The sequence below is a fragment of the Ruditapes philippinarum genome, unplaced genomic scaffold, assembly GCF_026571515.1.
Source record: "Ruditapes philippinarum isolate M1 unplaced genomic scaffold, ASM2657151v2 ctg3695_1_1_1_1, whole genome shotgun sequence".
NCBI lineage: Eukaryota > Metazoa > Mollusca > Bivalvia > Venerida > Veneridae > Ruditapes > Ruditapes philippinarum.
Genome location: NW_026854265.1, coordinates 28,062 through 100,150, shown reverse-complemented (window position 1 = coordinate 100,150; position 72,089 = coordinate 28,062). Strand labels below are relative to the sequence as shown.

The following is a 72,089-nucleotide window of genomic DNA, read 5'->3' as shown; positions in this document are numbered from 1 at the left end:
AGATCAGCCGGTTCTTCCGGTGCGACCACTCCAGACAAAGATCAGCCGGTTCTTCCGGTGCGACCACTCCAGACAAAGATCAGTCGGTACTTCCGGTGCGACCACTCCAGACAAAGATCAGTCGGTACTTCCGGTGCGACCACTCTAGACAAAGATCAGTCGGTTCTTCCGATGCGACCACTCCAGACAAAGATCAGCCGGTTCTTCCGGTGCGATCACTCCAGACAAAGATCCGCAGGTTTTTCCGGTGCGACCACTCCAGACAAGATCAGTCGGTTCTTCTGGCGCGACCACTCCAGACAAAGATCAGTCGGTTCTTCCGGTGCGACCAGTCCAATGACAAGTCGGCACATCCATGTTTTGTATGATCATAGTCTGCACTTTTCAATCAGTAAATATTATTGTTTATAAAATATGTCCCTAAAAATGAAGAATGGTTTTGTCCAGATAGTAAGACGGACAAGTCCTTTTAAAGTATTTAGCGAATTAAGGGAACATGTAGCCGAATAAAAATACAATTCACCATAAAATAACATACGAATTTACCTAGCCTTTTATAAATAACCTATATAAAACCAGTAATGGTCCGATCAAATATGTGATTATTTTTGCATAATGTATTTTACAACCCGCACTCGTGATACGGCTGATGGAATTTCATTATGATTTCACTATCAGCGTTTAACAGTCAATAAAAACACGGAAAGCTCTCTTTTTTTTTTATAACAATAGTATATTAACTTTTCTGGCATCTTTTTTATGTATTTTTTTAATCTTTATTTCAATGGCTAATAAATTGCCAATTTTATAAATATAGGCGCAATTATTTCTTGATTTACTTACTAAATAACAATTGTTTTGTAACACATGCAATGCTATATTTTTCAAAATAAGCATTACTGTCCAATCTGACCTAAAGACCATCTCGCTATATTAGCCATCGCGACACATGCACACGCACCGAGCACGCTCGCTCGCACGCATGCACGCACGAACACACACACATAACGAAAACAACGAAAACACGAAATAAATAGTGTGAAAAACTCGAACACGACAGTGAAAACTCGAAATAATTTTGATTTTAAACAATCGTACTTTCGAACTTACACCGTCGTAGTTTCGTTGTCACCCATTGTTATGATCTCTGTGCGCATGCCAGACAGGAAGATGAAAGTACGATGGTGAAAATTCAAAATAAGGAAACACCAAAACTACCATGGGGAAATGTCGAAAGTAGGATGGTGAATATTCGAAATAACGAAACAACAAAACTACGATGGGGAAGTGTCGAAAGTAGGATGGTGAAATCGTAGTTTCATTATTTCGACTTTTTTACAATCATTTAACTGTCGGTTTTCATACTCGTATGTTCGACTTTTACCATGATCGTGGTTTCTTTGTTTCGACTTTACACCATAGTACATGTAATTTCTTGTTTGCACTGTTTCGATGTATGTGTATGTGGAACTCAATTTTTGTAGGGTTGATATTAAAATCCCTTAAATTTCAAAGCAGGGCAAGTACATTATACAAATTCAGGAGGTTAAAGGTTACGAAACTAGACTTTTTCTCATATACCAAGACATACCTCTATGTACAGGTTGGTCTGTATATTATATTGTTGTTCTTCTTTTTACATTACATCATTAAATATGCATACATAATAAAATCAGTCAGTAAAACTTTTTACTATGTTAATATGCGTCTCCGTTTAAGATACAAAAGAAAATGCTATATATTTTAGATAACAATCTTCTTTATAAAAGAAACACCTGAAAAAGCAGATGTTAAAACGCTTACCCAATCTAAAAAAAAGAACCAAAAAACCCCCAAAAAACACAAAAAGACAACAACAATAGCAGCATCAGCAGCAAAAAGAGCAACCCCCTACAGAAAAAAATATAACAAAAACAACAACAACGAGAGAGAGAGAGAGCAACCGCCTAGCGGGGGTCAAGCCGGACGTTTTCTTAATTATAAAGTCACAGCAGATCAAGAATATTAGTAAAGAATACACCTACAAAACATACGTTTTATGTAACAAAAGAAATTCAAATTTCATATTTGACCTTGACGGTCAAGATCAATTAAAGAAAAGGTCACATTTGAATTAATCATTATATCAGTTTTGTCATATGTGTTCTTTTGTCTTTTGTCCAAAAATGATTCAAATCCATAAATTAAAACGAAGTTATGACCATTCAAACACATTTCAATAATTTAACATTGGTAGTCAAGGTCAAATAAAGGTCAAAGTCATATCAAAATAATTGAACATGTCTGTTCAACCGTTATATATTGTCAAAGTATGAATCAATCTGCAAGGAAGTGTCTGTTATGAAATGTTCAGCAATTTAAATAATTTTAACTTGAAATTCAAACATTTGACCTAATTTGACCTTGCAGGTGACTGTCAGTCATTATGAGTCAAGGTCAAGTTAAATCTGGCCTACTTGAAGGTTTTGCCCAAGGAATTGTTGGGTATGACAAAAATCAATTTAAAAATAAAAAATAACGGTCAATGTTTTCGGACGGCATCGACAACCGGAATGGGCGCCATGACTAGCTATACCTCGATTGTTCTTTTGAAACTGTTTATTATATCAATTTTGGTAAGTAAATATTAAGATGAAAATTTAAAGTGAATTGGTCTATAACGAAAGGTCTGTAATAAAATGAATAATCACTCTCATAGTATTAACATATAACTACATACCACGAAAGAGTTATACATTGAAGTTGTTAGCAAGTGTGATATTCACGATCCGACATCACATATATTTATTAAGAACGGCTAATAAAATGTTCGCGAACATAATATTATTATTCCTCATATAATTAATTTAAAAATTGTTCACTCTACATGACTTAGAACTTTATTAACTTTTACAAGCAACATTCTAGAACTTTATTAACTTTTTACAAGCAATATTTCATAAGGATATCCTTTGTATTTTTGTCAATATTTCAAATAATTATGGAAAATGTACCTATTCTAGACCTGCCCACTTTAAAGTAAATCAGGCAACAGTATAGAACATATTCTGAGTAAGAATGTGCAGACTGGCCTAGCTCTATACTAGTGGCAACATCTAATGACTAACGGGTCCGGCAGAGAAACGGTTAAAATGTGTTGGTGATGTTGTTGGTAGTTTTCACTCCTGATCACGACAGTAAGTCACATGGAATTTACCAGAGCTCAGTTAAGCCACAGCATCTTTTCTTGGTAGGCTTTCAAGTAGTTCACCAGTATCATTTGCCTTAACTTCCCGCAAGGAACTGATAACTACTATATATGCCAGAGCAGAGGTACCGTGCAAATGATTTCATGATCAATCGAAACGAAGGGCTTGCACCGTCCGGGAATCGAGTCAAGATCGCCTGATTCAAAATCCAACGCTCTACCTATTGAACTAACCGGGCGGCTTGGATAAAAATGTAAGTTATCAGAGTTTAAAAATGATGTTGCAATAAAATATGGCTAGTATTTCAGCAAGACATTGTCTAGTGTAAATTTCTACGAGGACTGTATGACAATGGTACCGCTGATGCTATTCTACGCTGTGTCGTACCACGTCGTAACTAGATCAGAGTAGATTCATACCAGTAAAACAATAATTCTCCCTGATAGTGGTATGTAACCATCTTTTGTTCCTCGTCTTTCTTTTAGCAGCACTATTGTGTAATTACAGGCACACTGACACTGTTACTGTCATATGGTGACTTAAAATTAAATAATTACTTGGCCTTTGAAAGTAAAAAACACCCCATAGACAGAGATATTGTTACCTGTTATCACAAATCAATTGTAAATCCTCCCCATCCCGAACCCAAACCTGGACATTGCGAAATGAGCCAAGTTTAACCCTTCCGTCTTTCCTGCTATGCCGGGTCAAAGTAGCTTCTTTTGGTCAACAAATTAGCGGAGCCTACAACATGTGGACAATAAGCGATGATTTCCTCACCTGATTCTGCAAAATTGAAAAGTCAAAGCGTAGTGCATGAAGATGGGAAGAAGACCGGTAAATAACTGATAGAGTCGACAGGAAATAACATAGAATATTAGGGTAAAAATATTGCGTGGTATAGAATTCGAACTTCAGAACACCGGCTTCCTATTATGACAGGGAAAACACGAATCATTAATACACAAAAAAGGATATCAAAAGTTTAACAATTTCAAAATTGTAACCCTAAAGTTCCTGTTTCTCTTCTTTGACTGAAGCAGGTCGCAAACGCAAAATTTGCATCCTGAAACGCATTTTTTTTATATATACCATTGCTTTTTTCGTATGTTATTTCCGCCCTCTTAGTTTGAAGACAATACACCAGGAAATTGTTGGCTTTTGTTTTTTTAATGGATTCAGCCACACAACAGATGTGCAATGTTAAAATAAATGATGATTTTGCGGTTTCTACAAGATACTGATTTTTTTTGGTTCAGCATTCTAGACTGCTGATTTCAGATTAGTGTTAAAAAGAAATTCATAAGGGATGTTCTATTTCCTGTTTATTTTTTTCAATTATTTGCACAAAGCACACACTTTAAGGTATTCTTGGCCAGTACATTCACTTCATTTATGCGAAATTCTGGAGAGGAAAGGTTTCATAGATATAATAAAATATGACGTAATTTAAGTAGTAAATAAATATGATGAATATCATGGTTTAAGGGTCACAAATGTTAACAAACGGTCAACACCAATAAAGGAAGGCGCTGGGCTAATGATCAAAGTATCTGCCACTGTATAAAGGGATTAAAAGTAGGAGTTCCACTTGGGTCATGCCGAGTAAGAGGACTTCAGAGCTCTTAAAATTAGCATTTTTACTGAAATTACAACAAAAACAACTAAAATAAATAAATATGTTTCAATAACATCAGTAAGACAAATTTATTTCTTCACTTCGGTAACAAGTTATATTTCAACAGTGAATATACATAAACATATGGAAAATATATCTTACATAGTAAATATAAAACCATATTCATTATAATTATATTTGAAATTCTGCGAATACAAATTCATGAACCATTAACTTGCTGTATTTGTGTAAAGGAATTACCCTGACAAAATTTCATTCATTATTAAAGTGACAATATGCTCATTTTTTTCATCGTTAAGTTGTGCTGAATTGACTATTATATATATATTTCAAAATATTGACTGTTATTAAGGTGATTGACCAACAGTTGATATTGGAAAATATTGAGGATAAAATATAAATCTGACTAAGATAAATTAATATAAAAAAACTGACCCACACTTTTTTATAAATTGAACTTTACATGTAAATTCCGATGGATTTTTGCGGAAATTTCCTTGGGCCACAGGATTTATTCATTGTAAATGTGAAGTAAATAATAAAATTGAAAAGAATTATGACATAATGTATACATTTGTTTTGACTTTTACCTGTGCAGTCACTATATACCTTTGAATGGGCATAATGTCACTTTATCAGAATAGAGCCTGGTCAGACTGTGTGGATCTGGCACAGCCTGGTCAGTTTAGATCCCAGCAGGTTAAAGGTTCAATAACCGTTAAATATTTTGAGCAAATACAATTTTAACTTTCCATAAAAACTTCATTGATTTTCAAAACCATACAACATAAAAGTAGGTGACTATACATGTAAAATAAATTATAAATGAAGGACAATCTCCGATAAAACATCACAATAAAACCTTATCACATTTAAGATAAAACATGGGTGTATAAATTGACTATTTTTCAAGCTGTAAAACTAAAAATAGACGAAAATGAAATAATAATATTAAACAAATAAGAAATAATGAAAAAAAACTTACGACTGTACGAATAGTAGTGAAAAAAAGTTATAAACATCATTTGTCTGGATTGCATTTGGTTTAAATTACAATTGAAAACATATTTTAAAAAATCTTATTATCTAGGGCATTCCAAATTCGGAACACATGGCCTGTTACCAACAATTATTACACTAAGTGTTCAATTACAGAATTACATTCATGAAAAAATATGAATTAAATTCGGCAAACTTTTCCATTTCTTTGTATCTTTTTCATTTGGAAAACATTAATTCAGGTATTTTAATAATATGGTCTTATCAGGCTAAAACTTTGGTCTTATGGAGACACAAGACACGAAGTCTGACGTAATGTGGTGACTTTTCATGATCTTATGAGTTAAACATATAAATTGATGGAAATCAAAACAATGTAGTTCCAAAAGTCATTACAGGCACTTGCTTGGATGTCAACCATGACATATGATTGGTTGATTCTAAGCAAAGGTTTGAAACCTGTCATATGATTGGTTGATTTTAAGCAAAGGTTTGAAACCTGTCATATGATTGGTTGATTTTTAGCACAGATTTGAAACAAACCAATCATACAGCTGTTTACAACCTGAAAATCAGATATTGAAAATTCTTGCAACAGTTTTTGAATTTGAATATTAAGAAACAGAATATATATATTTAGTATCATTTACAACCTCCATAATTATTTAACAAACACAATTTGATAAATCATAAAACACAATTAAAATGGTGTGCAGTATAGTACTTTAATCTTTAACCAAACATTCATGGTGAAGGGTGCAACAACATGTGACAATAAAATGAAATAACCTAATAAATTTAATTTTATTCAGATTGACATAAAAAATTATCTAAACATTGTCAAGTGTCTATTGATTTTTATATGCTTATCAGTGCATTTTTAAATGATTTACATATGCTAGTATATATATTTTCAAGCACTTAATGATTTGGATAAACTTATCAAAACATCAAAACATTTACAAGCGTCCAATGATTTGTATAAGCTTATACATGTATATATTTTTTCATTCAGTAGTATGAAAATAAATATTTGATGAGTCATGGTAGCTATGAGTGAAATATGATAATTTTCATACCATGAGATGAAGTTTAATCCTTTATTAATACAAGAAAACTTGAATATTCTGTTTTTGCTTATATGCTTTTCCTTGTTGTTTTTTCACCTTATAATTCAAAAGACTTCCTCTTCAAATTTGTGTTGTTGCTAAATTTAGAAGAAAGTAGTTTGACAGGACACCAGTGAAAATTTCGAAAATATGTTTCACTGCAGTGAAAAATAAATTTTTGCGGTGAAAATGCGGAAAATGAAAATAAGCATTTTATTTCATCAATATTTCATTAAACTCGAGGGCCAAAATATGGCCCTAAGTTGCTCGCCTGACTAATCAAACTCATAAGAACTATTACTCAGGCACGCATCCTGACCAAGTTTGATGACAAATGACTTAAAATTGTGACCATTAAAGTGTTAACAAGGTTTTTACCTATTTAGGCGGTGTGACCTAGTTTATTACCCCAGGTGACCAATATTCAAACTTGACCTAGAAATTACCAAAACAAACTTTCAGACCTAGTTTTTATCCGAAATGACCAATGTTCAAACTCATCCGAGCAACTACCTAGACAAGCATCCTGACAAAGTTTGAAGATGATTGAGACAAAAATGTGACCACTAGAGTTTTCACAAAGTTTTTCCATATTTGGGCGGTTGGACCTAGTTTTTACCCATATTTGAACTTGACCTAGAAATCATCAAAACAAACTTCAGACCAATTTCAAGGATATTTGGATAACAAGAGGGCCATGATGGCCCCGATGTCTCTCACCTGTATATAGGGCCCCGGAGCGGGGCCAGTTTAAACCCCAGGGCTTTTATTTGAACAAACTTGGAAGACACTCATTAGAAGATGTTTCACAATGTTAAGTTTTTAAAACACACATATAATGAAAAACAATGATCTCCCCTTCCCTCACCCCGGCCCCCCCCACCCGGCAGGGCCAATTTTCACATGAGGGCTTTTATTTGAACAAACTTGGTACACATCCATAAGAAGATATTTCATGCTAAACATCTAAGCTCTAGCTCATTGGGTTTTTTAAAAGAAGATTTTTAAGTTTTTACTATAAAGATATAGTTAAAAACAATGACACCCCTGGGCGGGGCCAGTTTTGACCCCAGGGCTTTTATTTGAACAAACTTTGTAGACACTCACTAGATGATCTTTCATGCTTAATATCTAAACTCTAGCTATTTGGGTTTTTTCAAAGAAGATTTTTTAAGTTTTTACTATATGCATATGGGGAATATCAATGACCTGCCGGGGCGGGCCAATTTGACCCCAGGGCTTTTATTTGAACAAACTTTGTAGACACTCACTAGATGATCTTTCATGCTTAATATCTAAACTCTAGCTATTTGGGTTTTTTCAAAGAAGATTTTTTAAGTTTTTGCTATACACATAATAATAAGGAAAATCAATGACCCCCGGGGCGGGGCCAATTTTGACCCCAGGGCTTTTACTTAAACAAACTTGGTAGACATTCATTAGAACATGTTTCATGCTAAATATCTTAGCTCTAGCTCTTTGAGTTCTTTAAAAGAAGATTTTTTAAGTTTTTACTATATGCATATAGGGAAAATCAATGACCCCCTGGGACTGGGCCAATTTTGATCCAAGGGCTTTTATTTGAACAAACTTGGTAGACACTCACTAGAAGATGTTTCAAGCCAAATATCTAAGCTCTAGCTCTTAGGATTTTTTAAAAGAAGATATTCAAAGTTTTTTCTTTTGGTTGCCATGGCAACCAGAGTTCTGCATGGAATGGAATTCCTTGAACAACTTTGTTAACACACAAGGAACATCCCTGTTAAGTTTCATTATGATCTGCCTTATGGTTTCAGAGGAGATGTCGTTTTAAAAGTGTGAACGGACAACGGACCACGGACGACAGACGACGGACAAAGAGTGATCCTAATAGCTCACCCTGAGCATATGCTCAGGTGAGCTAAAAACAGTAGCCATTAGTGTTAACAAGATTGTTCTATTTTTAGCTCCTGTGACCTACTTTTTCATCCGAGATGACCAATGTTCGAACTCATCCAAACAATTACCTAGACAAGCATCCTGACAAAGTTTGATAATGATTGAGGCAAAAATGTGACCACTACAGTGTTAATTACGAACAAATGTGGACGGACAACAGAAATTCAACGATCCAAAAAATTTTTTTAGAAGTATAAAATAAATTTAATTCATAATTCTGTTTCATTTAAATTAGTTTATCATAAATATGTTTTCAAATATTTCAATTATTTTCATTTGCTTGTTTACCTTCTTCTTACTAAAATCAAACAGAATTTGCTTGTTTACCTTCTTCTTACTAAAATCAAACAGAATTTGCTTGTTTACCTTCTTCTTACTAAAATCAAACAGAATTAATGTTTAAATGATAATAATATACATATGTAATTTGTTTAACAATAGTAACTTTCAGAAATTAACTCATTATTCATTTAATCTTTTTATGAACACATAAAATGTTGAAAACCACAAAAGTTAATACCCTTAAAAAGTCCACTTGTTTACAAAGAAATGTGTTGGTAATAATGATTGTGCTAAATACCTATATAATATATAAGTATTCATAACAGCATAATGAAACATTCACAAATACATTCATATCCTAATATAGTGACTGAAAATATGAAAACCAAAAATGTTTTTTCGGAATATCATAAAAGAAAAGTCCATGGGTGCAAATTAAAAATACCAGAAAACCTGAAAATCCTGAATTTAGTATTATTTCAATCAGTTTTATACAAAAAAGAGAGCTTTCAGGAGTAGAAAAAAACCTGAACTTCAGGCAAATATCTGAAAACTTGTACCCATGGAAAACTTCAAAAGACATGAAATATAAACACACTTTACCTTGTTATTAAATATATTAATGTGTAACAGATTTTGACCTGATCTGAATTTGGAATTGTGCTAGTTGATAATGTATATCAGTAAAGCAAAAGCCCAAAATATTATTAAAGACCCATTATGCCTCAGAATGGCTTTTATTTTTATTTCTCAAAAGCTTTTTTGGGGCATTTTTATAGTAACCAAAAAGATATTCATTGGCAAATTACATTATCCATTTTTTTCATCTGCTTCTTTTTTGCAGTTTGTACAGTTATCGCAATTTATTATTTTGTGCAGAAGTCAAAATACTACTTTAAGTTTCCATTTTGCTACTTTTCTGACACATTTATTTTACATTTATTGCTACATTCTTCAGGTTATAAAAGCAATAAATTTACTCTAAAATCATTATTTAAATGTTAAAACAATTCATGTTTGCCTATTCTGAAAAATTATTCGTTTCTGAGACAAAATGTGTCTTAAATTTAAATGGACTGTTCCAAATTCAAAGCATGGTTGTAAAATCTATTACACAGATTCAGTAGGTTAAATGAAATAATATTGAACATTTCGTGCTGATAGAGGCACTCTGAGACATAAATAATGACTGTATGTGAAGAAAAAAACAAATAAAATTTACACTCCCATAAATAACAAACTGGTATATAAACAAGAGCTGTCACAGGAGACAGCAAAGCTCGACTAATAAAATACTGGATGCAGTAAGGAGGACAAAACTATGAAAGAAAAATCAATTATGTATAATTATGTATAAAGTTATAGTAAAAAAATAACATTTGTTAACATAAATTCCAAGATCAAGGGGAATAATTCTAGAAATAGTCATGCTAGAGTTATGGACCTTGCCACACAACATTTGTGTAATGATAAGAAATATATATTTGAAGTTTGAAGTAAATACCTTAAAAAATAAAGAAGTTATTATATTTCTTAAAGAAAATCCAAAGTTCAAAGAGAGATAAATCTGTAAATATTGCTTCAAGAGTTATGAACATTGTCACATAAAATGTAATTGATGATAAGGAATAAGTATTTGAAGTTTGAGGTAGATACCTTTTAAAATAAAAAAGTTAAAATAAAAAATAACATTTTTCTAGTAAATAAATCTAAGTTTATGGGGAGATAATTCTTGCAATATTGGTGCTAGAGTTATGAACCTTGTCACATAAGATGTGGATGATGAAAACGTAAATATATTTGAAGTATGAAGTTGATCCCTTTAGAAATAAATAAGTTACAGTAAAAATAATATTTTGTATGGAAAATTCTAAGTTCAAAGGGAGATAAATCTGTAAATATTGGTGCTAGAGTTATGAACCTTGTCATATAAGATGGGGATGATGATAACGTAAATATATTTGAAGTATGAAGTTGATCCCTTAAGAAATAAAGAAGAAACCGTAAGAAATAATATTTTTTGAGGAAAATTCTAAGTTCAAGGGGAGATAAATCTGAAAATATTGGTGCTGGAGTTATGAACCTTGTCACATAAGATGGGAATGATGATAAGGTACATATATTTGAAGTATGAGGTTGATCCCTTAAGAAATAAAGAAGTATCAGTAAAAAATAGTATTTTTTAAGGAAAATTCTAAGTTCAAGGGGAGATAAATCTGAAAATATTGGTGCTAGAGTTATGAACCTTGTCACATAAGATGTGGTTGATGATAAGGAACATATATTTGAAGTTTGAAGTTCATACCTTAAGAAATGACAAAGTTATAGTGAAAAATATTTTACTGCACCAAAACTTTAATCTAAAATCTGGACGCGGACGCGGACGCCGACGCCGGGGCGAGTAGGACAGCTCTCCATATACTTCGTATAGTCGAGCTAAAAATTAATTCATGTATAAGCTTTATTCATAACATAAATATTTGTTACTGCATGGTATCTAATTTTTTTTAACATTTTAACGCGTGTTCAGTAATGAAATTGCCTCTGGTAATTTTATTATGTTTTGCACTGATGAAGACATATAGCCGCAATGTAAGCAATAAATAATTACTGAATGTCCATGTAATTGTAGCTTGTTTCTTGATATTATACTAGTATATGTATATTGATTAAATCATTAACATCTTCTACATGTATAAGTGAAAATATATCCTATAAATATATAACAACAAAAATGTTTTATGACAGCCTCTTTAACAAAACAGCTAAAAAACAATCTTTATCACAGCAGCTTCTATCTATATATGGTTGTTGAGACAATTTGTATACCTTTTGATATGTAACAGTTATTTGGACGGATACAATGTAATAAAAGGTAATGTGGCCTATTAATATCTCCTCTATACTCTGACCTTATGATATATTTCCTATAATCAACATAATTTCTGGTACATTAACATCTATTCAACATCTATTTTGACTTTTTGCATATTCATTTCCTGTTTTTAAACTCTTTTTAAAAAAAACAAAGTACAGAATCAAATCCTTCACATAACATACCCTTCTTGTATAGTTATTAACCCATAGCACTTTAACTCTAAACCTGCAGAGTTTGAAAAATGGATTTGCCCTGCTTTAAATTTGGGAAAATCCATTTAAATTTGGGAAATTCCATGTAAATTTGGGGAAAAAAATCATTTAAATTTGAGGAAATCCATGTAAATTGGGAAAAATCCAATATATTTAACATTGGAAAAATCCATGTAAATTTGAAAAATAAATATATTTAAATTTGGAAAAAAAACATTTAAATTTGGAAAAATGCATTTGAATTTGGAAAAAATCCACTTTAATGTTTTGGGATTTCAGTTCCAAAGTATAAAACTGCGCTCCAAACAGGTCTGACTGCATGGATGTTCAAACTTGCTCTATACTGTTGACAAAGGCTGGTCACTTTCTGTCCCAGCAGATTAAGTAGCCCCTTAACTCACCTATAAGTCAGACCACTTATAAGACCGGGGTCCTAATATCTAAAATGAACTAGTCCAATTTTCAGTCCGAAATAAACTATTCATTATTTTTAGGTAAATTTTCAAAATATGTTCTCACTAAATAAGCAACAGTGCAGACCATGACTGTACTGGTTGAATGATTAGATTAAGTCGACACCAGCACGGTAAAGGTTAAAAAGATTATCACAAACTTTGAAACCATTCTAACTACCTTTGGCACAGATGACAGAACATTTAACAATTCAAATTTACATAACTAAATCACAGCAATTAAAAGTGCTTCATAGTAAATTGTGTATATTGTACAGTTGTTCTGGTGCAAAACTAAATATAACAAATAATTTTTAAATACAATAATTCAAACATAGTAAGGCATAGTTTTGAAAGGTTAAAAGGACTCCACTGAGGTCCAAAGGTTTGAAAACAGAGAATTTGAAAAAATGTTCATGTACATGTGTACGGACTGGGGCACTTGAAACAGAACAGTATGAAAAACATGATGAATAGTATACTCAGTATTAAACTGAAGATCAATATCTAGTGTGATGTGATGTCTAATTTAAGTTTAAAAACATTTAAACCTTTTTTATTTATATGTCACTTTGCACAATATAAAATAATTATTTTGCAAAATTTCTGCAAATTGATCTGATTTTTTTTTATTGGTTTAGACCTATTTCAAATGTAATTAAAATCACAAAAACAACATTTTCAGTTCCATCATTTTAAATTAAAAACCTCTGTGGAGTCCTTTTAATAATACAACAACTGTCAAAAACATTGTCTTTGAAAGAACACATTATTTCCACTTTCAAAAATATAGAAATTGTTCATTGCTCTTATGAAAAAATCAAATTATTTATATCAGTAAACCAGTCTGATTTTTTTGAAAATTGGTAGTCTTGTTCTCTGACTGGTTCACTGATTTGATGTCATTTTTAAATTCTGGTAAACTGGAATAGCTGATTTATTTTTTCTTCTATAAATACATTGAGCCAGCAATGTTATCACATACACTATTTATTATTATTATTTATAATTATCACTATATTTACTTCTTTTTAGCTAGTGGTATTAGGTGTTTTCTTTACATCATGTCTGCATATTGGACATGTAGCATTTCTCTGTAAAGAAGACAAAAACTATTAATGCAAAGATATGTAGAATATTTTCAGTCTTTTTATTAATTTATTTATTGCATACAGGCTGAATATAGAAGAAAGTTGTCCTTCAAGACACCAGTGAAAATCTGGATAATATGTATTATCACAATAAAAACTTTTTATTTATTTGTTGTCTAAATTTGAAAAAAGTAGTCTGGCAAGATGCTAGTAAAATACTGATAATATGTACATGTGATGTATCAAGAAACAGAGTCTTCCTATTTATCTGTTTCAAGAATATTGTTATAATTATTTATTTTCTTATCTTTATAAAGTTGAGTTTTAAATAACTTCACTTAGGTACTTATATTGAACTCAAAGTTTAATCCCTTGCAGTTAACAGACTCAACTTCTTAAAGCTGCATGCCTCCAGATGAGCCAAATATTTCAAGAAAACCAAACTTGAGAAAAATGTAAAACTAAAAGGTTTAAATTATCTTGCAGTACTAATTCACCATATGTCTACTGCATTACTAACACAGTTAGGGCTATTGGACCTCTAGTAAATTGGTTGTAAGATCTGTTTGTAATGTGTTAATTATTTTCTTTGTCCACTTCACAATACTTAACATATCAATTCTTTTTCATTATTTTCATGAAAATTGGGAGGAATCTGGAGGCATGCTGCTTTAAAAGTGATATTTCTGCAGGCAAATGATCTCACGTTTTTTCAAATGGCAATTCTAAATTAGCTTGAACATGCATGAACATTATTTTGAAAGAGATAATTTCAACAAAAGCTACATAAAAATTCAATATTAAGAAAATAATGTAAAATTATACTTACTTTTAGCCACTCTAGTAAACAATCTTTATGATATTCATGTTGGCAAGGCAACATTTGAACATTTTCGGCCATTTTGTACTCTGACATACATATACTGCATGTTTCCTCCGTGCCTTTACCTACGCCTTTACGACGATACGTTCGTGTTGGTAATTTGTTAATTTCCTCCTCCTTCATCCCCCGACTACGCACTTCCCCAAGCCTTTCTGCTAATCCCCATAATGCTTCATAATCACCTAAGTCAACATCATCTGGAATCAATAATCCTGGATCACGGCCCATCAATAGCAACATTAGCAGAAACGGGTCTCGCTGAAAGAAAAATAATTGGTCTTCTTGTATGAAACAGCACTAGCAGCAAAAATAAATTTAGAATTTTTCTTAATAATAATTATTCAATTCAATTTTTTTCTTTCTCAAAATAAGTCTTCTTTCAGTGGATATTAACAACTATAAAGAACTAAAAGCCACAAACTTGTTAAATATCTCTTGAAAAATCTGTAAGTTAACTGTTACCACCCTAAATATCTTAAATAGCCTTGTCCATCTTTCAAATTATTGGACAAATGCAGTCATCAATGTCAGGAAAAATTACAAAAATTACTGAAGAGCAACTGAAAAGCAAACAGTGCAGACTATGATCACATGGCCCAGATGTGCCGACTGATCTTGGTCGGCACTGGTCGTATGGATTTCTAGAATAAGTTGCTTCCAGCAGGCTTAGCTGTCGTATATACTTGCATACTCGCAACAGGGAGCATATCATGATAATCATCACATTATCATAATGGTTAAAGGCACATTATGCCTCAGAACAAATAAATTTTTACTTCTTTAAATAAGGCAAACATGAACTTTCTAATGTTAAGAAATAATGGTTATAGAGAAATGTTAGATGCTTGTGTACCTGAAAAAGTAGGGATAAATGTGAAATGTTATAAATCAAAGCAGCAAAATGAAAACAAAGCAGTATTTTGACTTCCATACAAAATAAAATTCACTACACCTGTACTTATTGCCAAAAGATGAAAATATTATTCGGAAAATTGCCAAATGAGTAACATTTTTGGTTATGTTAAAAGTGCACCAAAATCTAAAAGCTTTAAGAAGAAAAAACAAGAGGGCCATGATGGCCCTGAAGTCGCTCACCTGTATATAGGTTTAAACCCCAGGGCTTTTATTTGAATAAACTTGGTAGACACCGATTAGAAGATGTTTCATGCTAAACATCTAAGGTCTAGCTCGCTGAGTTTTTAAAAAAAAGATTTTTTAAGTTTGAACTATACACACATAGTTAAAAGCAATGACACCCCCGAGGCGGGCCAGTTTTGACCCAAGGGCTTTTATTTGAACAACTTTGAAGACACTCGCTAGAAGATGTGTCTTGGTTAATATCTAAACTCTAGCTATTTGGGTTTTTTTTCAAAGAAGATTTTTCTAAGTTTTTCCTATACACATAAAATAAAATCAATGACCCCCCGGGCGGGGCCAATTTTGACCCAAGGGCTTTTATTTGAACAAACTTGGTAGACCTCCATTAGAAGATGTTTCATGCTCAAAATCTTAGCTTTAGCTATTTGGGTTATTTAAAAGAAGATTTTAAAAGTTTTTACCATATGAATATAGGGAAAATCAATGACTCAAAGGGGCAGGGCCAATTTTGACCCCAGGGCTTTTGTTTGAACAAACTTGGTAGACACCCATTAGAAGATGTTTAATGCTAAATATCTTAGCTCTAGCTCTATGGGTTCTTTAAAAGAAGATTTTATAAGTTTTTACTATATGCATATAGGGAAATCAATGACCCCTTGGGGCAGGGCCAATTTTGACCCCAGGGCTTTTATTTGAACAAACTTGATAGACACTCATTTGAAGCTGTTTCATGCTAAATATCTTAGCTCTAGCTCTTTGGGATCTTTAAAAGAAGATTTTTAAGTTTTTACAATATGTATATAGGGAAAATCAATGACCCCCGGGGCGGGGCCAATTTTGACCCCTAGGGCTTTTATTTGAACAAACTTGATAGACACTCTCTAGAAGATTTTTAATGCCAAATATCTAAGCTCTACCTTTTTGGGTTTTTTAAAAGAAGATATTTTAAGTTTTTTCCATCGGTTGCCATGGCAACCAGATTTCTGCATGGAATTAAATTCTTTGAACAATTTTTAAAGGTGACCACCAAAGGAACATTCATGTGAAGTTTGGATGAAATTGGCTCAGCTGTTTATGAGGAGATGTCATTTTAAGTAAAAGTTTACGGATGACAGATGGACGGACGCCGGACGAAAAGCGATCACAAAAGCTCACAGTCACCCTGTCACTTTGTGACAGGTGAGCTAAAAACAACAACAAATGCATTTTTAGGGCATAATGGGCCTTTAACATGGATTTGTTACTGAACCTTGAAGAACAGGGTAGAATAGTTTTGCTGATATCCAACAATTAACTTACAGTCATGTTGATAAAGTTGGCCTCCCTCTGTCTCTCATTGGCTCCTAGATCCAGCACCATAAAGTCTGGATCATACTCATTGTCTGGAAGGCTCAATGTTGCTGAAAAATATATATACCAACATAATACAAGGGTCTTCACTGTTAGCAAAAAAGATAAATGTTTATAAAGTCTCATATAAATGGATACTTAACATAAAATAAGTTGTTGTTTGTTTGATTAGGTTTTACATTACACCGACACGGTATAGGTCATTTGGCGAAGTCCCAACTTTACTGGTGGAGGAAGACCTCAGGTGTCTTTTCTGTGCATTATTTCAGGTGCGAACAGGCACCTGAGTAGAACCACCGATGTTCCGTAAGCTAGGTGGATAGCTTTCTCACATGAAAGAATCCAAAGTCCCTGTCGGGATTCGAACCTACAGCAATGTGGGGCAAGTGGTTTGAAGTCATGACCTTAACCACTCGGCCATGGACACCCCAAATAAGCTATTAATCTTTTACCAAAATAAGCTGTTAATTTTTCACTAAAATAATCTGTTAATCTTCACTAAAATAAGCTGTTAATCTTTCACTAAAATCTCAGCATAATTTTCTATAGACAGATGTAACTTTAGACACCAACTAACAAAGTCCACATTATGACATACCAAAAGATCTTTCGAATTTACAAATAGGATGTACTTAAAAAAAAAATAACTAAGAAATTATATCAATAAATTATAATAAATATTAAGTATATTACGTTCTCTTTCCCCTAATATGGGCCTCATTGCCCCTATTGGCCTCGCAATTGGCTGAGGATTGTCGGCTTGTTCTGGAGGACTGGTGTTGTGAAGCACAATTCTTCTACGATTTGCATGCCCTTGGGCTGGTCTGAACGCAGGATTGAGCCGGACACCTGGAAGTTGGTCAAGAGCAGGAGGATCGGATGGGGCGCTACCTTCACTTTCCTCTGTAGAAGCTTGTACTTGTCTTCTAGCCCTGTTCACCGCTCTCTCTGGTGACCTTATAAGAAATGGTGTTATATTAAAATCAAGATTCCCCATAAAAGAGTTTTATTTGAATAATATGATGTAACTATGTATTTATATTTGGCAGCAAACTTTCAAAAGGAAATATGTTCAACTCAAACAGTACAGGAAGAAGGATCTGGACTCCTCTATCTGACAACAGTGTCATTGCATTGTTATAATGTTAAAATCCTGATTGTCAGATCCAGCCCTTAGGAAATTTGAAGGGTCAAAGAGTCATTTCAAGGGTCAAACGGACACCCTGAAAACTGTTATTTGTTGAATTATGTATTCAAGGATTCTAAATGATATTTATATGTATTCCTTTTCAGGTTTTTATAATTTATAAACAATTTACTTTTAATACATCCATTTTGTAGGAAGCTGTAAGCTTACAGTTATACTCTTGAATCCCTTCATGGAGCAAACAAGTACTAAGTAATGTGTGTTAAGTTTCTTACTCAAAGAAACAAACAGCTTGCTTGACAAGGTTTGAACCCACTTGGCAAGAGATCCTTAGATTACTAGTCTGACGTGTTAACTAATCAGCAATGCTGTCACAGGGGTTATTGCAAGCTGATATCATCAAATTTCAAATTAAAATTTTGAGATAGAGGACACAGGTCTGTGACAATTCTTTTCATTCATGAAAATGTACATATTTCCAGTCTATGGTTAATAATTTTACACTGTATCATTTTCATGATTTACCTCGCTAGACCTCCTCGTCTCGCTCTGTCAGGTGACCTCCCTGCCCCAGCCCTCCGTCCAAATACCACCCCTCTTCCCCCTCCCCTGCCGGCTGTGACCCCTGTCGCACCAGCTAGCACACTAGGAGTGGCCCCACTAGCTGCAGAAGCAGTTACAGCATCAGGAGAGTCTGGTTCCATGGCGGGGGTTTCATCTTCGTCTTCCTCCGCTTCAACCTGTTTAAAAAGAATTCGCTTTAATAGGTCTCTTATAAATCTTACAAACCTGATTAAAATGTCTTCTTGTGTAGAGATATGTTTAAGTATTGTAGTTTTATTATATAAATGTGGTAACTGGTTATTCAACGACCTAATTAAGTGTTTTCCTTAAATGCTGTAAAGATGCAAATTAATACAGAATGCTGATCACTAAAAGTGAATTTTAATTGATAATCAACCGGTGCAGAGTTTCATCAAGCAATAGAGTTCTTTCCTTACCCATACTCATAACCAAAAAACTAAAGACACATTTAAAGAATGCTAATTGTTTTTCACTTGTTCGGTAACAATAATTTAACAAGAACTGGTTGAACCGGGTGATGCTCCCCGAGAAGGTTCTGGACACAGGAAAGTATAAAAAAAATGAACAAAGGCCAAAAACTCCAAAATTAGGCAAGGCGGAATTATGTTTTTTTGCACTGCACTTCTATTCAATGAGATCTATTTATCTATAAAGTTTCCTGATGATATCAGAGTTATGTCCCGGGTAAAATTCAAGTGTAAAAATGAACAAAGGGCAAGAACTCCAAAATTAGACCAGGCTTTGTTTAGGTTCTTAAGCATTGCAGTTCTATCCAATTATATCTAGCTACCTACAAAGTTTCATGTTGATATCTCTAATAGTCTTAAAGTTATGCCCCGGACAAAAGTCAAAAAGTAAAAATAAACAAAGGGCAATAACTTCAAAATAAGGCAAGGCAGAGTTATGATTCTTAAGCACTGCACTTCCACCCAATGAGACCGATCTATCTACAAAGTTTCATGTTGATACCTCTTAAAGTTTTAGAGTTATGTCCTGGACAAAGTTCAAAGTGTAAAAATAAACAAAGGGGGATAATTCAAAAATTAGAGTAATTTCCCAGACAAAGTTCAAAGTGTCAAAATGAACAAAGGACAATAACTCCAAAAGTAGGTAAGACAGAGTTACAGTTCTTGTGCACTGCAAACCTACTTAATGAGATCTATCTACCTACAAAGTTTCATGTTGATACCTCTTAAAGTTTTAGAGTTATGTCCTGGACAAAGTTCAAAGTGTAAAAATAAACAAAGGGGGATAATTCAAAAATCAGGCAAGGCAGAGTTACGGTTCTTGTTCACTGCACACCTACTCAATGAGATCTATCTACCTACAAAGTTTCATCAAGATAAGGTAAAGTAGGAAGAAAATTACACGTCAACACCAGGGATGTTTATATTATTTAATTATCTACCGGTTTCGACCTACCGTGAGGTCTTCATCAGGATAAAAAATTAACAGAATTTTGGGTCTGAAGTATTGAAAATGAATAGGATGGTAAGACAAAGTTTCATGTTGATACCTCTTGAAGTTGTTGTTTCAAAGTTATGTCACGGACAAGGAAAGGGGACGGACGGACGGAAAGCATAATAAACTGAGGCATTTGTCTTCTAACCTTGCTCCACTTATAGATCTCATAGCCAAAATTTATCTCCGATTAAAATTTTTTAAATGTATATAATACACAAGTTTTTGACATAAAATCTGAACTAACAAGAGCCATGTCAACATGGCCATACCCCGCCGAATGTGTTTGCTCATTGGAAGAATGTATATGTAGTACAGCAGAATAGTTCCATTTTCAGAGGTCTTTTGATAATGAAAACTGATGGCTATAGTGATTACAGATTTGAAACCAATGTGAATACTGATGGCTGAAAATAACAAAGGGCAATAACTGAAAAATTATGCAGGGTAGGTTATCATTCTTGTGTGCTGCATCCCTCCTCAGTAAAATCTATTCACCTATGAAGTTTCAAGTTGATACCTCAAATACTTTTTGAGAAAAAAATTGAATTGAAAAATTAAGTATGAAAAATAACAAAGGGCAATAACTCAAAAATTATAAAAGGTAGAGTTATCATTCTTGTGCACTGCACACCTCCTGAGTTAGATCTATCGACTATGAAGTTTCATGTTGATATCTCAAAGGCCTTTTGAGTTATGCTCTGGACAAAAATTAATTTTGAAAAATAAAAAAAGGGCAATAACTAAACAATTATGCAGGGTAGAGTTATCATTTTTGTGCACTGCACTCTTCCTCAATGAGATCCATCCACCTATGAAGTTTCAAGTTGATACCTCAAATACTTTTTGAGATAAACTTTGGACAAAATAGTATGAAAAAGAACAAAGGGCAATAACTCAAAAATTGTACAGGGAAGAGTTATCATTCTTGTGCACAGCATTCCTCCTCAATAAAATCTATCCACCTATGACATTTCATGTTGATATGTCAAACACTTTTTGAGTTATGCTCCACTCAGGTGAAAAATTAAGTATAAAAAATAACAAAGGGCAATAACTCAAAAATTATAAAAGGTAGAGTTATCATTCTTGTGCACTGCACACCTCCTGAGTGAGATCTATGCACCTCATGAAGTTTCATGTTGATATCTCATAGGCTTTTGGAGTTATGCTCTGGACAAAAATCAATTTTGAAAAATAACAAAGGGCAATAACTCAAAAATTATGCAGGGTAGAGTTATCATTCTTGTGCACTGCACTCCTCCTCAATGAGGTCTATCAACCTATGAAGTTTCAAGTTGATTACTCAAATACTTTTAGAGATATGCTCTGGACAAAAATGTCGGACGGAAGGACGGACGGGCGGAGACTATTTAAAATAGACCAAATTTTACGTGTAGTATAAGAGGAGATGATTTTAGAAACAATGTAGAAAACCTCATATGAGAGGCTAAACAGATGACAATGTATGTTGGATATCAGGTTAAGGTAGTCTTACTGTGATGCTTTCCTACCAAAAAAATTCTTACATCAGCCAATATCATACCAAATAAGTTATTTCCGAAACATTTTTTCTCCTTCAAATCTTGGACATTAGAACGTTATTCACAATCACTCATTCTATATCTCTATGTTCTAAATTCCAACATTAAATGGTTAAAAATTATTGAATACCGAAGATTGTAAAAAATAACTTTCCGGAAATGACCAATTAATTGACCAATATTAGGAATTTTTTGGCAGGAAAGCATTGCACTATGACAACCTTAATCCAAATTCTTGTTAGTAATATAGTAATGATAACATTCTGTTACCATATTACACACAGTGATGTCTTAACTTAAATCAAAGAAATGTTAACAAAAAAATTATGTTAACAAACATTCATACCTCAAGAGCCTCTGGCCTTAGATTAAACATGGTCTGAAACAGTTGTCTGATGGGCGTGGCACTCATGGGGCGTCCTGGTGGAGGATGAAAACTCCTCTGAAATATTTAAGATTAATATTTGATAATAATGTAAGATTTATAAGTAGGGGATACTTAAATGAATCATCTTTGCAAAAATAAAGAATGTCATACAATAGTGAAAATATTTATTTTTTAATTAAAATATAATAATTTTTCTAAGCTTTCATGGTGAAAGACTCAACAAGAGTATGGTTTATGAACAGGCTACTCAGTAACTTTCCTCACCGCTGTGGATTCGAATTCAAACAGGAACCTTGCATTCTTTCATGTGAGGAAACTATTCAGCTAGCATACTGAATGTTGATGGTTCTACTCAGGAGCCTGTTCGTGCCTGAAATAATGCATGGAAGCCATTGCAAGGGCACCTGAGATCTTCCTCTACCAGTAAAGCTGGAACCTTGTCATATGACCTATACTGTGTTGGTGTGACATAAAACCCAATTAAACAAGCAATTATCATAGTATTGCAAGCAATCCATAAGTCCCCTACCGGTAAGAGCCCAAGCAACATTCTGAAGGGCCATTGGCCATTCACTTATGTTCCTATTTTAAGTAAATTTGTTAAAAAAGTTATTCAAAAGTTATCACAGGAAACAGTTTTTATGTTCAGACAGACAGACTGAAGAAGACTCTAAAGTTATTTTTTAAAAATCCCTGTTATCAAAATATAACATTTTTAAAATCCTATCATGATTGAAGAAGTTGGAGTAAAAATTACCAATTTCTCAAAAAAAAAGAGTCTAAGTTCAAAAGGGGCATAATTCTGGAAATAGTCTTTCTAGAGTATTGAACACTCACAAATGTTGAGTGATAATAAGAAACATTTATATGAAGTTTGAAGTAGATACATTCAAAAAAAGAAGTTATTAAAAAAAACAATTTTTTTTTCATGAAAATTTTAAGTTCAAGGGAGGTAATTCTGATAAATTTTGTGCTAGAGTTGTAAACCTTGTCACATATGATGTGGTTGATGACAAGCAACTTATATTTAAAGTTTGAAGAAAATACCTTAAGAAATAAAGAACTTATAGTGAAATAACTTAAAAACTAGAATCAGAAATCTTGAAATTCAGTTTATTTGTTGCCATAGCAACCAGAATTTTCAACATAGGAAGATAAGAAAAGGATGTGCATAATTTCCATACTGCCATCTACCCATATGTCAAGTTTCATAAAAATATTTTCAGTACTTTTTGTGTTATCACTGGATCCAGGTTATGTGTAAAATTTGTCATATTTTCAGTCTATTTGTTGCCATAGCAACCAGAATTTTCAACATAGGAAGAAAAGAAAACGATGTGCATAATCTCCATACTGCCATCTATCCATAAATCAAGTTTCATAAAAATATTTTTAGTACTTTTTGTGTTATCGCGGGATCCAGGTTATGTGTAAAATTTGCCATATTTTCAGTCTATTTGTTGCCATAGCAACCAGAATTTTCAACATAGGAAGAAAAGAAAAAGACGTGCATAATCTCCATACTGCCATCTATCCATATATCAAGTTTCATTAAAATATTTTCAGTACTTTTTGAGTTATTGCGGGATCCAGTTTTGTGGACAGACGGACTGACGGACAGACGGACGGAGGGTAAACCTAAAGTACCCTCCGGTAAACCGGTAGGGGACTAACAAGCTATGACTTTGTGACTTACAAGACGTTTACTTTGTTCCTCCTCGTGTAAGCGTCTAGCTAGATCAGCGTCGGATTCCTCTTGTTCTCGTAACATTTGCTCCTGTAACTGTCTCGCTATCTCTTCATCTTTATCCGTACCATTCTCCTGTAATTCAATATCACCATAGCATAAATCAGGAGCCTTTTTTTCTCTCTCCTTTAGCAGGAGCCATTCATACATTTAAGTGTCTTGTCCAGAAAAAAATCTTCAATTTTATGCTGTTTTCCCCTAAAATTAATTTTTAATCAAGTTGTTTTCATTTATCAAATCTGGGGAATTTTATCCCACAGCTGGATATGTAGGGACAAGCCTTAAAAGCGGGGGAATAATGACCCCCGGGGAGATATGGCATGCATGCTCTTTGGTAAAAATACTGTTATGTTTCCCTGAATTTAAATAAAGAGCCCCATCCTTTTGCTGTGAAAAATATAACAAGTATATAAATTATGAAATGTTTTAATTAAGAATTACTGACTCTACTTGACCAACAAATATTTGCTTATTTCTGGAAGTTTCATAATAAACCATTCCCTGCTCTCATCTTCTACTGACAGTTAAACTTTCATAATATCAGATTATTTGGTGTTTTAGCACATTTTGTAATGGGAAAGGGTTTTATCTACTGTAATTTCATTATTTCAGATAAAAACCATATTGCGGCATATATATATATATATATATTGATTAGGCCCATTGTTATTAAGCTTAGATACAGATCTTACTTTAAAACAGCACAACCAATGCAGAACATCATTCTTTGGGAGACAAAAGTTGTTGCTGAGAGGTGTTGCTATAGATTTTGTAATATTTATTTTGAAGTCGTGTTATTGTAAAGAGGTTTCTTGTCATACATATTATATACTTGTCATGCAACCTTTTGGCAGAGGTTGGACTACACTTTGACTTAGTCTATATAAAGCTAATCTGTTGCAAGTTGTATAATTTTTATGAAATTGTTACATACAAGTCTGTATGAAATGACATTTAACATGAGCTTTCACATGTATATGTATTATTTTAAATGTCAGCATACTTCCTACATTTATTAAGCAAAACTTTGGTTTGATTTTATACAATTATTATTAAGAATTTCACACCAATTACATGCTTCTTACAATTACATGCTTCTTGTTAATTTATTTTTCTGGTAACAAGTTTGATGTAAACAATAGTTTTGCTATGATTAGCCTGTGGAAGTAGTTTTTGTCTATAACTTTATTTAGATTTGGATAATTCAAACCCATCAATTATCAAACTAATTAAAAGTCCACGGCAATTTGAATATTAAAATCAATGTTGGACTATATATATGTATTATATTTAAAGTAATAGAAGTATTAACCTGATATAAAATTATTCTTACCTGACTTTTGGCTTCCTCTTTTGCCACTGGTTTGCTCTTAGAGGTAGTTTTTGGTTTCACAACTGCCTGCTTGGACATCTTAAAGAATGTTCCTTCTTCCTAAATCCCTAAACTATTGGCTAATATGTGGCTTTCCTTGCTTTAGTTTGTATTAGTTACAAATGCGAAATGTCTTTTCCATTCCTTTCCAATTTATATAATGTATATCTAGATATATAAAAAGGATAAAGAGTATGTTAATGGATTTTAACATGGCTTTTATTCATGAATGTAGTTCATGTAAGTAAACAATATGAAAAGGCATGGTATACCTAATACTTAGTAGTCAAAATATTTTGTCATACCATTTAATGGCAGCCAAAGCTACTATAGTCTGAGATATTTTTGTTCCAGGTCAGAATCCTAGAGGGGAGATTATTGCCCATACACTAAATTGCACAATATCTCAACACAGAGTTCAACAATTTTAATAGTAGGACTAACCTCCCACAAGCTTGGAGAAAAATGGGAAATTTGAATTTGGAACCAGGGAAAAAAACCATGTAATGAAAACCCTGCCACATCAGAGCCAATTCCCTTGCAAACATGGTGTTCAGGGCTTCACTTCTTTGAACATTTTTCATTTGAAGTATTTGTGTATTGATGTGGAGAAACGACACTTTAGAACTGTATTCAGATTAAGGTCTGACTAAATTGTCTTGTAAACTATTAACTTAACAGTTTGTGATTTGATTGTTAGGCATCAGTAAGACAGTAAGTTTATTTGAGATATCAACACAAACATAAATGTATGTATTTTGACCAGGCAGGTAACCGTTTCTAGTTGGACTAAGTGAAGGTACTAGTATTTTGTTTAGCCTAATAAATCAAGCATGATCAGTTTGACCCATCTTACAGACTGTTTCTTGTTTTTTCTACTGTCAAACTGTTATGCCTAATTTTAACTGTCATTTTTACGCACAGAAAATTAATTGGCAACACTGTTTCTAGTTTGAATCAGTTTAAACGAATAAAATAAAAAAAAAAAATTGTAGTTCTTCAAAAAATAATTAGAGTTCAGAATATATTTTGTTACTAAATATCTCAATCAAAAATTGATTCAATAGGAGCTCTCTGAAAGCATACCAGCAATTTACTTTAAATTATTGTTAACTATTTATTTGGTGGACATGTTATGATGTCATTGTTACAAAATCATTTCCATGACAACTTAAATAAAAATGAATATATATGTCCTATCTGGTCTTATCTGGTCTCTCCTGAGCGGCAAATAATAGAGACAATATATTGACTGTAAAATATATTTTTTGCTGAAACATATCCTTGACTTAGTAACTTGTGGTCACGACATAGTATCTCATAAGCCCACAAATTAATTATCTTGTCCCCACAACTTAAAAACTCTTGGCCACAACATAATTATCTCGTGCACATGGCTTCGTAACTTGTGGCCAGGACATAGTATCTTGTGCACACCACTTTATTATCTTGTGCACACAACTTACGGACTTAGTAACTCTTGGCCACGACATAGTATCTTGTGCGCACCACTTAATTATCTCCTGCACACGACTTAGAAATTCTTGGCCATGACAAAGTATCTCGTGTCCACGACTTATTATCTTGTGTACACGACATAGTAACTCATGCGTAAAAGATAAATAAAAAGACACACGTGTATAGCCTCCATATAGCTTACACACAATTTCTATTCCTTGATTTAAAGATACATACAACCTTTGGCTTGTTTCTGGATTTTCTTAGCAGTTTAACAGCTGTTACGCATGCTATGCAAATACTGTCAAATGCGCAACACTCGAAAAGAACAAAAACTTGAGAAAGATACTTTTTTAGCACTTTCAACCGGGCAACAGACTGAACAGTGAGCAGGTGAGTGAGTGACAGTTCAATATTGAAGCAGTCACAAATTGGAACATTGTAGATTGCAAACAAATTATGTTTTCATTGATTTACTTAGCGCATTTTATTAACTTATACCTGATGAAATCGAAATTTGATTTTAGTAGACGAAATTTTTCATATGGACCTCAAATACAACCATTTTTTACAAAGTTTTGGATTTGTTTACCCTTGGATCCATTAAATGGCGCATCGTAATAAGATATAATATGTGATGATTGCTTTACTCCGGGTTGCACACTGACAAATGTCTACCGCTAAATTCGATCAGAAAGAATTGATTAAATATTCATGTAAATATTGCAACTCTTCCAATTTTGTACTAAATTTCATTATATTCTTATAAATGAAATATTGAGAAATATCACAGATACATAATTATATTTAGCTCCATGGAAATATTGATGTCATTTTCCATATTTTCATTGTAAAAATTTAATTTAGGAACATATTTCCCGGATTTTCAATGCTGTTTTGCCGGGCTACGTTCTTCTAAATTCAGCCAGTACACATAATTCCTATTCAGAAGATTGAAAAAGAGAAAAAGTATATAAAAACAGAAAATTAAGTTATTTCTATTAATATACATGTAGGATTTATTTTCATATTGTGGTATGAAAATTATCATTATTCACTAGTGGCTATACTGCCTCTCGTGAAATATTTATTTTCATACCTATCGATGAAAGTAAATCCTGTATTTATAGAAGAAACTTGAATATCCTATATGACTTTGACATAAATGGAAGAATATCAAACTTTCAACAGTTTAGGAAAAATGCAATCAATGCCTGATTATTGTAAAATATGATAACAGTATTGTTCTGAACTTCTGAATAAAGTCATTTTGGGCGTTGGTGTGGGCAAGGTCTTTCAAATATGTTTGAAAGATCCTGGTGTGGGAAAGGGGTGAGACATGGCTTTTAATCTCTTCATTAATATTAATGGGTTTGTTATTTTGCGCTTAGTCGAGAATTTTGTTTGTTTGTTTGTTTTGGGTTTTACGTCACATCGACACAGTATAGGTCATATCGCGACGTTCCAGCTTTACTGGTGGAGGAAGACCTCAGGTGCACTTCAGTGCATTATTTCAGGCACGAACGGGCACCTGAGTAGAACCACCGACGTTCCGTAAGCTAGCTGGATAGCTTCCTCACATGAAAGAATCCTAAATCCCTGTCGGGATTCGAACCCACAGCGGTGAGAGGCAAGTGGTTTGAAGTCAACGACCTTAACCACTCGACCACGGACGCCCCCTCTTAGTCGAGAACTTCGTCCTTTAATTGTGTTGATGTAACATTAAAAACAAAATTAAATTAACAATATTATGGTCATTTCATTTAAAACATTACACGTATTTAACATGTCTATTTATATTTCAACAATTTTATATGTGACATTTGATCACAGAGCTACAGATGTATATTTAATTTTATTTTATAAATGTCTTTGATTTGATACATTTTGACTGAAATTTAGCCAAATGATATACAATTTCTTCATTAGTTTAACATTTTTGTTTTCTATCTTCACCTTTCTCTCTTGTTTAACTACATGTATATACATGTATATTCACATCTTTTGATGATATAATTGTCTGCAAAGTTACGTCATGTTGAAAAGTTTCATTGTATTTATCTGTTTTTGTAGAAAGAAACATATGCATGTCTACGCTAGGAAATAAAATATTTTGAATCTTTGAATCTATAGCTTAATTCGTTCGTGACATATTTTCAGTGCATAATTCTAAATGTTTTCAACAAATAAAATTGTCGTGAATAGTTCATATATAAACGTCAGTAAATTCATTCGGTAAAGGAAAGTTACGAAAGTGCCTGGTTCAGGGTCCATTCTTGGCTAATCTATATCCCAAGCATTGACGGCGTATTTTGCGCGCTGTGATTTTTATTCTATGAGCAGGGCGACCGCAGTAAAATTATGCTCTAGACAAGTTACAGATTCATGTATTTTTTTTCACAAATCGATGAAAGACATACACAGTTCCAATGTCATATTAATTATCATTTGATTGTTGCAGATAATGACTTTGCCGTGCAGAAAAGGCGAAATAGACATTGAGTGTACAATTTCATCTCAATCCAATTCCCTTATTGGAAAGACCCGCCAGATTCTCGGAGAAATATTCTTAGTGGTCAGCAAATCAATGCGACGAGTCATCAAGCAATTTCCATGTCATGTTGCATCTCCACTTAATGTATTTTAGTCGTCTATCAGCAAAGTACTTTCTCAATCATTACTCGTGTTCATAAAAGATCTTTAAAAATGAATCCTTGAATATTTTCAACAGATGAACACTCATTCCAGCTTTCAATATTTTATTAAGTTTCTTTGATGATTCGGGCTAAACAACAGGGACTCTTGTGTGCGAGCATTCAAAGATTAATAGATTCTTTTGAAGAGCCGGTAAGTCAACTGTCAAAGGCTTTTGTCCGCCCTGTCATTCTCATGGGAGGGCTTTTGTCCGCCCTGTCATTTTTTTTAGACGGGAAAGTTAAAGTCCGGGAGGGCTTTTGCCCGTTTCCATATTAAATATTGGAGAGATTCTTTAGTAAATTTTAGTATATGGTACTGCTTATATTTCAAACAATTGATGCGTGAGGCATTTATCTAAAACTGTACTTATTTCAGCAATTTGTTGGTTCTCGGCATTATGCATATATAATTTTAGTCAACTGATTGGTACAAATTTTGTACATTTTCCATCAGTATTTCAAATATTGTTAAAAAATAAATAAAAATGTATCATAGAATGCTTAAAAGACATTTCTTGAGAATTGATTAAGAGAGAAAATTAACTTGATGAAAAAGAATTTTAAGTTCTAGAACAATATATATTTTCTGTAATGTTGGCATGTAACTAAAACTTACCAACGCCGTCCATATGAATTATGATTTTTTCTTGGTTTGTTATCGTGAATGATACAAAAAATAATCAACATAATTATCTATATGGTATAACAGACTATGAGTTATTGTCATGTTTGTTTCGAAATCACAATAAAGTACAAACATTTAAATCAATATTAAACAAATATCTAGCATGGTTACTTTTTTTTTATTTGTAACATGTTTTACAGCAAAATTCACATCTGTTAGCCTGAAATATTAAAAGAAATCCAATAAAGCAGTGTTCAATATGAAGTAAAACAGGAAGATAGATTAAACACGGATAATATCCGCGTAGATAATTAATAACCTCAGAATTTAAAGTTTTTGACGGAAGCAAATTTTTTCTTTATAAGGAAGATAATTTATATAGCAAAGACATAAAAAACATTAACAGTCTGTTGTATATGATAACATCATTGACCAATTATATAAAATCTCAAACTTGGAAAGACAGAAGTATGGGTAGGTAACTGAACTTTGTTTAAAAACCACCAACGTACCAATTATTTCAGACACGTGGATTGATGTACAGTTGTCATTACAGAAATCAGAATGACAACAGTGCGAGCAGACGGGGGCGTGACGAGCTGACAATTCATTGGTTGACCTCTTCTTTGAACATGTCTGCATTTAAAATTTCACATATAAATATATTCTTATATATATTTATTTAGTTTAAGAAACAGATCGGTCACTTTCGATTTTAAATGAAATATATTGGAAAAGCTGATCGTCATCTATTTTATTAAATTTATTGGTTTCTACACAGATAATTTCTGTACACACACATTCTTTCTAAACTAACTTTAACGAACGTCTGCGCTTGGAGGATATGCATATAGCTTTAATAATAACAATGTTTCCTGGAACTATAACATATGTTACCTTTAAATATAATGTATGTTACCTGTAACTATAACGTATGTTACCTGTATCTATAACGTATGTTATCTGAAACTATACTAAATGTATTCTGTAAATATAACACAATATCTAACCTACAACTATAACGTATGTTACCTACAACTATAACGTATGTTACCTGTAACTATAACGTATGTTACCTACAACTATAACGTATGTTTCCTATAACTATAACGTATTTTACCTACAACTATAACGTATGTTACCTACAACTATAATGTATGTTACCTGTAACTATAACGTATGTTACCTGTAACTATAACGTATGTTACCTATAACTATAACGTATGTTACCTGTAACTATAACGTATGTTACCTGTAACTATAACGTATGTTACCTGAGAGTCTGCACAAGCTCTCATGTAGTGAGAGTCACTGTCGCCCCACTCGTACTTCTCTATCATGCAAACCTGTTTTACATTTGTATGTTTGTTAATCATCAACCATGCAAATCTTAATAAAATATAAACATTTGTTCAAAGACTTGCCTCTCTCTATAGTTATCTATTGAACATCTTTTACAATTCAACGAAATCTGCGATTTTTATCTCTAGAATTTAGCGTCACGTGACTTTAAACATGAGGTACATTTGAAATACATGTACTACGAATATACATTTAAAGATTGTAAAAATTAAATAGATTTTACATTATAGACAACATTCACCATTCATCAAATTAATCAAATTATGATTTAAAATTGACATTATTCATATTGAAAGAAGACAAAAAGAAAGCAAATATTAACCTGGTTAGATCGGCACAACTGTACTGTGTTACACGTCTCACTGTCTCCTAAATGAGTACAGTCAAAACAAATCGGACCTCTGTGTCCAGGTGCCGGGAAACCTACAGTCAGAAAATTCACCACGTGTAATGTATTCTATATGAAGAACGAACTATAATGATTGATACCCTGATACAAAAAAACAAGGTTGACAAGCTTGTGATTCCAGATAATTTAAAAATTCACAATATATAAAGTTCTTTTTCTTAGAATATGTATTTTTATTTTCATACAAACTAAAGTTAAACTGATCCTGAATGTTATTGAAAATGCCACAAATTTTACAAATAAGAGTTATTTTCAAACATTTATATTAAACAGTATAGTTTACTGTCAAAATATCATTCTGAGTGCCTTTCCTTTGTTGCACAAAGGGAAGAACGTCAATGAAAATGCCAAAAAACACCTTTGTTTTATCATGGCTCACATATGAACAATTTGGTTTTAATATGAAAAAAATTTCCTGATATATTCTTTTAATATTTTTATGCATGTTATGCTATTTTGGTATTTTCAAAATATAAACAGATGAAAAAAAGAATCGTTGTATGTTTGAAATAATATATAAATAACATTTAACAAAACAGGAGATAAATGTGAACAAAAATAAACATAAAATATGAAAATCATATATACATTGACTATATAAATTATAGTAGTTTAAATATACTCGTATTCTATTTCTCATATATATATGCATGTCTCTATTTACAATATACACAAGGCATTTCAAAATACTTTAAAAAAGATTAGACTGGAAAGCAAAGTGTCTTATTAAATTGTTATCCCTAGATATACATGTATTAGATGACTTATATATATATATATATATATATATATATATATATATATATATATATATATATATATATATATATATATATATATATATATATATATATATATATATACATTTAAACTAAATCCAATAACACTAACAGTCAGTAACAAACCCTAGACAGAGTGCTCGATGGTATCCCAGAGCTGTATATATGGATTTATATTCAATCAACACATTGAATAACACATTTTCTTTAATAATTAGTTTCGTGCGCAAAACGCAATCATCACAAGTGTAAATGGTAGTTTCTCATTTAACTATATAGTTATTTTATATTTATTATCAGAGTTATACAGATACGCTTTCGTTCTTTTTAAATATCTTAATAAATGTTTTGTATCCGCAAAAATATATTAAAGTGAAAGCGTCGTCTACGTATGAATTAATGTTATATCTTTACAATAATTCAATCTTTTTTAGTCTGGAATTCTTACATACAAATAATGTTAAACAATAAACAATTCGCAACACATATGATCGTATTTCCTATTGTCATTATATGTTCAGGAAACAAAACTTATAAATCGAACTAATTACATTTCCACATACATGTATATCATATTTCAACATTTGACATTCTAGATAAAATTATTTATCTTCCAAATCATCCCCAAACTCCCAATGGTGTTAAAAAAATTTTCCCGTTAAAAAACTTTTGGGTTAAATCCACCACTTCCATCCCCTAACTTTAAATTTGTGTGAAAGATTTTGTGAATACAAAATTTTTTATCGGGTTTAAAAATAAATTCAAAAAAAGAAAAACTAAGAAACCACAAAAATTTTAAAAAAAAACCAAATTTTTTTTTGGCAATTTAAATTGGGCCAAAAAATTTAAAAAAAAAGGTTTTAAAAAATAAAGCCTTCTTTGGCAGGAAAAGGGGAAAAAAACCTAAAATTTAAACCCCGAAAGTTATAAAAATTTTTTTAAATTTTTTCCTTAAAATTTATAAATAGATGGGGTTTTTAAAAATCTTTTAAAAACCCAATAAACCTTTTAAAAAAAATTCCCAAAAAAGGGCAAATAGCTTTGAATAAAAAAAACATAAAATTGGGGTGTAAAACAGCCCGCCCTTTGTCCCAGAGGGAAACCGTCGGCCCCGTGTGTAGCTTTGGACAAAAAAAACCCTTTTAAAATATATTTAAAAAAAAGGTTAAAAATTCATACCCAAAAGTAAAATACATAATTTGCTCCAAAAAATTTTAAAAATTTTTTAAGGGATCAATATAAATGGAAAACCCCCCCGCAAGGTAACCTTAAAGGAAATCCACAGAGGTAATTTTTAAAATGATGGGACTGAAATATTTTTTTTGTTCTATTTGATGTAGGTGTAAAACCAAGACTCCCTTTTTGGGGAAACCCTTTTAGAAACATTCGCGCACTTCTTTTTTCCCAAAAAAATACTTAAATTAAAATTTTAAAAAAATTTATCCAAAAAAGAAAAGCGTTTAAAAAGCTTTTAAATCAAAAATTTGGCCTTAGAAAAGCATAAAACTACGATTTTTTGATTTTTTTTAAAATATATTTTTCCCTTTTAACTATTTTTTTGGCCCTTTTATTTCCTGTTTAAAAAACGCCCCAGTTCAATTTATTTTTAAAAATTCTAATTTTTTTTTTTTTTGGCTTTTTTTAAACCTTTTTTAAAAAATTTGGAAAAAACCCCTTTAAAGGGGGCCAAAAAGGAAACAGAAAAAGCCTTACGTTTTGGGCTTTTTAAAAAAGGCTTAAAAAACCTTTAAAATGAAAAAACCAACCCAAAGGCCCAACAAACCCCATTTTTAGAAACAATTTTGCAATTTTTGCTGGCTGCTTTTTAAATTTTTTTCGAATGGTTTTAAATTTTTAGATAATTTATTTTCCAACTTTTCTTTTCTGGGGGAAAAACTTAATGGTTTTTTTAAAATGAAAAAAACCCTTTTATTTAAAAAGGTTTTTTTTTTTAAAAACAACTAAACCGGGTTTCCCCAGGTATTCTTTGGGTAAAAATTTTTAAAACTGAAAATTATCAAAAAAATTTAAAAAAGATTTAAAAACATTTTTAAATTTTTTAGTACTTAGTCTAAAAAAGAAAAAGATTTCCCTGCAAACTTTCTTAAATTTTAGAAAAAAGATTTCCCCACTTCATCCAGGCATTTTGAAACGTTGTCGGGAAAAACTTAAAATTGCCATTTCCGTCACATTGAAAACACCCCGTTTTTTTTTTCCCCTTTTGATATAATTTTAGAAATCGTTTCCCCGGCCCAATTTAAAAATTGGTTTAATTTTTTTAAAAAAATTTTGATATCAAAAAAAATTTGAAAATTTTATAAAAATATGGGAAATCAATTCTGGGCCAAAAAATTCAGTTTTCGTCCTTAAAAAAAAACAACAAAAATCTAGTCCTATCATGGCCAAAAGTTGATTAAATTTCCCCCCGCCTTTTTTTTTTAAGAAAATTTTTTCGTTGGGTAATTAAAAGTTACCAAACCCCCCACAAATTTTAAATTTTATTTTTTCAATTTATTAAACACACTTTGTTTCATACCCGGGAAAAACCCAAAAATAAAGAAATTATAACAACCAATGTTTTAAATGTAAACCCCATAATTTTTTCCCTTTGGGTTTTTTCTTTTTAACCCTTCCAAAAAATAAATTTTCACCCCCCAGGTTTGGAAACCCCGTTTTGGTTTTAGTTTAAATTTGGTTTGAGCCCGTTGATACAGTCCCACATCGAGGTATTCCCGCCAGGTAAACTGACGAAAAAAAACAAGAAAATTTAATTTTCAAAAAATTTAACCCAAAGATAGAAAAACACAAATTTTTTTTGTTAAAAACAAAAAAAAAAAGGGAAAATTGGTACTGGGAAAAGGGGAAAATGGGGGCTTTTCCCAAAGTGACGGGGATGGCAAAATCAAAAAGTATTGCGGCAAAGTTACCCAAAAAAAAGGGGGGAAACCCGAGGGGTAACTAAATTTACCGGAATAAAAAAATAATTTTTTTTTTCTGAGTAAATTTTAAATTTACAAAACAAAGTTCAACCCCGACCCCGCAAAAAGGGCTCGAAATTTCTTTTTAAAAAAAATTGGTTCAAAAAGGGGAAATTTTTTTCGGAAAAAAAATATTTAAACTTTTTGCCAATAAAAAATACTTTTAGAAAAACCCAAAGATATGTTTATTTATTAAAATGATTTCATTACATATGCTGATAGCAAATGGGACCCTAACGTTTTTAAATTTTAAAAAGTAATTTTATGGCCCCTCCTGGAGAAAAGATAAATACCGGGTTTTTTAAACAGTGGGTAGTTTAAAGAGGGTATTCCCCTATTGCTTGTTTTCCCATATTGGGGAAAAATTTCCGTATATCACAGCTCCAAAAAACTTCAAATCCTCCAACTGTGATGTGTAAAGTGAGTAATACGCGTTGTATGTAATGTTAACTGAATGAATGTTACGAATATTGATCCAGTTGGTGAAGGAAACATTTACTCTCTTTTGCGTTAAAATACGACATAGAATGTCCATTTTGTATAAAGTCGCCTAACATTATTCTTGTTTATTGTTATAGCTAAAGTATCAGCCTGAGGTATAACCATATTTGAGAAACAAATATAATAAAGAGTGACACATTTGTAAGAATGCCTTGAGGTGTTATCTGACATGTAAGAGGGGGCACCAGCCATATTAATCTCATCATACGCCATTATTGCATGACATTACTAATAGGTTTGGGTTTGCTATGACAAAAACTTTGGGTCAGTTAGCAAACAATATTCTCCTCCATTGATCCTTATTGGACAAATAAACAGCATAATGTTTTGTGCTGTTGTGATACTGTATTTCCGTATTGTTATGTTCAGCAAAAAATCGCAGGACGAAATAAAGACGAGGATATATAGGTGGAATTATAAACTTTGTTGTCCAATATTTTGTTGGGATCATCTGTTCAATAAGGTATTTATAATCTCCTATTCCGGAGGGGACTTGTGCCAAAGCTGATCCTGAGATGACAGCTACTGGTTTAGAAGAAACGACGACGCTTCCACTGATGTCATGATTCGCTTTGAACTGGTAACTTTCGAATTTTTGCAATTGGAATGTTGTGTTAGAACCTTGATAACCATTAAGCATTGTAGATATAGAAACACTTGTTTCGCTTTCAATCCCAACAACTAGAATTTCACTGCTGTATGAACTGTATGGTTTGTATGATAAAGCAACATAATGAGTACCAAGCGCGGTCAATGGTAGAGCAAGGAACCCTTCGTAATAATAGTCGTCGCCAGCGAGGATGCGTACTGATACATTCACATCAGATATGACTTCAATTCCTTTAAATTTTTTTCCTTCTTCAAACTGAACTTGAGTTAAATTTAAAACAAAAATGGTATAATTTGAGACGTTTATGATTTTATCCAAATTTGAAGACGGTGCATTAATCTGGACGTGTGCTTGTACTTGTTCAGTAGGAGTGATGTGTAAGCGTAAATATGAACCAGTGTAAATGCTGTCAAAACCGATGATACCGAACACAAACCTTTTTCCGACAGAAGCTGAAATTTATATATTTTGACATTTATGTGATATCTGTTTTAATTGTGTTACACTATTGTGAATATTTTGAAATTGAAAGGAAGGGCAACTCTGTTTGTCTCTTTTTTCTAGAAATATTAAATCTTAGAATTTGCTCATCAAGGAATCTTGTTTCATCTTCAACTTTCAACATGTTTTATAACTAATTTGATAAAAGAAATAAAAAGACTGGACGTGTTAAATCAATTATTATTTTAGTGCGGTGGGGTATATTTAAATAACCAGATATATTTGTGCAGATTTAAACAATGCATCTTAAATTAAATTTTATGATTAAAATATCTCTTCTTTAGCAAATCAAACCTGCTTACATGCACTGCATTGCTGGCTTGTTGAAGTAGCACATTTAGCGATCTGTAAATGTATCAAAAGGAAATAATCTAAGCTATTGGCTAATATAGTCTGAAAAAGATATGAAGTCAAATTTCTATCGAACTTCTATTGCATTTATAACACAAAAACCATTGATAAATGTTTTTCTTTTTAAAGAATCGAATTACATAAAAACAAACTACAACCAGTGCAACAAAGATATGAAAGAAATTCATAGCAAAATATGTATTCTTAAAGCATCCAACACAATTTTAAGCATTTTCTAGAGACCCCCAATTTCAAAGTGTAGCCTCTCAGTCTGAATGAGCACTAAATGAGGGACTTTTAATCTTGACAATACAATATAAATCAGAGCACGTGACTCCAGGACTTTACGTCATGTGCAAGTCAGTATGGTTATGTAAATAGGTTATGTGCCAAGAGCATACATAGCTTTGGCTTTCTTTCCTGCATTAAATAGTTGACATTATGAAAAATAGAACGTTTCGCCAGAAAAGGCAATGGACACGTAACTGCTTAAAACATGTGCTGACGTTGGAAGTCAATTATTTTGCCGCAATATCATGGAATATATAACGTTTTTAAATGGACATAGTCGTGTTCAAATTACGTCATTGATTTGATAACGTGACTTCCTGTATTATGCAATGTACATGATTCAATATGGGAACCACATTTCACACAGGACATAAATATCTAATCATCGAAAGTAAAAGGTGCTGCCATTGCAATAACGTTTTATTACAATTATTTGATCGTTGAAAGGATATCATGGAATGGTTAAATAAAATACACATAAAAGGAAAAATGAATTTAGCATTTCCATTACCATTATCAAGCACGAATCATAGGCCTACACACAATTAGTAATAATTGCACCATTTGATAAGGTAAAAATAACACATTTGTACAATCTAGCGATTTGATCCAAACATATGTTAAATACATCGATTGCACGTTAAGTTAAAGATATAAAGTTACTTAAAGGCACATTATGCATCAGAAATGAATAAATTCTACATTCTGTAGAAAGTGCAAAAATGATTTTAATGGTATTATAATAATGAAATTAGAACATATGTGATGCTTATCACGTGATGACAATATCGTTGAATATGAAACAATTTGTGATAATAAAGGTAGCAAAATGTAAAAAGGTAATACTATTTGACTTCTTTACAAAAATAACAATTTAATGTTACTGTACTAAATACCAGAGGACAAAAGATGACTCATGTAAAATGGCTAATGGGTAACTTTTTAAAGACTTTAAAAGGACATAAATGGTTTTTGAAAAAAGTAAATGATAAAAAGTTTTTTGGAAGAAAAAAAGAGAAAATATCTAACTTAAGAAAATATGAAAATGAATTTCTCATTTAATTTAAAATTATTTCTAAAGGTTTTGCTAATTAAGGATACAATTAATAGCATATTACAATGTTTAATTACGTACCAATATCAAAAAGAAACAAAGAATCCCTTTCATCTTTTCTGTCCCTCTTTAAGTTGTCTATGGAATAGCTTACACAATTCGACTGTTGATGCCAATAAATGAAATTAAGTCAACAGTTCCTATATTATACGGGTCCTTATCAATGAACTATATTTTGTTTTATTCATAGTATAAACCAATGAACTTCTACGTAGAAAACCGTAGCTCCTCTTTTGTCTAAACCTTATCATTTAAACTAATTTATTTTAACCTTGATATTACTAATTGTAACCTAGTTTTCCATCCCCTTCAACTTATTCAAGAGTAACTTTGGTATGTGGCTGCCTTTACCATATTTGCAGTCCCACATCGTATGCAATATGAGATTTTCATATGGAAAACACAAGATTGGGTATTGGACCCCTTACACCAATAATCGATCTGAAGACTAAGTGTTAATAGAAACATAAAGAATCAAGTATGTGACTAACATTTAATGTCATGAGTATAATTGTTTATGTATTGGCAATTTATTCTATTAACAGGTAAGGCCTTTTCAAAATGTAGCATAATGTAATGATTTATTGGTAATGATCACCATTTTTTTTTTAAATTTGAAAACAGTCTGTGACTTGCTGGAAAACTATAACACAATAAACCAGTAAAATGGGAGAAGCTAAAATCAAACACCAACAACAGATAATGAAACATAGCCACTTATTTGATTAAACTTCCAAATTAATTTCAATCTAGCTTGCTTGGTACATAGCATGGCTTTCTATAATCTTTCTTCCAATCCATTACATAAACATAAAATTTTATCAACAAGCTGATCTGAAATAGCTGATTTTAAGTAACGGTTCGTTTGGTAAACGTTCACAGGGCATTTCAGGGGGAAAATATAGCGATTAAATAAAAAATTGGCATGTTTTGCTTCGAGAAACAATCTATATTCGACTGTAACATAAAGGGGAAAATTACTAGTGTCACGGGTCGTTTATTCCTATTTTATAAAATGGGTGTATTTTAATCAAAGGGCTGCAAGCTCTGTGGTATTTTCTGATCTTTGTAATCTAAATCATACTGTATGTCTGTATGTATTTTTAATCCCCTTCCGCATAGTGGAAAGGGGATTATAGGAAGGCCTCCGTCTGTCAGTCCATTCGTCCGTCTGTCCTTCCGCACTCACAGGAGAGTAATTATGTGGCTAAAGGGACAATAGGTAACTGTTCTTTCTCTTTGATGTCATTCATTCCGTAATGCTTTTATGTGACTTTTTTCTTTTGCGTGGATAAAAAGAACAATAGAGAGAGAACAATAGAGTAGCCACATAATTACTGTCCTGTGAGAACGTCCGTCTGACCGTCCGTAACACTTTCGTGTCCGCTCCATAACGTTTAAACCACTGAATTTTCTTTTAAATAAATTGGCACAAGTAATCACCATAATGAGTCGATGTGCAGAGCGTAATAATTGGGTTGCTACCCTCAAGGTCAAGGTCACACTTAAAGGTGAAATGTTAAAAGCTCTTCATTTTATAATAAAAGTCTACATTTCGTGTCCGCTCCATAACATTTAAACCACAGATTTTTTTTAAAACATAACTTGACACAAGTAACCACCATAATGAGACGATGTGCAGTGCGCAATAATTGGGTTGCTACCCCCAAGGTAAAGGTCACACTTGAAGGTCAAATGTTAAAAACTCTTCATTTCATAATAAAAAGTCTAACTTTTACTTTAAACGACATCTCCTAATAAACCGCTTAGCCAATTTCATCCAAACTTCACAGGAATGTTTCTTTGGTAGTTAACTTTAAAATTTGTTCAAAATATTTAATTCCAAGCAGAACTCTGGTTGCCATGGCAACCGAAAGAAAAATTTTCCTTTTTTGTGTATAGTAAAAACTTAAAAAATCTTCTTTAAAAAAAACCCAAAGAGCTAGAGTTTAGATACAGAACAAGAAATATCTTCTAGTGAGTGTCTAACAAGTTTGTTCAAATTAAAACCCAAGGGTCGAAATTGGCCCCTCCGGGGGGGAGGGTCATTGTTTTCCCTTTATGTATATAGTCAAAACTTAAAAAACCTTCTTATTAAAAACCTTGATTTAAAATTGGCCTTTGTCCAAAGGCCTATATACAGATGAGCGATTTCAAACCCATCATGGCCCTTTTGTTAAGTATAGGTTAGAGTGCATATTGGGTGTTCTTCGTAAATAAGAAAGCTAAAAAGGAGCGGAGCTTGCGAAGCGACTGTAGCTTTCTTATTTACGAAGAACATCCAATATGCACTCTAACCGGCTTAGTGCTCCGCCCAACACACTGCGTGACGTCACACGATAGCCTAAATATGTATAACCATATTTGGAAGAGGTAGCGGTACACATTTTCGGGTCACGTGTTTTGCATAGCTAATTTCCGCATTCAGTGTAGGTAAATCAGACAATATCACGGTGCATATCCATATCGGTACCCTCTTTGCGAAATATTCTCAAACGGTACCCTCTTTGAACATGCACAGGTCATTCTCTGCAAAAACAAACCAGCGATGGATAATAATGCAGTAAAGTTTCATTGTAATAAGGAAAGGAGGTATGACACGTATAAAAGATGTATACCACGGAACACTAGAATGTTTTATTTATGTGCTGAATTGTCATGTGCCCGATTTTCATGTACTGCAACTTCACAATAAGCTACAAAAAGTCGACATGTCTTGCCTCGCCCGTCACCTCGACATATTTTTCGGGCTGAAATGAACCTGTGGCTTGATTATATATGCATCATACATATTTATTATGTTCATATACATGTCATCTACGGACAAATGGCAGTATAGTCTCAAAAATAAATGTAAAATTCATAAAAACATCCTACTTTCAGTTTTGCAGCGACACGGGCTGTAATATTTACATAAAAAGTATGAAATATTACATACATACTTTGTTGGAATAAAGAGAACTTTTTATTTGGAAATTATAAAATGATACTGGTTCCGTAAGTAATAAAACATTTTTTACTGTTATTTTGCCTGTTTTCATTTCAATGAACCTCTTTTTTTAATTATACCTATATGCCGTAGTGACGATATACATGTGCGTGTACGGAAAAAACATGATGCATAAAAATTGATTAGTAGGAGTAAACTTCAAGATCTCTGCACATGCGTATATTTCACTTTAGCGCTCTTCGAAACTTAGCTCCGCCCACTTGCGTTTTATAATATAAAACGTCCAGTTTATATAAAATCTGTTCTATTAAGATTTGAAACCTGAAAATTTGAAAAATCCTCGTCGGTGATTGGCTTAAAAAAATTGGCGAGCACTAAGATAACTTGGTAGAAAAGATCACCATTATGACACCATTGGCAGAGCACAATAATCAAGTCACAACCCTGAAGGTCAGGGTCACACTCAAAGGCCCAATGTAAATATCATCTTCATATTTTTTCATGTCTGGTCTATAACTTATTGACAAATCAAAGGTTTTAAAATTACTTGGCACAAATTATCATCACCATCACACAATCCACACTCATGTGGCCAAGGTTATATGTTCTCCATAACATGTTTACTTTATGGAAGATTTCAAAAAACATGGCACAAATAATCACCATCATGAGACTATGTGCTTATGATACGCATGGCATAATATTAAGGTCGTGGCTGGTAAAAGGTTCACTGCGGAAGGGAATTTAGCTGTCCTTCAGACTGCCTTGTCCTGTATATGTTTATTTTGATATATAATTCATCTTGCAGGGCACCGAGTTGCAGCGAATGCATTTAGATTTTTTGCTATAACAGTTTGAGTTTAATACATACGGAATTTTGCATTGCCAGAGTTTTAAACTTGCATTATTGAAATCATTTATGTACATTTTTATGACAGCCACACTTTATCATTGCATATCGTGGCTGAGAATTTAAGAAAGATTGTTAAAAGCGCTAAAAAGACACTAAAAAACAAAACAATAGCTGCTTTAACTGGGATTGAAACCCCAGACCTCTGACTTCCTAAACGAATGTGTTGTCCCTAGGCCACAGGGAAGTTATAAAGTAAATCTAAAGTAAATCAAATGATTCTAAATTTAGCATTTCCATTATTAATTTCGAAATATTTTGTTCACGGTTAACCTGTTGTTTAACACTGATGTTAATAATTAAAATCTTCTCGCCAAAACAGTCCGACATATATATAATTTTTCACTACTCGACAGTCAGGTTTATATGTGTAATACGTGCTGTTAAAAGTGTTTGCTCAAAACAGCGCTTTGTTTACGTGGATTTAATTATCGGGTTCTTAATTTATAAGACCCTAACTTATGTAAGAAATTGATTATCGATCGTGGACTGCCCTAACTTTGCCCCTGTCCTAGGGTCAACATCCTTACTTTATTTTTCAGAAAGTCTAAAAAACAAATGTTCATTTAGGCGGTCACAATAATCCGAAGCTTTACGAAAATAGCCGAGCAATTTTCATTGATTAAAATGATATTCATCCGCGTAATTTGTGATTGTGCATTGATTGACAATTCCTTTAGCCAAAGCTCCTTTTAAACGTTGAATGCGTTATAATTCGTTGGATACTTGTAACAGAATAAAAATACATGTATTTCTTCCCTTTACATCGCTAGCTTTGAGCTGTTTTGATAACTACTACTTGTTGTTTGGATCGTCCGGAAGATATTGAATGTCAGCATTGTATTTCCTGATCTGCGATCAGAAAATACAAATACTTTTTCTGTGCGACCAGTCGTTTTTACTTTGTATAAAAGAGATTTTAGAGAAAAATTTATATTGGTTATTGATATAATTTCCATTTCATCATAAAAAGGTGTTTTTCGAATAGTTGTCTCTAAGATTGAATTAGTGCTCGCCAATTTTTTTAAGCCAATCACCGACGAGGATTTTTCAAATTTTCAGGTTTCAAATCTTAATAGAACAGATTTTATATAAACTGGACGTTTTATATTATAAAACGCAAGTGGGCGGAGCTAAGTTTCGAAGAGCGCTAAAGTGAAATATACGCATGTGCAGAGATCTTGAAGTTTACTCCTACTAATCAATATTTATGCATCATGTTTTTTCCGTACACGCACATGTATATCGTCACTACGGCATATAGGTATAATTAAAAAAAGAGGTTCATTGAAATGAAAACAGGCAAAATAACAGTAAAAAATGTTTTATTTCTTACGGAACCAGTATCATTTTATAGATTCCAAATAAAAAGTTCACCTTATTCCAACAAAGTATGTATGTAATATTTCTTACTTTTTATGTAAATATTACAGCCCGTGTCGCTGCAAAACCGAAAGTAGGGTGTTTTTATGAATTTTACATTTATTTTTGACAATATACTGCCATTTGTCTGAAGATGACATGTATATGAACCTAATAAATATGTATGATGCATATATAATCAAGCCACAGGTTCATTTCAGCCCGAAAAATATGTCGAGGTGACGGGCGAGGCAAGACATGTCGACTTTTTGTAGCTTATTGTGGAGTTGCAGTACATGGAAATCGGGCACATGGCAATTCAGCACATAAATAAAACATTCTAGTGTTCCGTGGTATACATCTTTTCTACGTGTCATACCTCCTTTCCTTATTACAATGAAACTTTACTGCATTGTTATCCATCGCTGGTTTGTTTTTTGCAGAGAATGACCTGTGCATGTTCAAAGAGGGTACCGTTTGAGAATTATTTCGCAAAGAGGGTACCGATATGGATATGCACCGTGATATTGTCTGATTTACCTAGACAGAATGCGGGAATAAGCTATGCAAAACACGTAACCCGAAAATGTGTACCGCTACCTCTTCCAAATATGGTTATACACATTTAGGCTATCGTGTGACGTCACGCAGTGTGTTGGGCGGAAAAAAATGGGCGGAGCACTAAGCCGGTTAGAGTGCATATTGGATGTTCTTCGTAAATAAGAAAGCTACAGTCGCTTCGCAAGCTCCGCTCCTTTTTAGCTTTCTTATTTACGAAGAACACCCAATATGCACTCTAACCTATACATAAATTGCTTATTCGACCTCTTTTCGGGTCCCGTCTATTGCTGTAATCATATAGGTCATGAGAAGTAAAAGAGTACAAAGATAGTTAACCTAACTTTATCATGTTAATGTTTCGTGTTTTTATCGTTGTTTGTGTGCTAGATACGACGGCAAAATTCATTTTTGTTTGTCTGTAAAGTGGTCCAAATCCAGTAGCATTAAAATGCTGTTTACGATATAAAAATATGTTTAATATACACAAACTGATTTACGGCGGTTTTTTATTTTGTATTCAGAAGCATAAGGTTTGGGAAACGGACAAAAGCCCCCTCGTCCAAAAATGACAAGGCTGACAAACCCTCCCGTGAAAATGACATGGCTGACAAAAGCCATTTTGCAGGGTTGCAATGTATGTTACTTATATTTGATTTATCGCTCAAATGCAACAGTAAAACTGGGACTTTTACAAAAGTTACCGTTTTCAGAGGTTTTATACAAATGCATTTATTGATCATTATGATGTGTATTTACAGTTTAAAATGCAGGTGACCGTTTAATTTTGTAAATGAACGTGTCAACCTTTGGTATGGTGTTTTAATTTATATAAAAACACAGTATGTTGACACTATATAACAATAAGTTTACTTTGACATTCTCGTTGAAACATTTAAACAATATAGAACAACATCTTGTCTCGAAGAATGCCAAACATTTAATATTTGACCTGATATCCTTTTCGGTCTTATCTCGTATGAACGGAAACATACTTTGTCTGACATGGCACATTTTTATACTGATAATTGTGTCAGTTTTCACACTTAATATAAGATCATCTAGGTCATTTCATTTCTGCTATACGTTTGCACAATCAGTAAAGAATTGCAAAGAAATACGTTATGAAAAGATGTGAATTGCACATCTATATATTATCACATAATCAATTATGCACAGTATACTGATGGGATAGGAGCCATCAGACTTTTTTGAAAGTAATATGCATGTAAATAGAGAGATATATTCCATATGTATGTGTTTAGTGCTTTTATTTGCCACTTGTGAACATATTGTTTTTGAAGCGAAGTCGATGATAAAAAAGATCGTTTATTATGTATTTGAATACTGGACTTTCTTCGATATAACATTGAATATCAAGATCTATTTTTTTCATATTGGTAGCCTTAATTTTAGACAAATATCTCACAAATATATAAAGGCCTGAAGACTAGAGCTAACAATAATAAGAGAAAAAAAATCAACTGTAAAAAAATCATGAATGAACGTTCCTTTAATTAATTGATAACATAAATAAATTACACCATGCTTGTTTCGCGAAATCGGGCGGAAGTATATTAGTCTATCCAAATCGACGGAACGCCATTTTAAAAGTTGTGTACATAAATTTGACGTGAGGAAAACATACATGTTTCAGTTCAGCACAACCACGTAACCGTGACGTCGTTTTTCGCATCATTTTCAAGACAAATATCGCTCAATTCGAAAGAGAGAAAATGGCCGTTAGTATTTTATTTCTGCACCATTTTCTGTGGGATATGTGCCAGTCTACGGGGCAAAGTATTAGCTTTCCACGGACTAATGGATCTTCTTTAGTAGATGAGCCGTTTTATCAAACACTTTGTAAAACATTGGAAATTGTTAATATATGAGTGGACTGCAGTTGCAAGCTATTTCATTTCATTGAATTATCTGATTTATGCAATGTTTGAAAAGGTCAGAACTGTTTACATCAACCGGGAATATGGAAGTCAAAAGTCCTATCTTAAAAGATATTATTACAAGTGATGGCGTAAATCTTACCATTTTTTTCAATTGTGAATTATGGCAACTGTTCCAAGCCAACACAGTTGGACTTCAGTTTAAAGCAGTATTCAGGGAATTGGTTGAAATGCCAAGTGACATGACTTCCTTTCTCTTTCCATAGTCATGTTAACCATCTAAACCATTCTTTTTATTTACTATACGATAGCGTATGCACACAAGATCTTTAGATTTCTTTCCACGCTAAATTGAAGTCTTAAAATTTGTGTCTGTACCAAAATATATTTGCTATTTTATAATGGGTCATTTGTGTCACATGCGTGATAGTCAAAAATCTATAAGTTTCATAAAGCAATACCAGTTATACTTGTACCGCAATCGTGAACGTCAAATCACGCATGTTTAGCTCTATACATAGATTTGAAATAAGTACATTTTGAATCTTCTTATTCTATGCAGTAAAACGTGTTTTATTTTGTTCAGAATGACTGACAACAATGAAAACTATGTGTGCTCTCAGTGCTCAGTTCAGGGTGATTGCGGTATAGCCACATGCTGTCAGAAGCTTTTGTCCGCCCTGTGAATCTCATGGGAGGGTTTGCGTCCGACCTATCATTTTTGGACGGGAAAGTTTATGTCAGGGAGGGCTTTTGTCCGTTTCCATATTTACTATTGGAGAGATTCTTTAGCAAATTTCAGTATATTGTACTGGTTTATTTCAAACATTTGATGTGAGAGTCATTTATCTGAAAAATGTATTTATTTCAGCAATGTGTTGGTCACGGCATTAAGCATATATATTTTTACTCAAAGGATTGGTCTAAATTTTGCAAATTTTCCATCAGTATTTCAAATATTGATAAAAACAATCAAAATGTATCATGCTTAATGGATATGCTTAAAAGATATTTCTTGAAAATTGATTTAAAGTGAAAATTTACTTGACGAAAAATAATTTTAAGTTCTAGAACAATGTATATTTTCTGTAATGTTAGCATGTGTCTAAAATTTACCAACACCGTCCATATGAATTATGATTCTTTATTGGTTTGTTATGACTAACGATACAAAAAGTAATCAACATAATTATCTATGGTATAACAGACCATGAGTTATTGTCATGTTTGTTTCTAAATCACAATAAAGTACAAACATTTAAATCAAACACATATCTAGCATGGTTACTTGTTTTTATTCGTAACATGTTTTACAGCAAAATTCGCATCTGTTAGCCTGAAATATTAAAAGAAATCCAATATAGCAGTGTTCAATATGTAGCAAAAACATAAAAATTGATTAAACACGGATTATATATCCGCGTAGATAATTAATAACCTCAGAATTAAAAGTTTTTTGGATTGAAGCAAATTGTTTCTTTATAAGGAAGATAATTTATATAGCAAAGGCATAAGAAACATTAACAGTCTGTTGTATATGATAACATCATTGACCAATTATATAAAATCTCAAACTTGGAATGATAGAAGTATTGGTAGGTAACTGAGCTTTTGTTTAAAAACCACCAACGTACCAATTATTTCTGACACGTGGATTGATGTACAATTGTCATTACAGAAATCAGAATGACAACAGTGCGAGCAGACGGGGGCGTGACGAGCTGACAATTCATTGGTTGACCTCTTCTTTGAACATGTCTGCATTTAAAATTTCACATATAAATATATTCTTATATATATTTATTTAGTTCAAGAAACAGATCGGTCACTTTCGATTTTAAATGAAATATATTGGAAAAGCTGTTCGTCATCTATTTCATTAAATTTATTGGTTTCTACACAGATAATTTCTGTACACACACATTCTTTCTAAACTAACTTTAACGAACGTCTGCGCTTGGAGGATATGCATATAGCTTTAATAATAACAATGTTTCCTGGAACTATAACATATGTTACCTTTAAATATAATGTATGTTACCTGTAACTATAACGTATGTTACCTGTATCTATAACGTATGTTATCTGAAACGATACTAAATGTATTCTGTAAATATAACATAATATCTAACCTATAACTATAACGTATGTTACCTACAACTATAACGTATGTTAACGTATGTTACCTGTAACTATAATGTATGTTACCTGTAACTATAACGTATGTTACCTGTATCTATAACGTATATTATCTGAAACGATACTAAATGTTTTCTGTAAATATAACATAATATCTAACCTATAACTATAACGTATGTTACCTATAACTATAACGTATGTTATCTGTAACTATAACGTATGTTACCTGTAACTATAACGTATGTTTCCTGTAACTATAACGTATGTTACCTGTAACTATAACGTATGTTATCTGTAAGTATAACGTATGTTACCTGAGAGTCTGCACAAGCTCTGATGTAGTGAGAGTCACTGTCGCCCCACTCGTACTTCTCTATCATGCAAACCTGTTTTACATTTGTATGTTTGTTAATCATCAACCATGCAAATCTTAATAAAATATAAACATTTGTTCAAAGACTTGCTTCTCTCTATAGTTATCTATTGAACATCTTTTACAATTGAACGAAATCTGCGATTTTGTTTCAGTGCGGTTATCTTTAGAATTTTGAGTCACGTGACTTTATATTACATTTGTAGTACATGTACTACGAATATAAATTTAAAGATTGTAAAAGTGAAATAGATTTTATATTATAGACAACATTCACCATTCATCAAATTAATCAAATTATGATTTAAAATTGACATTATTCATATTGAAAGAAGACAAAAAGAAAGAAAATATTAACCTGGTTTGATCGGCACAACTGTACAGTGTTACACGTCTCACTGTCTCCTAAATGAGAGCAGTCAAAACAAATTGGACCTCTTTGTCCTGGTGCCGGGAAACCTATAGTCAGAAAATTTACCACGTGTAATGTATTCTAAAAGCAGAACGAACTATAATAATTGTTACTCTGATACAAAAAACAAGGTTGACAAGCTTGTGATTCCAGATAATTTAAAATTTCACAATATATAAAGTTCTTTTTCTTAGATTATGTATTTTTATTTTTCATACAAACTAACGTTAAACTGATCCTGAATGTCAATGAAAATGCCACAAATTTTACAAATAAGAGTTATTTTCAAACATTAATATTAAACAGTATATTTTACTGTAATAAATATCATTCTGAGTGCATTTCCTTTGTTGCACAAAGGGAAGAACGTCAATGAAAATGCCACAAACACCTTTGTTTTATCATGGCTCACATATGAAAAATTTATTTTAGTATGCAAAATATTTCATGATATATTATTTTAATATTTTTATGCATGGTATGCTATTTTGTATTTTCAAAACATAAGCAGATGAAAAACGAATCGTGGTATGTTTAAAATAATATGTCCATAACATTTAAGAAAACGGGAGGAAATATGTACAAAGCATAAAATATGAAAATCATATAAACATTGACTATATAAATTATAGTAGTTTAAATATACTCGTATTTTATTTCTCAGAATATATATGCATGTTTCTATTTACAATATACACAAGACATTTCAAATATATACTTTAAAAAAGATTTGAATGAAAAACAAAGTGTCTTATTAATATTTTCTCCCTAGATATACATGCATATTAAACTATATTTATTATGTTTATAATTAGAGTTAAACAGATATACGTTCGTTCTTTTTAAAAGTCTTAATAAATGTTTTGTATCCGCAAAAATATATTAAAGTGAAAGTATCTTCTAGGTATGAATTATTGTTATGCATATCTTTACAATTATTTTTATCTTTCTAATCTGGCATTCTTACATTCTTACATACAACTGTTGTTAAACAGTAAACAATTCGCAGGATATTACAGATGTATCGCAGATGATTTATTTATCTTACCATCATCGCCACAACCAATGGTGTTACAGAAATTACCATCACAGCATTTGGTACATCCACCATTTCCATCACTCACGTTGCATTGCTGTTAATAATTTAATAAATTCAACAATTTACATCGTGATAGATACACTACAATTGAAAACATCACCCAATTTGCATTCGAATTGCGATTTAAAAAGTTTAAGTTCTTGCAAGAAGGGACCTAATTGAGCGAAGTTGTAAAATTTTCTTTCCATTGATCCTTGTATTTATGATAGATACAGTTTATTATATTATTAAAACATAGCTATAACGTAAAACCAAATAGCTGCAAAAAATATATTACCTTGGGGTGTACACAGCCTGACCTGTACAGACGGACATCAAAGCTTCGTGTGTAGCTTTGGACATAACAAACCTTAAATATATTTTATCTATAGTACAAACACATTTAAAATAGTTCAAATCATATTTAATGACATACATTAGATTCTTCCTAAAAATGAATTTCGTATTTCTGCTGACCGATATGATGGTATGGAGCAAATATGTAACCTTAATGCAAATGCTAACAGAACGTCCCGCTGACTATAAAAAGCTTAAAAGCTTGTGAAATGAAACCAATAATTCCTACCTCCAATTGCATTTATACTTCTGCTTTTATTATTGTCTTCTGTATGTTTTATTTCACTCTCTGTATGAGAACAACTATGGTAAGGATATACTAAACCTATCTGTTAAAGGTTTCTTTATTCCACCTGAACGTTTCACAGTATCTTGCTTTTCATTTTTTATAGATTTTGAAATGTTAGAAGTAACTTTACTTAAATATGTAAAATGTATTGCAATATAAGAAAAATCTTTTTTAAATTTAGGATAAATGATAAATTTTGAAAATAACAGATAAATACACTTTTATTTCTTGGTACTTAAATCTATTAAAGCTTGTAGAACGGGCAACCTTTCTTATTATAGAAACCAGATTACCTCAACTTCATCCGGGCATTTTGTAACTTTGTCGCAATACTTCAGATGTGCCATGCCGTCACATTGAAAACACCATTTACCATTTCCTTCAGATTTAACAGAAATCGTTTTCGGCAATCAAACTTAGGTTATTTTACAATTGTTGATAACAAAACAATTTGATATCCTTTATAAGAAATATGAAATCAATTCTGACCAATATTCAGATTTCCGTACCTGCCAGATGTTTGAGTAAAGTCAAGATTTAAACGTCTAATGATACAGATTACCAAACACTCTACTAATAAAAGTGTCTGGCAATCCAGTTGTTAAACACACTTCTTTTTCATACAGGAAAAAATCCATAATATGAAATATAATATCTTTAATGCTTTAATAAATATATACTCATCATTTTGCATTAGAACTTCTTAACATTCAAGAAAAAATCTCACCAGCAGTTTGAACTGTTTGTGTTGAGTAATTAGGTTGAGCAGTTGAGACAGTAGACATCGAGGGATTCTGACCAGTACAATCTGACGACAAAACAATGAAAATGATTACAAAATAAACAAATGATAGAAATCACATTATTAAATCTTGTAAAAATATTGCAGGAAAAGAAAAATTGTACTGAATTTAGGGTAACTGATTGACTGAGAAAACAACACATTTTTCTTTCTGAGTATTTAAATCTATAAAAGCATGTAGAACCCTGACCAGCAGAAAGGTCTCGATTTCTTATTTAAAAAATATTGTTCACGAATTCCTTTCGGAAAAAGTATTAAACTTATTGCTAATAAAAGAATACTTTAAAAACCAACCATATGTCTTGTTTATTATAATGATTTCATTACATATGCTGATAGCAAATGGAGACATCAACGTTATAGGAATGAAAATGCGCATTCTAGTTGTCCGTCCTGGAAAAAAGTGATAAATACCGTTTGCAATCAGTGATAGTTGAAGAGGATATCCATATGCTATAGCAGTATCGGGACGTCCGTATATCACAGCCCCAAACTTCAATCCTCCACTGTGATATAAATGATAATACGTGTTATATGTTATGTTGACGAATATTGTTACGTATTGATCCATTGGTGAAGAAACATTTACTCTCTTTGCGTTGTTAAAATACGACATAGAATGCCCATTTAGTATAAGTCCGCTAACATTGTTCTTGTTTATTGTTATGGCTAAAGTATCGCCTGAGGTATAAACATTTTGAGAAACAAATTTGTAAGAGTTCTGATACTGTAATATGCCTTGGGCAGTTGACATGTAAGGATCCCCAGCCATATTATCTCCATCATGCCCATATTGCATGACACTAATAGGTTTGTTTGCTATAACAACAACTGAGTCAGTAGCAAACAATATCTCCTCCATTGATCCTTTTGACAAATAAACAGCATAATGTTTCGTGTTGTTGTGATACTGTATTTCCGTATTGTCATGAATAGCAAAAAACCGCAGGATGAAATATAGACGTGGATATATAGGTGGAACTATAAACTTTGTTGTCCAATATTTTGTTGGGACCATCTGTTCAGTCAGGTATTGAATACTTCCTATTCCAACGGGGACTTCTGCATATGCTGACCCTGAGATAACAGCAACTGGTTTGGAAGAAACAACGACGCTTCCACTTATATCACGATTCGCTTTGAACTGATAACTCTCGAATTTTTGCAATTGAAATGTTACATTAGAACCTTGATAACCATTAAGCATTGTAGATATAGAAACACTTGTTTCGCTCTCAATCCCAACAACTAGAATTTCACTGTTGTCTGAACTGTATGGTTTGTATGATAAAGCAACATAGTGTGTACCAAGAGCGGTCAATGGTAGAGCAAGGAACCCTTCATAAAAATCGCTATAACCAGCGAGGATGCGTACTGATACATTCACATCAGATATGACTTCAATTCCTTTAAATTGTTTTCCTTCTTCAAACTGAATTTGAGTTGCATTTACAACAAATATGGTAAAATTTGAGACGTTTATGACTTTATCCAAATTTGAAAACGGTGCAGTTATCTGGACGTGTGCGTGTACTTGTTCAGTAGGAGTGATGTGTAAGCGTAAATATAGACTTTTGTAAATGCTGCCAAAACCGATGATACCGAACATAAACCGTTTTCCAACAGAAGCTGAAATTTATATATTTTGACATTTATGTGATATCTATTTTAATTGTGATACACTATTGTGAATATTTTGAAATTGAAAGGAAGGACACCTCTGTTTGTCTTTTTTTCTAGAAAATTAATATTAAATCTCAGAATTAGCTCGTCACGGAATCTTGTTTCATCTTCAACTTTCAACATGTTTTATAACTAATTTGATAAAAGAAATAAAAAGACTGGACGTGTTAAATCAATTATTATTTTAGTGCGGTGGGGTATATCTAAACAACCAGATATATTTGTGCAGATTTAAACAAGGCATCTTAAATTAAATTTTAAGATTAAAATATCTCTTCTTTAGCAAATCAAACCTGCTTACATGCACTGCATTGCTGGCTTGTTGAAGTAGCACATTTAGCGATCTGTAAATGTATCAATATGAAATAAGCTAAGCTATTGGCTAAAGTAGTTTGAAATAGATATAAAGTCAGCATTCTATCGGCCTACTATTGTATCTATAACACAAGAACAATTGATATTTATTTTGGTTTTTTCAAACAATCGAATTACATGAAAACAAACTACAATCAGTGCAAAATAGATATGAAAGAAAGTCAAGGCAAAATAGGTTGTTTTAGTGCAACCAATACATTTTCAAGCATTTTTATGGAGACCCCGATCCCCAAGTGTAGCCTCTCAGTCCGAATAAACACTAAGGGACTTTTAATATATAAGATGAAAATACAAAATAAATCAGAGCATGTGACTCCAGGAAGTTACATCATGTGCAAGGCACGTTGGTTTTGAATAAAATAGGAGGTAGTGACAAAGTATGATATGTGTCCAGTGCATACATAGCTTTGTCTCTCTTTCCTGCATTAAATAGTTGACATTATGAAAAATAGAACATTTCGCCAGAAAAGGCAATGGGCACGTAACTGCTTAAAACATGTGCTTACGTTGGAAGTCAATTATTTTGCCGCAATATCATGGAAAATATAACGTTTTTAAATGGACATAGCCGTGTTCAAATTACGTCATTGATTTGATAACGTGACTTCCTGTATTATGCAATATACATGATTCAATATGGGAATATGTCACACAGGACATAAATATCTAATCATCGAAAGTAAAAGGTGCTGCCATTGCAATAACGTTTTATTACAATTATTTGATCGTTGAAAGGATATCATGGAATGGTTAAATAAAATACACATAAAAGGAAAAATGAATTTAGCATTTCCATTACCATTATCAAGCACGAATCATAGGCCTACACACAATTAGTAATAATTGCACCATTTGATAAGGTAAAAATAACACATTTGTACAATCTAGCGATTTGATCCAAACATATGTTAAATACATCGATTGCACGTTAAGTTAAAGATATAAAGTTACTTAAAGGCACATTATTCATCAGAAATGAATAAATCCTACATTCTGTATAAAGGGCAAAAATGATTTTAATGGTATTATAATAATGAAATTAGAACATATGTGATGCTTATAACGTGATGACAATATCGTTGAATATGAAACAATTTGTGATAATAAAGGTAGCAACATGTAAAAAAGGTATTTGACTTCCTTACAAAATTAACAATTTTATGTTACTGTACTAAATACCAGAGGACAAAAGATGACTCATGTAAAATGGCTAATGGGTAACTTTTTAAAGACTTTAAAAAGACATAGGCCTAAATAGGTTTTGAAAAAAGTAAATGATAAAAGTTTTAGGCTAAATGGAAGAAAAAAAGAGAAAGTATCTAACTTAAGAAAATATGAAAATGAATTTCTCATTTAATTTAAATTATTTCTAATGGTTTTGCTAATTAATGATACCATTGATAGAATATTACAATGTTTAATTACGTACCAATATCAAAAAGAAACAAAGAATCCCTTTCATCTTTTCTGTCCCTCTTTTGGTTGTCTATGGAATAGCTTACACAATGCGACTGTAAAGGGCAATATCTTTCACCAATAAATTAAATTAAGTCAACTGTTCCTATCATATACGGGTCCTTATCAATGAACTATATTTGTTTTATTCATAGTATAAACCAATGAACTTTTACGTAGAAAACCGTCGCTCCTCTTTTGTCTAAACCTTATCATTTTAACTCGTTTATTTTAACTTTGATATTACAAATTGTAACGTAGTTTTCTATCCCCTTCAACTTATTCATAAGTAACTTTGGTATGTGGCCGCTTAAACAATATTTGCAGTCCCGCATCGAATGCAATGTGAGATTTTCATATGGAGAACACAAGAATGGGTATTGGATCCCTTACACCAATAATCGATCTGAAGACTAAGTCTAAATAGAGACATAAAGAATCAGGTATGTGACTAAAATTTAATGTCACGAGTATAATTGTTTAGATGTTGACAATTTATTCTATTAACAGGCAAGGCCTTTTCAAAATGTAGCATAATGTAATGATTCATTGGTAATGCTCACTATTATAATATTTATTTCTAAACAGCTTGTGACTTTCTGAAGGGGAAAACTATAGCACAATTAACCAGTAAAATGGGAGAAACTAAAATCAAACACCAATAACAGATAATGAAACATAGCCACTTATTTGATTAAACTTTCAATCTAGCTTGCTTGGTACATAGCATGGTCATCTATAATCTTTCTTCTAATCCATTACATAAACATAAAACTTTATCAACAAGCTGATCTGAAATAGCTGTTTTTAAGTAACTGTTCGTTTGGTAAACGTGCACAGGGCATTTCATTGGAAAATAGCGCAATTTAATAAAAATTGGCATTTTTGGCTTCGGGAAACAACCTATATTTGACTATAACATAAAGAAGAAAATTACTAGTGTCACGGGTCGTTCATTTCTATTCAAACAATTCCATTTTTAAAAACTGTATCAGTACGTCCAGTCGCTTTTACATTGTATTAAGGAGATTTCAGAAAACATTTATGTTGGTTATTGATATTTTCTTTCCTACGACCTTGCTTTCTGTACATCAGTTTGTCTTTATTCTCTCACGAGTTTAGATGTACAGCATTAGAGTTATATTCTTTATGTTCCCTACAAACAGATTATTTTCCCAGAAATATAATTCATTTATCACTGAGAAATTTTCTCCACATATTGAGATGCTGTGGTAAGATATTTTCCATTTCGTCATGTAAATTTGGATTTTTCATAATTGTCTCTTAGATTGTAATAAGTTGCTTCTTTCGACCTCTTTTCGGGCCCCGTCTATTGCTGTAATCATATAGGTCATGAGAAGTAACATAGTACAAAGATCTTTAACCTAACTTTATCATGTGAAAGTTTCGTGTTTTAATCGTTGTTTGTGTGCAAGATACGACGCTAAAATAAATTTATGTTTGTCTGTAAAGTAGTCCAAATCCAGCATTTTCAACGTCTTTGATTAAAATGCTGTTTACGATATAAAAATATGTTTAATATACACATACTGATTTACGTGGGTTTTTTTATTTTGAATTCAGAAGCATAATGTTTGGGAAACGGACAAAGCACCCCCCCCCCACCCCTAACAAAAGCCTCGTCCCCCGTCCAAAAATGACAAGGCTGACAAACCCTTCGTGAAAATGACAGGGTTGACAAAAGCCATTTTGCAGGGTTGAAATCTATGTCACTTATATTTGATTTATCGGTCAAATGCTACAGTAAAACTGGGACTTTTACAAAAGTTACCGTTTTCAGAGGTTTTATACAAATGCATTTATTGATCATTATGATGTGTATTTACTGTTTAAAACTTTAAAAGGCGTAAGACATCACGGGGGAGGAAGTGTTACACGAAGGATGGAGTTCTTATGATAACTTGTTCAGGAGTTCTTGTGATAACTGTCACGGAGTTCGTTAAAAACGGTTATTTTCATCGTTCAAAAATGAGTTTAGGTGCATAATTAAACTTTAATGATTAAGCTTGTCTTACATCTTGTATTATATGTCAAAAACTAATTCACAGGCTATTTTTATTTTTTAATCGCCTCTTGCTTCAAATCTGGAAGGTTTGAGTAAAATTTTCAAATTATTTGCCAATTCACAAGTATTGACCTGTTTATTTCTGGTCTTCATCATTGCCATACATAACAACCTAATTATAATGCAAAATTGCAAACATAAATCACCGGCTAACAGATTTATACCCGATTTTTCAAATGTCCCGGAGTTCTTGTGATAACTCTGAAGATGTCACAGAGTTCTTATGATAACTTTTCTTATTGCCAGTGTGTTTCTTGCGCTAAATCACGGTACGTTTTAGCGTTTTTTATTATTCAATGAGATTGTGAATCATTATGAAATGTAGTACGCTCATCCTTTGCGCAAAGAATAGGATATATAATGTTGGTTTTGAGTGAATTTTAGTTCAAGAGATATTATTTCTTACCCCCGTTTCTTTTTCATAGTATTTTTTTGACGCAGATTTCGTAGACTGGAAAAAAGAATTAATGTACTGGTTTCCTAGCAGTTTCCGGCCCCTAGCAGTTTTATGATCCTTTATCATTTTCATCCAGGCATACAGTCTATTTTTTCTCAGTTAAGCATCTTTGTTACTGCATCAATCAGAGAAACATTTGTTTTCTGTGTAATGCAGCAGTTTTGATAGTACAGCGATTAATATGTTTCAAAGTTTTGTCTGTTGTTTTAAGTTACATTAGAGAACTTGCAACACTTACAAGCAACACCTGGGGAATTCTAGTTTGAATGCCCATTCTAGGTAAATCTGGAACCTGGAGGGACAGTTCATATTAGCCTATCACCTATTTATCCTTTGCAGACACTTAAGACCAACGTTTAATCCACATTTTTTTGCAAAGGATGATCGTACTGCATAACGTAATTGTACGATAATAAACGCCAAAACGTGCCTTGATTTAGCGCAAGAAACACACTGGCATTAACAAAAGTTATCATAAGAACTCTGTGACATCTTCAGAGTTATCACAAGAACTCCGGTACATTTGAAAAATCGGGTATATATCTGTTAGCCGGTGCTTTATGTTTTCAATTTTGCATTATAATTAGGTAATTATGTATGGCAAGGATAAAGACCAGAAATAAACCGGTCAAAACTTGTGAATTGGCAAGTAATTTGGAAATTTTACTCAAAACTACCAGATTTGAAGCAAGAGTCGATGAAAAATAGCCCGTGAATTAGTTTTTGACACATAATACAAGATGTAAGACAAGCTTAATCATTAAAGTTTAATTAAGCACCTAAAAACTCATTTTTGAACGATGAAAATAACCATTTTGACGAGTGTTTTTGTAGTATATACAGATGTTTTCCGACAACTCCGTGACAGTTATCACAAGAACTCCTGAACAAGTTATCATAAGAACTCCATCCTTCGTGTAACACTTCCTCCCCCGTGAGACATAGCTATATAGATAATGCAGGTGACCGTTTATTGGTAAATGAACATGTCAACTTTTGGTATGGTGTTTTAATTTATATATTTTTCTATGACATTCTCGTTGAAATATTTAAACAATATAGAACAATATCTCGTCTCGAAGAATACCAAACATTTAATCTTTGACCTGAAATCCTTTTCGGTCTTATCTGGTAACGGAAACATACTTTGTCTGACATGGCACATTTTTATACTGATAATTGTGTCAGTTTTCACACTTAATATAAGAGCATCTTGGTCAGTCCATTTATGCTATACGTTTGCACAGTCAGTAAAGAATTTGCAAAGAAATAATTATAGAAAATACTTTTTTGAAAGTAATATGCATGTAAAAAGAGATATATTCCATATGTATGTCTTTAGTTTGTTTAATTGCCACTTGTGAAAATACTTTTTTTAAAGCTAATTCGATGATAAAAAAGATCGTTTATTATGTATTTAAATACTGGACTTTCTTCGATATAACATCGAATATCTAGATCTGTTTTTTCATATTGGTAGACTCAATTTTAGACAAATATCTCATACAAAGTCCTGAAGACTAGAGCTAACAATAATAAGAGAGAAAAAACCAACGTTAGAAAAAAAATCCTGAATGAACGTTCCTTTAATTAATTGATAACATACATAAGTTACACCATGCTCTTTTTCGCGAAATCGGGCGGAAGTAAATTAGACTATCCAAATCGACAAAACACCATTTTAAAAGTTTGTACATATATTTGACGTGAAAAAATACATGTTTCAGTGCAGCACAACCACGTGACCGTGACGTCGTTTTCCGCATCATTTTCAAGACAAATATCGCTCAGTTCGAAAGAGAGAAAATGGCCGTTAGTATTTTGTTTCTGCACCATTTTCTGTGGGATATGTGCCAGTCTCCGGGGTAAAATATTAGCTTTAACACGGAACATTGGATCTCCTTTAGTAGATAAGCCGTGTTATCAAACACTTTGTAAATCATTGAAAGATGTTTATATATGAGAGATTATGACTTCCTTTCTCTTTTCATTGTCATGTTAACCATCTTAACCAATTTTTATTACATATACGATATCGTATGCACACAAGATCTTTAAATTTCTTTCCACGCTAAATGTTACTTTTAAAGTCTTAAAATTTGCGTCGGTACCAAAATTTTTTTGCTATTTCATGCATGATTGTGAAAAATCTATAAGTTTCATCAAGCAATACCAGTTATGCTTGTACCGCAATCGTGTCAAATAACGCATGTTTAGCTCTATACATAGATTTGAAACAGGTACGTTTTGAATCTTCTTATTCTATGCAGTAAAACGTGTTTTATTTTGTTCAGAATGGCTGACAACAATGAAAACTATGTGTGCTCTCAGTGGTCAGTTCAGGGTGATTGTGGTATAGCCACATGCTGACACATAATAAAAATTATATCATCTTCTGTGTGAATCCTGCGGCGTGACAGCTGGAACTTTCTGGTTTCATGTTTCAAAGGGTACCGTTTGTGGCGCTTACCTAGCGTGAGGTCCGGCTTTGGTTTTGACATGATCTATCAAAGTCATTACTCTGTATGTCAACTTCAATATACTTGGTTCTGAAGCAAACTGAAATTACTATTAACAAATTATGACAAAGCCAAAAGCAGCATTGGGGTCACTTTGGCGTTACTCACTGCGCATGCGCAAGATTATTTTGGATTATAGTTTGAATGGCATTACGCAATCTATTGTTGGTTAGATACGTAATCAAGTAGTGTGTATTATATAATTAATCTTATTAGACACGTTTTATAACAAGGCTTTTACAACACTTGCTACTTTATGCAGGTACAAAATGATGGTTTTTCCCGAGAGAGGATTGAGTCATAGTACCTAGCCTTCAACACAAGCTTGAATGAGGACAAACCCGTCTTTGTCCTTGAGTTTCAGTGTGAGCGATGGCGTATGTAGTGGATTTGACGCAAATCTATCTTTATGTTTTGACGGTAGTTCACCGTCCGGATGACCCGGTTTTTCTGGAGGAATCAATTTCCTTAGCAAGCAAGGCTCAATACCAAAGCGTGAGGCATTGTTTGTCCCTGTTTTTGTAGTCATGTCAATGTCAACGGCAACAGATGATCTCGCTTTCAATATTTTATTGTGTTTCTTTGATGATTCAGAGTAAACTGCAGGGACTATGTGTGTATGTGTTAGCATCAAGGATTAACAGGCCAGGCTAGTCAAATTGTCAAAGGTTTTTGTCCGCCCTATGATTCTCATGAGAGGGTTTTCGTCCGACCTGTCATTTTTGGACGGGAAAGTTTATGTCCGGGAGGGCTTTTACCCGTTTCCATATTAAATATTGGAGAGCTTCTTTAGCAAATTTCAGTATATTGTACTGGTTTATTTCAAACATTCGATGTTAGAGTCATTTATCTGAAAAATTTACTTATTTCAGCAATCAGTTGGTCACGGCATAAAGCATATATAATTTTAAGGATTGGTCTAATTTTGAACATTTTCCATCAGTTTTTCAAATATTGATAAAAACAATCAAACTGTATCATTGGATATGCTTTTCTTGAAAATTGATTTAAAGTGAAAATTTACATGATGAAAAATAATTCTAAGTTCTAGAACAATTTATATTTTCTGTAATGTTAGCATGTAACTAGAACTTATCAACACCGTCCATATGAATTACAATTTTTTATTGGTTTGTTGTCACTAATTATACAAAATACAATCAACATGATTATCTTATCTGTCGTATTACATACCAAGAATTATGGTCATATTTTTTCGAAAGAACAATAAAGTACAAACATTTAAATCAATATTAAACAAATATTTAGCATGATTACTTTTATTATTTGTGACATGTTTTACAACAAAATTTACATCTTTTTTTCTTTAGCCTGAAATATTAAAAGAAATGCAATATATCAGTGTTCAATGTGTAGTAAAACAGAAAGATATATTAAACACGGATGATATCCGCGTAGATGATAAGTTATCTTAGAATTCAACGTTTTGGACGAATGGGAAGCAATTGTTTCTTTATAAGAAAGATAATTTGTATAGCAAAGACATAAGAAACATTAACAGACTGTTGTTAAAACAATTAATACAAATATATATGATAACAACATTGATCAATTATACACACTTTTCAATTTTGGAAAGACAAAAATATTAATAGGTAACTGAACTTTTGTTTAAAACCACCAACGTACCAATTATTTCAGACACTTCGTGGATTGATGTACAGTTGTCATTACAGAAATCAGAATGACAACAGCGCGAGCAGACGGGGGCGTGACGAGCTGACATTTCATTGGTTGACCTCTTCTTTAAACATGTCTGCATTTAAAATTTCACATTTAAATATATTCTCAATATTCTCAAATATTTCATTTGTGTTTTTTCAAAAAATGGCAGGAGGAACATAAATATAACTTGAAATATTGGTGACTATATTTAGCACATATTAGATATAATAGTTTATAGCAAAATTCTAATATATCTTTAAAAACAAGAATGACATAGGGGGAAGCCAGCCAACGGGATGTTCTTTGTTGGAATCTTAAAGTGCTGAGTTTGCTCACCAAAAGTGATTGGTTATTTAGTTCAAGAAACAGATCGGTCACTTTCGACTTTAAATGAAATATATTGGAAAAGCTGTACGTCATCTATCTTATTAAATTTATTGGTTTCTACACGCATAATTTCTGTACACACACTTTCTTTCTAAACTAACTTTAACGAACGTCTGCGCTTTGAGGATATACATATAGTAATAACAATGTTTCCTGGAACTATAACGTATGTTACCTTTAAATATAACGTATGTTATCTGAAACTATAACGTATGTTACCTGTATCTATAACGTATGTTATCTGAAACGAAACTACATGTTTTCTATAAATATAACATAATATCTAACCTATAACTATAACGTATGTTACCGGTAACTATAACGTATGTTATCTGAAAGTATAATGTATGTTATCTGTAATTATAACGTATGTTACCTATAACTATAACGTATGTTACCTGTAACTATAACGTATGTTACCTGAAGCTATAAAGTATAATACCTGAGAGTCTGCACACGCTCTGATATAGTGAGAGTCACTGTCACCCCACTCGTACTTCTCTATCATGCAAACCTGTTATATATTTGTATGTTTGTTTATCATTAAACATGCAAAGCTTAGTAAAATATAAATATTTGTGAAACGACTTGTTTCACTCTATATTTCTGTCTCTAATGAACACCTTTTACAATGCAACGGAATTTGCGAGTTTCAAATTATTACTGAAATGTTTCAGTGCTGTTATTTCATCAAACCTGTTTCTAGAATGTTGTGTCACCTGACTTTAAACCAATCATGATATAGCACAGGCTGAGTATTTCCCAGTGTTACTTAAATGAACGTGCACCAAACTCAATGTTACATCACTAACGATAGATAGAAATTACAGTGTAAGTAAACACTATTTGAACACTATTTGATAACTTACAATTACGGGTTTTGATAGCATGCTATAGTGCTAGTATATTGTAAATAAAAGTCAAAAACCTGTTGTTGTTTTTTTATTAATCACATCATATTTTAAACTAAAGAGATGCTCTTAAATACAAGATAGATTATTTTAAAAATAGATTGAAAAGTATGAATATTTTATCATTTGTAACTGATTTTCAATGAATGAAGTATAATCCGTTCGAACAGGCTTGATATTCTATTTACATGCTGTATTTTAAAATATTAATATACATTTAAAAACAGATACTATGAATCCATGACATGTTTAATTCAGATATTACTGCCAATATGAACTAAAGATTTGTTAAAGTTAAAAATACTTTATAGACAACAGTCATCATTCATTGTTTGGAAAATATGATTAATTCACACATTATTCCTTGTGAGAGAAGATAAAAAGAAGTTAATTACTAACCTGGTTTGATCGGCACAACTGTACTGTGTTACACGTCTCACTGTCTCCTAAATGAGTACAGTCAAAACAAATTGGACCTCTTTGTCCTCGTGCTGGGAAACCTATAGTCAAAAATTAAACACGTTAAGTGTACTCTACAAGCAGAATTATATTAACTATAAAAATTTTTACCCTGATACAAAAACAAAGTTGACGAACATTGTGTTACCAGATAATTTACAAGTTCACAATATGTAAGTGTTATGTCTTTTTCTTAGAATATATATTTTTCATATACGATTCATATTCCTCCAAACTTACATATTAACTGACTGACTGACTGACTGACTGACTGACTAACTAACTGATCCTCAAAGTCAATGAAAATGCCTCAAAGTTTTACAAATAAGAGTTATTTTCAAACATTAATATTAAACAATATATTTTGCTGTAATAAGTATCATTATTAGCCATTTCCCTTAGATGCACTTTTATTGTTTTACCATTGCTTACATATGAACAAACTGGTTTTTATATGCAAAATATTTCTTTATATATTCTTTTAATATTATTTATGCATATTCTTTTTTTTAAAAATATTCTTAAAAAATAGGATTGGAATGGAAAACAAATGTGTTATGAAATTCTTCTCCTTAAATATGTCAAACTACATTTATGACCAGAGACTCTAACAATGAATGTTAAATTATGAAGAAAAAAAAATAACACAACAGAAACACATTCGTTCTTTTTAAAAGTCTTAATAAATGTTTTTTATCCGCAAAAATATATTAAAGTGAAAGCATCGTCTATGTATGAATTAATGTTATATCTTTACAATTATTTAATCTCTCTAATCTGGCATTCTTACAACATAAAACTGTTGTTTAACAATAAACAATTCGCAACATTTCCACATATATATATGTCTATTAAGCTCCATGGTATTTCCTATTGTCATCATATGACCGACAAACAAAACATATAAAACCAAACCAATTACATTTTTAAACATGTTATTGTATATCATATTTCAACATTTGACATTCTAGATGAATTATTTATCTTACCATCATCGCCACATCCAATGGTGTTACAGAAATTTCCGTTACAACATTTGGTACATCCACCATTTCCATCACTCACGTTACATTGCTGTGAAACACATTATAGATACAACAATTTGCATCGTGTTCAAATATTCTTACAATTAAAAACACCACCCATTTTGCATTCGATTTAAAAACCTTTAAACTGATGCATAAGAAGTCACTAAATTTTGCGAAATTATAACTTTTCTTTCATTTGATGCTTGAATGTATGATAGATAAGGTTTATTATATCATTAAAACATGACTATAAAGAAATACCAAATAGCTTTGAATAATAAAAAAATATTACCTTGGGGTGTACACAACCAGACCTGTACAGACGGACATGAAGGCTTCGTGTGTAGCTTTGGACATAACAAACCTTAAATATATATATTATTCTATATTTGAAGCACAGTATACATCAAATTCAAGTACATACATTAAATTACTACGTAAAATGAGTTCTTATTTCGTATTTCTACTGACCGCTATGACAGTATGGAACAAAAATGACAACCTTAAAGCAAAGGATAACAGAGCGCTTTTGTTGGCTATGAAAGCTTAAAAGCTTGTATAATGAAACCAATAATTCCTACCCCCATGACAGAAAAAGATTGCATTTATGCTGCTGCTGTTGTAATTTTCTTTCTGTATGTTTGTCTGGATATTTATTTCACTTTCTGTCTGAGAACAACTTTGGTTATAATATCATAAACCTACTACTATACATGTATATGTTAAAGGTTTCTTTATACCAACTCAACGTTTCACAGTATCTTGCTATTCAATTTTATGGATTTTGAAATGTTAGTAACTTAGGATAACTAGGATAACTGATAAAAATTGAGAATAAAAGATGAAACGTTTTTATTTCTGAGTACTAAAATTTATAAAAGCTTGTATGTCCCTGTATCCTTTCTTATCATAGAAACCAGATTACCTCAGCTTCATCCAGGCATTTTGAAACTTCGTCGCAATACTTCAGATGTGCCATGCCGTCACATTGAAAACACCATTTTCCATTTCCTTTAGATTTAATGGAAATTGTTTATGGCTAAGTAAAGGCAATCAAATTTTAGTTATTTTACAATTGTTGATAACAAAACAATTTGATATCCTTCATAAGAAATATGAAGTCCATAATGTTTCTTCGTATCTTAAACCAAACAACTAGTCTATATAATCCGGACGGCCGCAAGACAAGATTTTTAAAAACGCCTAGGCAAACACCACAATTGAACTTGTCTGGCAATTTCGTTATTAAACACGATTTTGGTTCATATAGGAAAAGCTAAAGTATAAATATAACATCTTTAATGTTTAGATAGGTGCATAAGACACAATACCCCATTTGTATTGACATTCTCTACACAATAAAGATAGAAAATAAGCTCACCGTTTTGAATAGTTTGTGTTGAGTAATAAGGTTGAGCAGTTGAGAAAGAACTAGTCGTCAAGGGATTCTGAACAGTACATTCTGACGAAAAAAACAGTAAAAATATAGTGTAGAAAACAAATGATAGATATTTCTTTACTCAAATGTGTATAATGTATTACATGACAAGAAAATTTAATCTTATACTATAACTGTTCCATTTAATTGAACGATAAACATCTTTTTTTTACATTATTGAGAACTTAAATCAACAAAAGCGTTTGGCATGAGAAAAGAATTCCCTGACCTACAAAAACCCAAGCGTCACGATTGTTTTATTTGAATAATAAGAATTAATCAAAAACTCTGAAATTGCATAAAGCGTATTGGAAATAAAAGAAAAAAAATAAGCATGTTTTGTTCATTATAATGATTGTTTTATTATGATGGATACATAAATGTTATATGATAAATATGTATACTGTTACATTGACCTGAAAATAATGATAATACCATTTGAATTCAGTAAAAGTTGAAGAGGATATCCATATGCTAAAGCAGGTCCGGGACGTCCGTATATAACGGCCCCAAATTTCAATCCTCCACTGTGGTGTAAATGATAGTACGTGTTATATGTAATGTTGACGAATAAAGTTACATATTCATCCATTGGTGAAGAAACATTTACTCTCTTTGCGTTAAAATACGACATAGAATGACCATTTAGAATAAGTCCGCTCACATTATTTTTGTTTATTGTTACAGCTATAGTATTGCTTGAATCATAATAATTTTGAGAAACAAATTTATAAGAGTGCACATATTGTAGGATGCCTTGAGCAGATGACATGTAAGGGTCACCATACATATTATCTCCATCATACCCATATTGCATGACACTAATAGGTTTGTTTGCAATGACAACAACAGGGTCAGTTGTAAACAATGTCTCCTCCATTGATCCTTTAGTCAAATTTACAGCATAATGATTCGTGCTGTTGTAATACTGTATTTCCGTATTGTCATGATCAGCAAAAAATCGTAGGACGAAATATAGACGTGGATATATAGGTGGAACTATAAACTTTGTAGTCCAATATTTTGTTGGGATCATCTGTTCAGTTAGGTATTGATAATCTCCTATTCCGGGTGGGATTTTTGCAGATGCTGTCCCTGAGATCACAGCAACTGGTTTGGAAGAAATAACGACACTTCCACTGGTATCATTATTCGCTTTGAACTGGTAACTTTCGAACTTTTGTAATTGGAATGTTGTATTAGAACCTCGATGACCATCAAGCATTGTATATAGAGAAACACTAGTTTTGTTTTCAATCCCAACAACTAAAATTTCACTGCTATATACTTTGTATGGTTTGTATGATAAAGTAACATAGTGTGTGCCAAGAGCGGTCAATGGTAAAGCAAGAAGCCCTTCTGTTTCGTCACCGCTAGGAATAACGACATGTACTGATACATTCACATCAGAAATAACTTCAATTCCTTTAAATTGTTTTCCTTTTTCAAACTGAATTTGAGATGCATTGATAGAAGTAATGGTAAAATTTGAAACGTTTAAGGTTTTATTCAAATTTGAAAACGGTGCAGTTATCTGGACGTGCGCTTGTACTTGTTCAGTAGGAGTGATGTGTAAGCGTAAATATGGTCCAGAGGTACTGCGGACAAAACCGATGGCACCAAAAACAAATTGTCTTCCAACAGAAGCTGAAATTTATGTAGTTTGACATGTATGTGATATTCATTTTAATTGTGATACAACAAGTGAATATATTTTGAAATTAAAACGAAGGATGCCTCTGTTTTTTTTTCTAGAAATATTAAATCTAAGAATTAGCTCGTCACGGAATATTGTTTCTTCTTCAGCTTTCAACATAATTATGTCGTAACTAATTTGATAAAAGAAATAAAAAAGATACACGTGCTTAGTCAATTATTATTTAAGTGCGGCGGGCTTTATTTCTATAATTAGATATATTTGCGAAGATTTACGCAGGGCATCTTTAATTAAATTTTAAGATTAGGATATTTTTGCTTTAGCAAATCAAACCTACTTACATGCGCTGCATTGCTGGCTTGTTGAATTAGCACATTTCGCCATCTGTAAATGTATCGAATGTATGTAAGTAATTGGCTAATGTAGTTTGAAATTGATATAAAGTCAGAACTGTATCGACCTTTTATTGTATCTATAACACAAGAACCATTGATATCTGTTTTGGTTTTTTTAAAAATCGAATAACATGAAAACAAAGTTCATACAGTGCAAAAAAAAAGATATGAAAGTAAATCAAAGCAAAATATATCTTTTTTACAACAGCCAACACATTTTCATGCATTTTTTAAAGAGACCCCAATATCGTAGTGTAATCTATCAGTCCGAATGAACACTTAATGTGGATCTTTTAATCAGGTGACAATGCCGTTTATAGGTATAGAAAATATCTCAGAGTATACTAGTGACTCCTTGAAGTTACGTCATGTGCAAGACACGATGGTTATGAAAAATAGGAAGTAGTGACCAAGTTTATACAGTGCATACATACATGTAGCATTGTCTCTAATTCCTACATTATACAGTACTGTTAACTTTATGAAAAAAGAACATGTTGCTAGAAAAGGCATGGTACACGCAACTGTTGAAAACATGTGTTCATTGAAAAGAAAATGTTTTTAAATGGACATTGCTGTGTCCAAAATACATCATTGACCTCGATCACGTGACATCCTGTAATATGCTATGTACATGATTCAATGTTGGAACCACATTCGACATAGGGACATTAATATCTTATCATCGAATGTCAAAAGGTGTCTGGATGATTACGACTAAGTTTATTACGCTTTAATCGTTGAAATGATGTTCAACGAATTCCATGGTCTAGTTGAATTAAATAATCATAAACTAAAATGAGTTTTACATTACCATTACTTATAATCAGTAAGAGCGAAATATAGGCCTACACAAAATAAGGTATATTTGCAAAATTTGCTTACCTTGAAATTAACAAAGTTGTACAACCTAGCAATTCCGTTAAAAGCATACCGGTATCATATTGTTTAATAACGTACCAATATCAAAAAGAAACAAAGAATCCCCTTCATCGTTTTCCGTCCCTCTTTTAGTTCTTCATGGAATAATTTAAACAATTCAACTGTAAAGGGCAATATTTTATACCGGTACCAATAAACGCAATTACGTCAACTGATTCTATCATGTGCTGGTCCTTATTAATGTACTATATTAATTTATTTCATAACATAAACCAAATGAACTTCTACGTAGAAAACCTTTGCTTCTCTTTGGTCTAAACCTTATCAATTAAACTACACCATTTGTAATCGTTTATTTTAACGTTGATATTACATATTGTAAGACAGTTTTCCCTCCCCTTGAACTCATTCGTATGTGACCGCCCATACCACATTTGCATTCCCACGTGCATATTGCATGACACTGATAGGTTTGTTTGCTATAACAACAACAGGGTCAGTTGTAAACAATATCTCCTCCATTGATCCTTTAGTCAAATTAACAGCATAATGTTTCGTGTTGTTGTAATACTGTATTTCCGTATTGTCATGATCAATGAAAAAACGTAGGACGAAATATAGACGTGTATATATAGGTGGAATTATAAACTTTGTAGTCCAATATTTTGTTGGGATCATCTGTTCAGTAAGGTATTCATAACTTCCTATTCGCAAGTAAGACATTAGACCCCTTGACTTCTCGACCCCTTATGATATTAAGATGACTTCTAGAACCCTTGACACTTAGACCCCTTTTTACATGACTTTTTAACCCCTGCTAGGTAAGACATTTCGACCCCTATTTCAATTTTTGTACTCACAGAAACATTGGAAAATGATTTAAAATCAAATAGCAAATATTTTAATTATTTTCATAAAAGTATCCGATAAAATATTGAAAACTTAAGGTAAAGCAATTATTTATCATTATCTTTTTTTATTCGTTTAATGTTATGTAACATAGAATTGTAGGATGGCTACATCTCAGTTATGATATATAATTTTGTTAATATAAAAAGCTTGGGCATGATAAATCAAATTAGACCCCTGACTAAAACTGAAGGAATCATGATAATGATAATAATGAAAATGCGCGATCTGTGGCGCGATGTGTGCATTGCGGTTTAATTTTTATCTACACGTTTGTAAAGATTTAGCTTATTTTTCTGACAAACACATGGATGTTTATATTGGCGGTGAATTATGTGACATTTCTGCTTTATTTATGTTATATGCCAAAGTAGCGATAATCTCATTTTTATGGTATTTACATTATGAATAAATTAAGAAACAAAATACCAATCAATCAATAAATGGCAGCGGACATACATGATACGAGCATGAGCATTGATATATCGATATCATGTATGTAATACCATTATATTAAAATGTATCTAACACAAATGTCATATGAAAAATTAATGAAGACGGAAAAGTAAAGAGCAAAAAGACAACACATGTTGATTCGATACCCTTTAACAGTTTTATGTCAGGAAAGAGCATTAAAATATTGGATAAAAACAAAGAAACAATCTATACCACAATTGTTTAGTATATATAGTGATCAATTAAGTACATAATTTTAGAGGACCTTCATGGGCTAAAAGAATTCACAATATAATTAATAACTTAAGGTTATTTTTTAATTGTATAGAGAATTTTGAGAATAATTGTAACTATATTGTGTTATTCAAACAGCGTTTGAGAGATCAATTTGTCCAGAAATGGCAGGACTCGATTGAATTAATGCCAAAATTCTCGATTACTATAGAATGTATAAAAATGATTTTTGTTTTGAAGAGTATCTTAATTGTGTAGAAAATAGTAAATTAAGAAGACAACTTTCAATTTTTAGGTTAAGGTCTCATACATCAGAAATTGCAACTGGAAGATATATTTGGGGCTGAAAGAAATGCGAAATTATGTAAATTTTGTTCTCAGCTAGCTGTTGAATCGGAGTATCATTTTCTTCTATGCTGTCCATTATTTTGAGATTAAAGAATCAAATACAAATTGCCATACTCATTTCCAAATCTAAATAAATTTTCTAGAGTAATAAAAAAATTGAAAAGAAAAAACTTATATCATTAAAGCTTATTCTTAAGAGATGCATTTGTTAGAAGAAAGGAACAATTACAATAAAATTTTAAAAAATCTTAGATCTTTGCATTGATTGGTATTAAATTGTCGATATACCTAAAATAATCCAAACACAATTTAATGCGTTATTATGTATAACATTTATTCAATGTATGTTTGCTTTTGTTTTATTTATTATTGTGTGTTTGCCATATGTATATTTATGTTTGTAACGCCAAAGGCAGTTATCTGCCGAATTGCAAATAAAATTTGGACTTGAAATAAATTATTCAGTTTATCTATTAGATTATATATAATAATCAAACTTGTAAACACATTTACATTTTTTCTTTATTTACGTCTTCATGCACATTATTTTTTCGA

The 72,089-nt window shown here is 32.1% G+C and overlaps 3 protein-coding genes across 4 annotated transcripts; all 3 read right to left on the bottom strand.

Moving 5' to 3' along the window:
- Window positions 1–12,796: 12,796 nt before the first annotated feature.
- LOC132739571 (uncharacterized) lies at window positions 12,797–25,529 on the bottom strand. Its single transcript, XM_060727298.1, has 8 exons — window positions 25,325–25,529; window positions 23,941–24,066; window positions 22,203–22,298; window positions 18,792–19,006; window positions 17,813–18,075; window positions 17,069–17,169; window positions 14,618–14,929; window positions 12,797–13,791 (listed from the first exon to the last, which is right to left on the bottom strand). Exons 1-8 carry the CDS (start codon window positions 25,400–25,402, stop codon window positions 13,729–13,731), a joined length of 1,254 nt encoding a protein of 417 aa, XP_060583281.1. The 5' UTR covers window positions 25,403–25,529; the 3' UTR covers window positions 12,797–13,728.
- A 4,775-nt stretch (window positions 25,530–30,304) lies between these two features.
- On the bottom strand, window positions 30,305–70,002 carry LOC132739566 (uncharacterized). Of its 2 annotated transcripts, none has more exons than XM_060727281.1 (11): window positions 69,666–70,002; window positions 68,652–68,694; window positions 67,089–68,300; window positions 66,597–66,677; window positions 66,141–66,226; window positions 65,508–65,579; window positions 65,177–65,261; window positions 31,827–31,927; window positions 31,417–31,488; window positions 30,655–30,778; window positions 30,305–30,362 (listed from the first exon to the last, which is right to left on the bottom strand). In XM_060727281.1, exons 1-11 carry the CDS (start codon window positions 69,696–69,698, stop codon window positions 30,358–30,360), a joined length of 1,914 nt encoding a protein of 637 aa, XP_060583264.1. In that variant the 5' UTR covers window positions 69,699–70,002; the 3' UTR covers window positions 30,305–30,357. The 2 variants fall into 2 exon arrangements, with proteins under 2 accessions (XP_060583264.1, XP_060583263.1); XM_060727280.1 differs by lacking the exons at window positions 65,177–65,261; window positions 65,508–65,579; window positions 66,141–66,226; ... (2 more) ...; window positions 68,652–68,694; window positions 69,666–70,002 and adding exons at window positions 50,692–50,776; window positions 51,020–51,091; window positions 51,661–51,746; ... (2 more) ...; window positions 54,154–54,196; window positions 55,657–55,820.
- On the bottom strand, window positions 36,437–39,160 carry LOC132739565 (IgGFc-binding protein-like). Its single transcript, XM_060727279.1, has 3 exons — window positions 39,060–39,160; window positions 37,585–37,627; window positions 36,437–37,233 (listed from the first exon to the last, which is right to left on the bottom strand). The coding sequence occupies exons 1-3, from the start codon at window positions 39,090–39,092 to the stop codon at window positions 36,437–36,439; spliced, it is 873 nt and encodes a 290-aa protein (XP_060583262.1). The 5' UTR covers window positions 39,093–39,160.
- Window positions 70,003–72,089: the final 2,087 nt, after the last annotated feature.

Bases quoted from the DNA above. Each gene is read 5' to 3' on its own strand.
- LOC132739566 (XM_060727280.1), bottom strand. From the start codon at position 55,689: ATGAAAGGGATTCTTTGTTTCTTTTTGATATTG. The intron at 52,176-52,583 runs GTATTTATCACT...TTTTGTCGTCAG, and splicing joins ACTATCACTGATTGCAAACG to ATTGTACTGGTCAGAATCCC. The intron at 51,747-52,094 runs GTGAGATTTTTT...TTAAATCTGAAG, and splicing joins ACAAACAGTTCAAACTGCTG to GAAATGGTAAATGGTGTTTT.
- LOC132739571 (XM_060727298.1), bottom strand. From the start codon at position 25,402: ATGTCCAAGCAGGCAGTTGTGAAACCAAAAACTACCTCTAAGAGCAAA. The intron at 24,067-25,324 runs GTAAGAATAATT...ATTGAATTACAG, and splicing joins AAGAGGAAGCCAAAAGTCAG to GAGAATGGTACGGATAAAGA. The intron at 19,007-22,202 runs GTATGAATGTTT...CTTTTTAAACAG, and splicing joins TAAGGCCAGAGGCTCTTGAG to GTTGAAGCGGAGGAAGACGA.
- LOC132739565 (XM_060727279.1), bottom strand. From the start codon at position 39,092: ATGAAAGGGATTCTTTGTTTCTTTTTGATATTG. The intron at 37,628-39,059 runs GTACGTAATTAA...ATACATTTACAG, and splicing joins TTTGTTTCTTTTTGATATTG to ATCGCTAAATGTGCTACTTC. The intron at 37,234-37,584 runs GTAAGCAGGTTT...TATAAATTTCAG, and splicing joins AAGCCAGCAATGCAGTGCAT to CTTCTGTCGGAAAAAGGTTT.